This window comes from Pinus tabuliformis, chromosome 9, assembly GCF_031772625.1.
Source record: "Pinus tabuliformis cultivar Carrire ecotype Pingquan chromosome 9, CPIR1, whole genome shotgun sequence".
Lineage (NCBI taxonomy): Eukaryota > Viridiplantae > Streptophyta > Pinopsida > Pinales > Pinaceae > Pinus > Pinus tabuliformis.
In genome coordinates this window covers 467,666,094-467,738,182 of record NC_142307.1, presented here as the reverse complement: position 1 = coordinate 467,738,182, position 72,089 = coordinate 467,666,094, and the positions used below count along the sequence as shown (strand labels likewise).

The 72,089-nt window shown below is 40.4% G+C and overlaps 1 protein-coding gene across 1 annotated transcript; it reads right to left on the bottom strand.

Annotated features, from left to right (window-relative positions):
• Positions 1-23,143: 23,143 nt before the first annotated feature.
• Positions 23,144-51,603, bottom strand: LOC149149215 (calmodulin-binding receptor-like cytoplasmic kinase 2). Its single transcript, XM_089438803.1, has 6 exons — positions 50,894-51,603; positions 49,681-49,922; positions 49,248-49,416; positions 48,816-48,905; positions 25,388-25,686; positions 23,144-23,905 (listed from the first exon to the last, which is right to left on the bottom strand). The coding sequence occupies exons 1-6, from the start codon at positions 51,132-51,134 to the stop codon at positions 23,591-23,593; spliced, it is 1,356 nt and encodes a 451-aa protein (XP_089294929.1). The 5' UTR covers positions 51,135-51,603; the 3' UTR covers positions 23,144-23,590.
• Positions 51,604-72,089: the final 20,486 nt, after the last annotated feature.

The following is a 72,089-nucleotide window of genomic DNA, read 5'->3' as shown; positions in this document are numbered from 1 at the left end:
ACATATAGAAGTTGGCTTGAGCCCTAGCGGACTTGTGCCAGCTGACCAAGTGACAGCTGCGACAAGAGCTAGTACTTGTGCATACAGCACCATCGCTTCCAAGTTTGTTACGAACTACCGGGTTGATAAAATTAGAGAAGGAAGCTCTAGGAGTTGTAGCATTATTGCTACAATACTGGACCCCACCATCTTTTGGCGCCGTTGCCGGGGAAGCGTCAGAGTATTAGTGATTGTTTCTTTTCTTCTATTTTCCTACTCTCGCCTTCTGCCAAGTAGTTTATTTCATTTCCATTCTGCAAAAGTAGCATAGACATTTCCTACTTTCATAGATTAACATTTCAATTCCGCAATTTCATTCTTGCAAGCATAGATTAGCATTTCAATTCTGCAAATGCAGACTAGCATTTCCATTCCTGCAATTTCATTTGAGCAAAGTAGATTAGTTCTTTCCTGCTTTCATTTCAATTCTGCATTTTCATTTCAGCAAGATAGTCAGTTGTAAATCAATCTGTTTCAGTTTTTGCAGGTACCAGAGAAAAAAACAAAAGCAATCAAAAGTCTTTCCATTTCATGCCTCGTAGGAATCGAGATAAAACAGGCAAATTCTTACCCAACACCCCCACTACATCACTGAGTCACCCTTCTCTCTTCTTCGGTGACAGTGATCCAGAAGAACCTATAGGTGAACCTCATGAGATATACGAAGATCCTATAGCAGAAGAAGAATTAGAGACCATCCCATCTGAAGCTATGGCTGACAATAGAGGAGAAGATGAGAGAATAGAAGGTGCCTTCCCCATCCGAGAGACCAATGGAGACATGAAAATGAAGAACATTAGCCCCTCCGCTTTACCTCACTTCCATGGACTGACTACTGAAGATCCTGATACCTTCCTGTTTGAGTTTGTTGTCCTTTGTCGAACCTATGACTATACTGAAGATGAACAGAAGTTGAAACTCTTCCCTTCAACCCTTAAGGATGCAGCATTACGCTGGTTCATGGGCTTACCTGGGAACAGTATCACCACTTGGGCTCAGATGCAACAAGCTTTCAATACCAAGTATCGGGACTACTGTAGGTCCAAGGAAACCAAGGGAGAAATCTTTCGGATGACCATGGGAAATGATGAGTCCTTAGAGGATTATGAGGAAAGGTTCCAACTTAGCTATAAACGGGCCAGGTGCACACTTGACCCTAAATCCCTCAAGTTGGTCCTGCTCCGAGGAGTCCCTGAAGACCTCTTAGATACCCTTCACATGTTGGCTAGAGGAGATATTTACCAACTGCCTTATGAGGACATAAAGACTGTGTTTAGAAACCACTCTAGGGCAGCCCGGAAACGAGGTAGAGGAAACCTCCTCTCAGCTGGTATTCCTTTCTCCAAACATGAGTTTGCAAATCAATTAGAGGATCTCAAAAGTGAGGTGAGACAGACCATTGCCATGCAACTTGATACATTCAGGATCCAGCAGGAGAAGGAAGAAGCTGAGAGGGCCTTGGCTATCTTCTGCCTTAGATGTACAAGGAGACACCCTAAGAACGAATGCCCATTACATTCGGTTGAGGTATGTTTCGTTTGTGAGGAGGACCATCCCACAAATCAATGTCCAACCTTACCTGGGATTAAAGCCATGTACCAAGGAACAGAAGCCCCCACTGAACCTCTCTATTTCCTCAACCAAAGGAGGCCACAAGGACCTAGACCTTACCAGCAGGGGATGCAAGGGGCACCCCAAGCTTATTACAGCCCCAACCAATCTACTCCTATGCCTTCCTGGGGTCCCCCTGCTCATCCTTCCTGGTCTGTGCCTCCTCCATGGTCTTATCCACCTCAGTACCATACTCAACCCACTACTCATTCATATCACTCACATGCCTAGCCACAGCCTCAGTGGAATGCACCTCCATCGGGGTGGAGGCCCCAGTACAACACTCCTCCCGCCATTTTGCCTCCACCACCAGTTCAACCTCAACCATTACCTCCTGCTCCTCCAAGGCAACCTCAAATGCCTGCTCAACCGAACCCGAACCCCAACAACAGACAGGCCCAGCAGGTATACACTGGGGAAACATCATGCCTTACCTATGCTGTGGAGATCCAGGAGATCAATCTGCGATCTGGAAAGACTCTTCTGGATCGCCAACCTCCTCCCCCAGAGGACGAGGGAGACAAACAGGAAAGTGAACCAAAGGCTATTCCACCCTTTCCTGAGAGACTAACAGCCACCACACAACCCAACCCAGAGGAGGATGAGCTTCTGGGAGAGCTCAAGCAGTTGTCTGTGAAAATACCACTTCTCCAAGCCATCAAGGATGTGCCAATATACAACAAACTGGTTAAGGAAAAGTGTTTCAAACACCCAGGCAGGCGAAAGAGAGATGCTTCAACCATCAATGTCTTAGGACAGCTGTCTGACCTTATGTTGGGACAAGTCATCTGCCCAAAGTATCTAGATCCTAGGATTCCTGTAGTAGATGTCCACATCAATGGCACCATCATACCTCACACCTTGATTGATCTGGGGGCTGCCATTAATGTGATGACCAGGGATACCATGCTCAAACTCAACCTTCAGGGTTCCTTGAGGAAGACCTCGACAGTCCTACAACTAGCAGATCGCTCCACCGTGACTCCCAAAGGGATTGTGGAGGATGTCTTGGTCTCTGTTGACTCTTGGGAATACCCTACGGATTTCTTGGTTCTGCAACCAAAGGCAAAGCTTACTGGATATCCTCTTATTTTGGGAAGGCCTTGGTTAGCCACTGCAGATGCTTACATAAGTTGCCGTGCAGGAAACATGACCATCAAAAATGGTCCTATGTCCAAGCAGCTAGTCCTATACCCTCCTGCCCAACCCTCCTTAGAGCATGACTTACCACTTTGGTTGGAGGAAGGAGAAGAAGATGAGGTGTACTCAGCACCTTTGTGCACCCTAGACACCACTAGAAGAGACCCCCCAACCGAGGATGACTTGATTGAGACCTTGATCCATAATCCACCTCCCAGTGCACTATCCTTAGAGAAATTGGTGGAGGATGCCCAAGCCAGCACCTTAGTGGACCTTTGTGCAACCAACCCTGTCACTCCCAGAGTCAAGAATGTGGAGTTCGGCCCTGAGAGGACGTTAAAGATCAGCTCCTCCCTATCTCCTTCTCAGGAAAAGGAGCTGTGTAGTCTGTTGGCCAGCCATCTAGATGCTTTTGCTTGGAGCTACAAGGAGATGAAAGGAGTCCATCCTTCGGTCTGTACCCATCACATTTACATCAAAGAGGATTGTAAACCGGTTAGGCAACCCCAGAGGAGGATGAATCCAGCCCTTAAGGACATTGTCAAGGAAGAATTGCAAAAACTGTTGGATGCCGGATTCATTTACCCCATCTCGAATAGCGAATGGGTGTCCCCTCTGGTGTTGGTTCCCAAGAAAAATGGGAAGTGGAGAATCTGTGTGGACTACCGAGAACTGAACAAAGCTACCAAGAAATACCATTTCCCTCTACCTTTCATAGATCAAGTGTTGGATGGAATGGCAGGAAAGAAGTTCTTCTCTTTCCTGGATGGGTTTAGCGGGTACAACCAAATCCAAATCAGCCCGGAAGACCAAGATAAGACCACCTTCACTTGTCCCTGGGGTACCTTTGCCTACCGAGTTCTTCCCTTTGGACTATGCAATGCTCTTGCTACCTTCCAGAGAGCCGTTTTGAGCATCTTTTTTGAGCTGGTCCATGATGCGGTGGAAATCTATATGGATGACTTCACTCCTTATGGGTCCAACTTCTAGGAAGCATTGTCCAATCTGGGAAAAGTCCTAACCAAATGCATCGAGATGAACCTGTCCCTTAGTCCGGAAAAATGTGAATTCTTGATGACCGAAGGGACCGTGCTAGGCCATACCATTTCTTGCCAAGGGTTACAAGTGGATCCTAACAAAATTGCTCTCATCAAGAAGGTTCCACCTCCCCAAAAGGTAAGGGATGTTCGGAGTTTCTTAGGATTAGCAGGGTATTACAGAAGATTCATTAAAGACTTCAGCAAGCTAGCCTCACCATTGTTTGGCTTGTTGGCAAAAGATGTGGAGTTTAAATGGACTGACGATTGTCAGAGGGCTTTGAATGAATTAAAGGACAAGTTGGTGTCTGCCCCAATCTTGAGAGGTCCAAACTGGGCCCTACCTTTCCACATCCACACTGATGCATCGAACAAAGCCATAGGGGCAGCCTTAGGACAAGTTGAACAAAAACTTCCGTATGCCATTTACTTTGTCAGCAAAAACTTGTCCAAAGCAGAACTGAATTACACTGTAACCGAGAAAGAATTCTTGGCTGTGGTCCATGCACTGAACAAGTTCCGACATTATATCACTGGCTATCAAACATTTGTACATACTGATCATGCTGCAATTAGATATTTAATGAATAAACCAGATGTGAATGCTCGTATTATTAGATGGTTACTTTTGTTGCAGCAATTTGATTTGACTATCGTTGACAAACCAAGTAAAGAAAATGTTGTTGCTGACTTTTTATCTAGATTGGATCTATCTGCAGATGAGGATGGAACAGTGGATGACCAGATGCCTGATGAACATCTGTTTGCTATCTCAGTACTCTCTCCATGGTTTGTTGATATAGCAAACTACCTTGTTTCAGCACAGTTCCCTCCGCACCTATCCTCAAGAGAGAAGAGCAGAATCATCAGAAAAAGTGCCTCATTCACTTGGATCGGGGGCAACCTGTTCAAGCTTGGCCCTGATCAGATCTTAAGGCGTTGTGTAACGGAGGAGGAAGTCTTTGATATCCTCCTCACCTGTCATGATGGGCCTTGTGGAGGACATTTTGCAGCAAAGAGGACTGCCTTCAAAATCCTGCAGGCGGGCTACTATTGGCCCACACTTCATCAAGATGTCAGAAGGTATATCAGCCAATGTGACCGATGCCAAAGAATGGGAAGACCGACTCAAAGGGATGAGATGCCTCTCCAACCTCAAGTGACTCTTGAGCCATTTGAGAAGTGGGGTATGGACTTTGTGGGTCCAATCAACCCTCCTTCGAGGCAAAGGTCTTACATCATTGTGTGCACTGACTACCTGACAAAGTGGGCAGAAACTAAGGCAATCAAAGCAGCAACAGAAGAAAAGGTGGCTGAGTTCTTAAGAGAGAACATCTTCTACAAATTTGGCTACCTAAGAGAGTTAATCACCGATCAAGGAAGCCAGTTCACATCCAACTTAATTGAAGACCTACTAGCTCATCACAAAATCAAGCATAGGACTTCCACCCCCTATCATCCACAGGCAAATGGGCAAGTGGAAGTCACCAACAGAGCATTGGAAGGGATTTTGACTAAGGTGGTGAGCAGTAGTAGGAAAGATTGGGCAGATCGCCTGGTTGAGGCCACATGGGCTTACAACACCACCTGGAAGACCACAACCGGCTTCACACCTTATGGGCTGGTCTATGGGAAGAAAGCTTTGCTGTCCATTGAATTTGAATACAACACTTTGAGGATGGCAGCTCAGCTGGACCTAGATCTCAGCCATGCACAACAAGAAAGGTTATTGCAGCTGAATGGACTGGACGAGCACCGAATGCAGGCCCTCCTTCACTCAGAAGTGGTTCAACTTCAGAGAAAGGTGTGGCATGACCAACACCTCAATGACAAGCAATTCCAGCCAGGAGATTGGGCACTGTTGTATGACTCCAGGCACAAAGATTTCAAGGGGAAGCTGAGAACCAGATGGCTAGGACCATATGCAGTGGAAAAATGTCATGACAATGGATCTGTTCTTATTCGGACCATTGATGAGGAGGCCATCCCCATGCTTGTCAATGGGCATCGACTGAAGATCTACAGGAAACCTCTCTCAAGACAAGAGTTCATCAAAACTGTGGAGAAATCAGTGCTGGTCATAGAGAAGGGTTCTTCCTCTGCTTTCGGCATACCCTGAAAGATAAAAATAAAAAATAAATAAATAAATAAATAAAGATCCTTGGGTGAAAACCTTTCTGAGGCTCCCAAGGCAGGTGGTAGGGGTGAAAACCTCATTGAGGCGCCCCTATTGTCTTTCAAAAAAAAAAAGGGGGATTTGAAAAAAGATCCTTGAGTGAAAACCTCACTGAGGCGCTTAAGGCAGGTGGCAAGGGTGAAAACCTCATTGAGGCACCCCTGCTATCTTTCAAAAAAAAAAAAGAAGAAAAGAGAAAAGAAAGAAAAAACAGTAAGCAAAAAAGACAGGGACAGCAAGTTTATAATGTGGAAATGCATGCAGGTTGCAGGTGTTCTATGAAGGAGAGGAGGTCTCTCAACTCAAAGTCAAGGATCCTTATCATGCTGCCAGGAGACCTCACCAGCACCTCCTCCAAGAATACTCATCTTCTCCAAGGTATGGGCACGATTTCATCACAGCTTAGTCTTCTACAGGAAGTTACAGACTTTCTACAGGAAGTTACAGACTTTCTACAGGAAGTTACAGACTTTCTACAGGAAGTTCTGTATTTCTACAGGAAACTTCCTGTAGAAGTTTTGGACGGCCCAGAACTGATTATATGAGAAGATCTAACGACCAAGGTCCGGTATGGACGCATGCAAGCTACCATTTTCTCCCTCACACACTGCTGTCACCTCCTTCTACCACCCCTGTCGACATGCAATGAGGATACCTGCACAATCAAAGCAGATCATTGAGTTATCAAGAGAAAGCAATTTTTAAATGAAAAAAGACGCTGAGATGCCATGCCATACCCATCCCAGCTATCCAAGAGCCCTGTGAGCGTGATCGTGAGGCCACTGTCTTCGTCGTGCAGCATGCACCTGAGGAGGAAAAACTGCTACAGGACATCCTGCAGGAGTCCCGTAGCAGTTAAGCCAACTAGAGTGTACACCATTCCATCGCCTGCAACATGCAAGGATAACGCGGGCACATGCAGCCGAATCATAAGATTCATCATCAGCGGCTTGTGAAGAGGAACCTCCGAGCCTGTGCAATCCACCAGCAGCAAACAAATCTACTCATCATCGTCCAAAAGCCCGAAGAATCATGTCGCGGCCGCACAGGTAAGTGCCTCGCCCTTTCTTCCATCGAATTGCATGAATTTTACTTTGAAATGTTTGCAAGTGTGAAGTGAATGGGTTGAGCGGTCGTATGGCCATTCGACTGGCCACGTCGACCAGTCAGATGGTCTAGTCGGATGGTAAACGGTGGTCGTGGCAAAAGGAACAGGAAGTGCACACGTGAGAGCCATCCAGTCGGGGAGAGGCGCATTTTAACAGAAATGATGGCGGCAGATCTGCGGGGAATGATGCGGCAGTAAGGGAACTTGCAGAAGAATGATGGAGTGACATCGTCCAACAGTCCGGCAGGGACAGCTCACCCCCGCGCCACGGATTCCGCCGGATTCAAATCTAATCGGCTAGATTGCCACCCCACGCATTTATCATTCGCCGTTTGAAAGTCGAGTGAGCATCTGGATTCCTCTGAAGCTCGACACTCCAAGTCTTCGGCCGTTCGAACGCCTGTTAAGCAGCACAGAGAGCGCAGACCCACTGCAGTATCCTCCAGAATTCATGCGCTGCTTCTACAGGAAAGCTGCTTCTACAGGAAATTGGGTTCCTCACGTCAAAAGGTGGCAGATTAAAAAGGTAAGCCTAAACCTTCCATGCAATTGGTTTCGAGGGTGGCAGAGTCGACGTTCTACAGTCTGGTCATAAAAAAATTTGCAAGTATTGTCTGTCGTTTGCATGAATTGTCGTCCTACAGGATGTGAGTATAATTAAGCTGTGTAAGGTCATCGGGAGATAAGTTTTCGTGAATTGTATGCGTGACAGAGGCGTAATTCTACGCTCTGTCCCAGTAGGCCAATTTTCTTCCGCACTCGCCACCTCCAGCTAACGCAGCAGTTTTTCACCATGCCGGGTGGGTTCATCAGAAGGGAACCAATCGACTCAACAAAGCTAAGAGAGAATCCTGAGATGGTGGAGCTATTCACGCAAGCGCAATGGATGTCGTTCTGCGACAAATTACAGGGCTATGACGATGAGGTGGCAGAGGAGTTTTTGCAAGCTCTGAAGCCGAAATCCAAAACATTGGCCACCGTCAACTTCAGGGGTTTGAGCCTCAGACTCACCCTACAATTCATCAGCCGAGTTACTGAGCTCCCAATGGGATTACCATGGGATAAAGAAGAAAGGAAATTGGGCCAGAAGGCTAAGAAGGAATTCTTCCCCCCAGAGGAGGAATTCTCAAAAGATAAAAATGGGGTTCGTAGAACCAGCTTACTGCCACTGTGGAGTGAAGTTAGCCTTCAGATTATGAAGTACATCACCTGCGAAGGTCGGTTTAGCATTTTATATGGGTACCATTTTCGGTTACTCACAGAATTAAGGCATCAGATGGACCTACCTGTAGAAAACAAACTAAGTATCCCCTACTTTCTACTACAGTCTATGATTGAATGTGCCACCAAGTTAAAAGAAGGCACACCAGACCAGGTAGCCCACCATGGACTCATTAAACTCCTCGTGGAGGATGCGCTCTACACATACAAGGTTCCTCTCTCGTGGGAAGCCTTCAGAAATTTGACCAAGGATGGTGACATAAAGATGTTGATCGAAGAGCTCGGTTCATCTAGCAGTGAGGAGAAGGAGTCAGTGCCTGCAGGGAAGAAAGAAAAAGGCCAGAAGACCACGACCACGGAGCAGAAGAAAGAGCAAAAGAAGAAACAGGAGAAAAAGGGTGCCAAAGAGAAGGATGACACACCCATGTTGACGGCCAGAGAGAAAAGATTACAAAGCAGAGTGGACAAGGCTGAGCAGGTCCACGTCAGCAAAGGCACCTCGACAGCAGCCTCGACCAAGTCGAAAAGTAAAACACCCTCAGCAAAGCAACCTAAAGTGGTGCCACCTGTCTCTACAGGAAAACCGAAACCGGCTTCTACAGGAAGCCCGAAATCAGCTGAAAAAGGGCCTTCTACAGGAAGCCCGAAATCAACCGAAAAAGGGTCTTCTACAGGAAGCCCTGAGAAAGCGAAACCCAAGGAGAAGAAAGCTGACATTCTTGCAAGGGAGGCAGCAGCTGTGCTGGCCGCCCTCAGTACACCTCCTAAGCCCAGGGAAAAGAGGAAGAGGGAGACCCCTCTATATTTTAAAGCTAGGAGAAGTGTGAGAATAAAGACGGGCAAGCCACAGCCTCCGTCCAGCAGCCCAATCACTATAGATGATGCCCCTACTTCGCCCAAGGAGAGTTCCCCCTCAAGGATATCAGTCACCTATGAGAGGGGGAGCCCGAAGAAAACTACTTGGAAAGAAAGGTTAGACCAATTGGCTTCAAAAGCTCGGCTACAAGATGCTGAGGATGCTCTACAGGAAACCTTAGCCCGAATTAAGGAAATGGAGAGAATGGAAGGAGAAGCACCCTCATCACCACCGAGGGAGGGCGAAGTAGAGCCACCAAAAGAAGTGGAGAAAGAGCATATTCCAGAGCCTAGCCCTCAGCCAAGTCTGAGTTCATATTACAACTTCTTAGAGGCTAGCAAAATTATACCTCAGAAATTCACTGTGCCACTGTTCTTTGCATTGGAGGAAGAGAGAGTACGTACACACACGTGGATGAAAATAGCCAAGTCAAAGGGTGTGGCGGACATAGGCCCCTTGGAAGAGCAGCTCAAGGAGGCCAGAAGTGAATTAGCCATGGCTAAACACGTGGCAAATTGCCAACGAGTGTTCCTACAGGAAGAAAACGAAAAGCTTAGATTGCAGCTACAGGAGCTGAGGACAGGAACAAGTACATCCTCCGGGGACACCACAGCAGAACAGCAAGGCAAAAAGGAACTGCAAACTAGTCTTGGGGAGCCAACCTTGCATCTACAAGAAGCAAAACAGCAAGCACAAATTGAGGTGCAAGCTCTCAGACAACAGCTGCAGCAGAAAGAGGCACAATTGGCCTGCATGGCCAGTTGGGCCATGGATCCTATACAATGCAGACAGCCGGCCAAATCCTATGGCCTGTACCTGAAAGACCAATGGCTGCAATTTCAAATCAATACCTTGGCGCAAAGAGGTATCTCTCAGCTCCAAGACCCACAGCAATTCACTGAAGTATGCAGTACCAGTTCATCAGAGGATAAGGCCAAATTAGCGGAGTTCTACCTCCATAATTTGGCCCTGCCTAATGTAATTTCATGGGATCCCAATACGGCCTTAGGAGATGTGCAATTAATGGCATTTGCCTCATGGTTGAACCATGAGGACAAAAGAGCAGCAGAAGCCAAAGCGGTCATGAACCGAGAGCTCTCAGCTGAATGAGCCATTGCTAATTCGAGCAGAACCAGGGGATCCAGTTGCACTAATCTCGGCACACCAACACTTGTCCACTGACCCTCAAGCTTCATTGAGATATATGGATCAGCAGGCCCAAGCCATAGCACATTTTGAGGACATGGAGAGACTGTTAGGAGACAACGCTGTCCAAGCTTGCACCCGCCGATGGAATACATTGGCCCACAGTCTGAAAATCAGAGAGTATCATACCCCAACTCGGATGAGGGAAGCTCTAGTACGGGTGGCCCTCTATAAGAAATCCATGCAAAACCTCCAGGCTAGCTGGATTGGCCTCAAGCTAAGCCCACCTCTGCTGCTAGGATTGATGGAAGGCAGCACAGAGAAAGATGATAATGAACAGTGGGAAGAGGTGAACAGAAAGGCTGGGTTCCATATCAGCAAGGAGGACACTACTACCGAGGCTTGGGATGTAAGGGTGGCAATAAAGGCAATGAAGGATGAGGAGCTGGACTAGTTGCTCAAGGATGAGCAAATATTTTAGCTGGGGGGTGATGATGAGCCCCAAATTTGGTAACATTTTGGGCTCATTTGGCCTACTTACCCTTGCTCAACCCTTCATTTTTCATCACTTATGCATCATTTTTTAGTATATTCATGTTATTTGTAGGAAGGAGGGCAGTCACTATTCCTAGGTGGATAATACATGTTTATTTCAGGTTTTTTGACATTAAATGGAGCAAAACCACGCAGATGAAGGCAAGGAGACAGCCAAGGTGGCATTGCGGTTTTATAGGAAGGTTGTCCACAGCCTTGAATGGCCTTCCTCGTAATCTCCACCCCAACTCCGAGCTCCAACAACTATCACCACCGAGCTAGAAGGCAGCCAACGGATTCTAAGGGAACAGCAGTTTACTTCTAGTTGGTCAGCCAAGCCCCACTAATTTAGGAGGCCAGCTTGGCCCTCATAATGTATAAATATTGAGGCTGTAGCCTTCGATGGGAACTTTTGAACCTTTGTTGCAGATTCTGAATTACGAGCTATAGCTCTGTTTTGCTTTTTGTAAGCCATTTTTGGCATGTTGTTAGACTTATGACTATGATCTTTTAATAAAAGGCAGGCAGATTCGAGTTCAGTTCTGAGTTCTTAGAGGAGCTATAGCTCTCAGAGTTGAGCCCAACCTGAGAGCAATAGGCCTCCTTTCTTTGTATTGTTACTTGTCTTTCTTTCAGCATTATATTTCTTTTCCTTTACATGCACTTGGAAACACAGTTTGCTGAGTTGACTGTTTTGATGTGATTACGTAAGATAGGTTTATGAACACAATTGATGCGGTATTTTAGACTAGAGTAAGAGGATTGGAGTTAATCAGAGTTCAAAAAAAGGTTGAATGCACACTCACTTTCACCTCTGTTTGGGGACCGGAAGTGCAGACCGTGCCAACTACCAAAAACATTGTTTTACATATTCATGCAAGTCTTGAGGTAATGTTTTCGGTTGTAGAAGTGTCCATGCATTTAGATCTTGTGGAATAACTCTTTGTTTCAACACCATGCACGATTTCCCTTTAAACTACATTGCTGTTCTTTGGTTTCTAATAAAACAGTTAGAGTAGGTTGATAACATTTCGGTTATACGCAAGACAGGGGTGATTTGTTTCATTTACACTGCGCAGCACCACTCTATCATTTCCTTATCTTTCTCAGTCGTGCCTAGGCCATCTACTTATCTCCCAGTTAGATCATTTGCCTCCCAACTCTTCTATCATCCACGTTGTTTTATCTTTTCGGCCTTTCATTGCATCTACCCTCCTCTAGACCAACCAGCTTTACACACCCCCTCTCCATCTCATCTCACTGTCCATAAGCCATCACCAGCTCCCCTCCTACCTCCCTATCCACCCATACAGCTCATTCACTCATCCATCACGCAAAACTCCGATTGCAGAACATCCTGTAGAAATTAGCAGACTTCCTGTAGAAATCCTGAACTTCCTGTAGAATCCCCTGCAGACATCCTGTAGAAGCTTGCAAACACGGTTGCCAGGCATCTGAACTTTGTGAACTTATGTGGAATGATGTTAGGGATCCCTTGGACCCTCTCAGAGTCCTCCTGACCTTTTCCAAGCCTTCCTCCCCTTGATCTACCCCTGCACAGTCAAGACCCAGTAAGAAGCACAGGCATAATAACTCCAACAACTTGAGCAAAAATACAAAAACATGTTCTCTTCAGATGAAAGTAGTTTAGACACATGCATCTCATCTCAATAGAAGTAATGGCATCACTTTTAGAAGTTGCATTCCCACCATTGCATCATAAGGATTAAGCTGGTAGAATTAGGGTTTACTAGGGTTTCCATGTTTTGTTGGCTTTCAGTTCATTCTTGCAAAGTAGGTTAATTTCCTTTGAGATAGCTTTCATTCATCACTTAAAAAGCTTCTTCTGAGAACATATAGAAGTTGGCTTGAGCCCTAGCGGACTTGTGCCAGCTGACCAAGTGACAGCTGCGACAAGAGCTAGTACTTGTGCATACAGCACCGTCGCTTCCAAGTTTGTTACGAACTACCGGGTTGATAAAATTAGAGAAGGAAGCTCTAGGAGTTGTAGCATTATTGCTACAATACTGGCGCCCACCAACAGCCAACGGACCTGTGGCTGAGAAAAGCTTCCCAAATCAAAGTGAAGCAACAGAATCATCCCCCTGCAAACCGATATCGAAGGAAACCCCCTCATTAATCATCGAAGACCCATGGATTGAAGAATATAGAGATCACATGAGAAAACATGCCCTAATCTGTCGTTTCATGGGAGTGAGACTCAATGAAAAAGCTCTCTGCTGGTGGATAAACCAGAAATGGAAGCCCAAAGGGAACTATGAACTACAGTTAGGAGCAAGGAATTTTTTCACGGTTATCTTCACCCACAGGGAAGACAGAGACCGCACCTTCGAAGGAGGCCCATACTTCTACAACTCGGCAGGACTCTACATAATGTACTAGAAGCCAAACTTTGTTCCAGAGCAAGAAGACTTCACAAAAGTTCCAGTCTGGCTCAGGCTATACTCCTTGCCGATGGACTATTGGAATGAGCGGATCCTGGAAGCAATCGGGAACAAGCTGGGTGTCTTCATCAAAACTTCAAATCTCACATCTCAAGGTAAATACACTGCCTACGCTAGAATCTATGTTTATATGGATGTCTCAGGACCTCTCCCAGGTTATATTGCTCTGATCCACAAAGGTATTCAATGGAAGCAGTCCATCGACTATGAAAATATTCCTTTTAGATGCAGGAAATGCCGACAGCACAGACATCTTAGTCATGGGTGCCCCCTAAATCAAACCCCATCTCAACCCCAAACAGACAAAGCGGACAACCCATCCCCAGATTTCATCCCTGTTACCAGGAAGAGCAAAAAGCAGAAAGGGAAAAATCCTCTGAAAAACCCCTCCAACCCAATCCTCACCCAGCAAAATAGCTTTGAAGTTCTAAGCAACCAGGATCCTTTCGAAAACCCTCTGAAATCCCAAGCCCCCCCGGCTCAAGATCCACCCGGGCAGCCTCAACCATCCAACCCTTCAACCACCTCCATCCCTGGCTCGGACAATCCCCAAACCAAGGAGCAGCTTCAAATCCCGCAACCCAACTCAGACCACAGCGATACAAGCTTCGCTCCCCTGCATACCCCTCCTTGCACAGAAAACTAGCCAAATCGGAGGCCCTCAACCGCTCCCACCAATCCTCTGGAAGAAATTCTGGGTGACCTGGATCTCCAGGAGGTCAACGAGCAATGGTCCAAACAGGGTGTGAATGCCATCCCCCAGGAACACTTGGAGAAAATTGAAATGGCATACTTGCAGTTAGAATATCTGAATCAGAATGCAGCTAAAAAGCAATGGGGAGAAAGCAGCCAAACAGGCATCCAAGCAAACCTAGACCTGGACCAATACAAGCCGAAAGGTCCAGGAAGAAAACGGGGAAGAAAATCGACAAAGCAACAAATACAAGAACTCGGTAGGCACCTAATAAATGAAGGAAAGATGAGGGCTCTGGTCCTAGCCACACCGAAGATTTCTCAATGAAGATAACAACATGGAACATCAGAGGGCTAAATGGCACCTCCAAAAGACGAATCCTTAAAAACCGTCTTTTCACGCAATCTCCAGACCTGGTCTTACTACAAGAATCTAAATGCTCAGCCAACGGCATAGAAACGCTCAAGAAACTATTTGCAAAAGGCTTTCAATGCACAAGCACAGAAGCCATTGGGCAGGCAGGAGGGCTCCTAATATTCTGGAACAAAAATAAATTCTTTTTGCAGAATGCTCTGTCCACTAAACATTCGCTATCAGTGATCTTCAACATGCCAGACTCACAACAAACGATATGTATCACCAATGTGTATGGACCTCAGCGAATTCAGGAGAAGTTCAAGATGCTGGAAGACTTGAACGAAATCAGACATCACCATGGTGCCAACCACTGGATCCTAGGTGGAGATTTCAATATGATCACCAACCTAGCGGAGAAGAAAGGGGGCCTAAGAAGACTGGATAAAGATGTGGAAGCTTTTAGCACCTTCATAGCAGCATATAAACTCATTGATGTTCCCACAGTCAATGGTCTACACACATGGAACAATAAGCAGGGGGAAATAGACAGGTTGCATCAAGGCTTGATAGGTTCCTCATATCGGAATCCATCATGCTCCAGAATCTAGACATGGAAGCCAACATCCTGCCCATTGGGGGATCAGATCACTGGCCAGTACAGCTGCACTTCACCAATATGATCAAGCCCCAAAACCGGCCTTTCAGGTTCGAAAGATTCTGGATAGACCACCCAACCTTCATGCAAAATATACAAAGTTGGTGGACCCAAACCTCTGTAAAGAGCGACAACATTATGTACATATTTCAGCAAAAGCTCAAGAGCATTAAAACAAAGCTCAAATCCTGGAACAAGAACACATTTGGTAACATTTTTCAAGCCAAAAAAGAGCTCGAGGAAAAAATGGCAGGCCTCCAACAATCAATGATCAAGGACGGGCCTAACGAGGACAGGCTAGCTCAGGAATCAAACCTCCAAAAGCAATGGGAAGACAGGTTAAGACAAGAAGAGCTGCTATGGAAACAAAAATCGCGGGTGCAGTGGCTAAAGCATGGGGAACGAAACACAAGCTTCTTCCATAAATCAACCATCCAGCACAGAGCCAACAATCGTATTCTATCTCTCAAAAAAGATGATGGTGCTAAAGTCTCAACCAGAGAGCAAATAGGATCAGAACTAAATCTATACTTCCAGTCACTGCTCTCTGAGCCCAATCAAGATAGAACCCAAGCTATCAACAAAATCACTAGTGCTATTCCCCCCTTAGTAACGGAGGAGCAAAACTCCCTTCTCTTAAGAGAATTCACTGAGCAGGAGATCGAAGATGTCGTCTTCACCATGGCCTCTGACAAAGCCCCTGGACCAGACGGCTTTACAATCGAATTCTTCAAAGCCTGCTGGCACATCATCAAAGCAGACCTTTTTAATCTGATAAAGAACTTCCACAGAACCAAGAGAGTGCTGCCAGCTATCAATGCTACCTTCCTCACCCTCATCCCCAAATCTGACCATGCTGATTCCCCCGACAAATTCAGACCTATCGCACTTTGCAATGTCATCTATAAAATCCTCTCAAAATTGATGGCCATCAGACTCAAACCCATCCTTCCCTCAATCATTTCTCATGAACAGTCCGGATATGTTGAAGGAAGACAGATAACGGACAGCATCATTCTCAACCAGGAGGTGCTGCATTCTATAAAAACTCAAAAAATCCATGCTCATTCAACTTGACCTCTCCAAGGCCTTTGACAAGATCAGCTGGACATATATCAGAGAAATCCTTAAGGCTTTCGGCTTTAGTCAGATTTGGATAAAATGGATAATGGAAATGGTCACAGGAGCATTCTTCTCAATCATGTTGAACGGAGGCCCCTTACAACCATTCCGGCCATCTAGAGGCATACGGCAAGGGGATCCTTTGTCACCTTTTCTCTTTGTCATCATGGCAGAGAGCCTCGGAAGATCCCTATCCCAAGCGGTCCAAACAAATCAGCTCAAAGGCATCAAAGCCGCGCAGCAGGGACCTACAGTAACGCATCAGCAATTTGTCGACGATACAATGCTTATGGGAGCCCCCACAGTGAAGGAAGCTCGAACCCTCATCAAGGTGCTAAGTACTTTCACGGAAGCCTCAGGTATGGAGATCAATCTAGCTAAATCCAAATTATTTTTCTTCAACACTTCTATTCCTGTGCAGAGAAATCTCAGCAATATTCTCAAGATTCAGAGGAACTCCCTTCCAACCAAATACCTCAGCATACCACTTTCAGAATATGCCCCCAAAGCTGCAAATTGGGAAGATCTCCTCAACAAAATGAAATACAGATTAAGCAGCTAGACTAATCGAGCCCTAAACATGGCCAGCAGACTGGTATTGGTCAAATCAGTGCTTCAAACAATGCCGGCCTATATGCTCTCAGCCCTTGCAGTGCCCAAATCAGTCTACAAATCCATTTGAAACATCCAGCGGTCCTTCCTCTGGAACGGAGATTCAAAGAAGCGCAAATGGGCCCTCCTCAAGTGGATAGACATATGCAAACCAAAGCTGGCAGGAGGTCTAGGTCTAAGGGATCCTGAAATCCTAAGCAAGGCTATTGCAGCAAAAATATGGTGGAGATGGGTGGAGAATCCTAATTCCCTTTGGGGCACATTGTGGAAGGCAAAGTACACAAATCAAATACAGGACAAAGACCTCATCAGGCTCACAGGAAGCACTCAAGGCTCTCCCCTCTGGAACAAAGTATGGGAAAATCGACACATTGTTCAGCAGCATTGCTTCTGGGAAGTGCACCAAGGCAACACTGCCCTATTTTGGGAGGATGCTTGGCAGCAACTCCCTCCTCTGGACCACCCAGATTGGACTACACTCAAAAATGACATGCAAGGGGCAGGGCTAATAAAGGTAGCAGACTACTGGCAACCACAAACAGTGACCACCACCTGGAAAAAATGGCTAACCAAAGATCAATGGCCAACACAAGACCACAATGGAAACATAGAACAACTCCTACAACAGCTAGAACAACGCAGAATCCTCACCTCAACCAGAGAAGACATCCTGCGATGGGGAAAAAATTCTAAAGGAACTTTCAATCTAAAAGAAGCCTACAGAATCAGCGCTGCTTCACAAGACTGGCAACCAGACCCCAGATGGCACGCCCTATGGACCAGAGGCAATTGGCCCAAAATAACTCTGTTCTCCTGGCTAGTCATGCACAACAGAGCGCTCACATGGAACAATCTACAGCGACGGGGCTTCATCGGACCCTCCAGATGCGCCCTTTGCGAGAATGAAAATGAAACGCTCAACCACATTCTCAATACATGCCCCACAGCCTGCGCGCTATGGGATGATATGGCTTTTGTCTTCAGGCAAACCGACAGAAATAGAGACTCGATCGGTCTTACCTTAAGCAATTGGCGATCAACCATGTCCAACAATAATCTGATCAACAGGGCATGGAACCTCATTCCGGGGGCCGTGGTCTGGATCCTCTGGAAAGAGCGCAATGCTAGAATCTTTAAAAACTCTGCGATGACAGTGGATAGGTTAATGGATAAATCAAGGCAGTTAATTACAGAAACGATCCACGCCATGGACATAACGCAGCAAGAGGGGAACCTGTCTCCAAAGGATCAAAGGATTGTCCAAATCCTCAAACTCCAAGCCCGGACCAATCCAACAGGCAGGAACCAGACCATGCAAGCGATGAAGCGGGACAAATGGGGAACACCGCCATTCCCAGCATTCAAACTAAACTTCGATGGCGCAGCAAAGCAAAACCCGGGAAAAGCTGGATACGGCGGAGCAATCAGGGACCATATGGGGAACATCCAGCTCATCTACCATGGAAATCTGGGAAATAACACCAATAACACTGCAGAACTGATTGCTCTCATCAAAGGCATCACCCTGGCTGACCACTACAAATTCCTACCCCTGATAGTGGAAGGAGACTCGGAGATAATCATCAAGATGATGAGGAAACTTCAAAACGGCATGCAAGTGGACAGGATCACACCCAGCTGGAGGCTCTCGGCAATTCTGAAGGATCTGCAAGTCCATCTCAGCAACATTCAAGGCATCACCTTTCAAGCAGTCAGAAGAACTGCAAACAAGTTGGCCGACACCATAGCCAATGCAGGCATTCAGTCCAACAGTGAAGACTATCATATCCTCTGGCAAGACCTGGAGGAGGGGGAACTCAGAGAGAAATGCCACACCATAAACAAGGTAGACCAGCAAGCTTAGCAAATGCCAGGCTCCGTTGATTCTTCCAAATATCCATTTACTGACAACTATATAAGCTGCAAGAGATCCACTCGAAAAAAAAAAAAAAAGAAGAGGAGAGAATGAGAGCAGAGACTAGACCAGCTCAGCTGTTCAAAGGCAGACACAGGGAGGTCCCATCGACTCCCACTCTGCATCATGTATTATATTGTATTTCATTAATATAAAGCCTCGCTGAACCTTACAAAAAAAAAAACCTAGTAACCACCACCCTTGTGTTAGATTGGTAAGGGGATGTGTTACAAAACAACAAGAAAATCAACATCATAGTGAAAGGGAATTTGAAGGGGAGGATTGGGTATTTGTGAGACCAAAACCATATAAACAGATGTCCCTGAAGCAACTAAAGGAAAATAAATTACCTCTAAGGTATTATGCCCCCTATAAGGTGTTGTAGAGGATGGAAGTATGGATTACAAATTGGAGATGCCTCCATATTCACATGTACATCCAGTCTTCCATGTTTCTTGCTTAAAGAAGGTAATTGGTGACAAGGTCCCAGTCCAAACTATTCTACCAGAAATTAATGAAGAAGGGAAAATAATAGTAGAACCAAACAATTTTGGAAACAAGGGCTAGGAAATTGAGAAATTGAGCAATTCTTGAGTACCTCTTCAAATGGAAGAACCTACAAATGGAAAAAGTGATATGAGAAGATGAGTTGTTCATGTAGAAACACCCACAAATAGTCAAATGTTGCAAACAACACATCTTTAAAGTGGTGGGGGGAATGCTAATCCCTATATAAACCTCAAGTTAGTCCAAAACCCCTTATTAGGTTCGAGATATTGAGTGATTACATTTCTATTGTTCTATTGGTATGTAGGCTAGAACCCCTCATGGCCCCATTTTATTATAATTGTACCCTTTGTCTCATATATATATATATATAGTCTTAGGATCATCAAATATTGTCTTGTACATTGTATTCATTGTAAAAAGAGGTTTCCCCCTCGAAGAGGACTGTAATTATTGGTTTCTTATCTCTTTTTAGGCACAAAGATTGTAACATATTAATAATTTAGCAATAGTGAGATGTTAAATTGCTCCTCTCCCCCCTCTCAACTTTGTAGTATCATCACATGTTTGTAAGTTAGTCACCCCATGACCATAGAAGCAAATATGCTCAGTGTTGTTGTTATAGGGAATATGCCTAGCCATGTGGGCATAAACCATCTTATCTATTATAAGATATTTTACTTCAATATGTGCAACAATATGTGCAACAAAAGTTCAACTCTATTCTACCAACCAACATAGGTCCATCTTGACTCTGGATCTATCAAGCACCAAGAGGGATCAAATCTCTCAAGGTGCAAACCTTTCCTCAAGTTTTGCACCTAGAAAAATAGATTGAAAGATTGAACTTGAGGAAAGGTTTGCACCTCGAGAGATTTGATCCCTCTCGGTGCTTGATAGATCCGAAGTTAAGATGGATCTACGTTGGTTTACATAATAGATAATTATACAAAAATAAAGCATAAATTTTTAGACATAAGGACTATAAATACATGAATCAAAATCAATAAAATGGGATTCCTTTTTTTTTTAACTTTGCCTATAAGACTTACACAAACAAAGCCCAAGTATGCACACATAAGGACCATTCTCAAAATTAAAGGAAGAAGTTAATACACTTCCATAAAAACACTCTCAGGCTGAAGGACAACAATAAATAGAGGTATTTTCTTTTATTTACAAAAACCATTTGCAAAATATTTAAAATATAATTAAATAAATAAAAATAAAGAGAAAATAACTATTGTTTTTATTTTTATTTTTATTTTTATTGTTAAATTAAGAAATTATCATGAACAAAGTTATAAAAAAATTCCCTAAAGTTTTTTAAAAACTTTGCCTATAAGACACTGACAACTCAAGGTCCTCATCTATGAATTTTGTGTCTATATATAGATATTACACAAAAATATTCAAATTTGGCACAACAAATTGACAATTGGTTATTTTTATGTGTGGAAAATTTATTAGAATTTTATGCCTTTAAATAGGCTACATTACAGAAGAATACCATGAGAAAAAACCATGGGTTGTGAAAATGGTGAGTCAAAATGCTTACATAATGGCGAATTGACTATTTTATTTTAATTAAATAAAAAAAAAAATTGTATTTTATATACTAGATTAGAGAAGAATACCATGGAAAAAACTATGGGTTGTGAAAACTGTGAGTCAAAATGTTTCATAAGGGTAAATTGGCTATTTTATTTTAATTAAATAATTTTAATTTTTTATTCTATTTTATTTTTATATTATTATTTCTTGTTTTATTATTTTATTTTTACGTAATTATATTAGTCAAAATATTTTATTAATAATTATAATCATTAGTTTTTTAATTTATTTAATTTAATTTTCTTTATTAAATTGTTTTTGTAAGCTTGGTAGGACTACAATCTTCATCATGTCCATCTTCTCACTCCTATGGGAGAGGGGGGAAGCACAAGATTTGAACCCAAGACTTCAGGTTTGAACAAACTTCTTTATTAAATTTTAATTTTATTTGTTTTTATGTAATTTGAATGAGTCAAAGACACAACTAGGTTATAGACTTTTATTGACTATTTCAACAGAAAAATTCATGTGGGAAATTATATATCAAATTTGAAAATTAATAAGTATTTGTTAAGTTTTAAAAACCAATTTTAAAAATTTCTAGCACCCAATAAAATCATGATATATCTATTTGTATTCTAGTACATTGTTTGTATTATAAGATTAGCACATAGGATATATTTGAGGAAAATGATTCTTGTATTAATATACGAAAAACATAATATAACGATAAAATACAAGGAAGAAAATATTGATTTCCACTTGAGGGAGAAGAATAATGCCCCTAGGTTGGATTGAATCATAGGAACACAATCTCTAGCATCTCTCCTAATGGGAATGTCTTTGAACTTGAATGATATGAAAACATATATGAAGTATCTAGCATATCACTTATCTAAGGTTATTAGAGAGTTAAGCTTGATAAGTAGAAATGTATTTTTAATTAAAACATTCATTTGATAAGAAATCTAAAGGACAAAGAGTTACAACCTAAAGCCTTGAACCCAATCTTATCTTCTCACAATAACATATTCATGTGTTGGGATGTCAAGTGCTTGAACCCAAGGCTATCTTAGTGTAGTACCATATCCCTATGTTGGGATGTCCAAGCCCTTAATCCCAAACTATCTAATCACAGTAGCATATTCATATTTTTATGTTGGTATGTCAGTGCACTTGTTTGTTTTTTTTGTGATTTATAAGTTTACAAAAATTATACAATTTCTCCATACTAGGAGTATAAATTTAAAAAAAAAAAATACTAAGAAGTCCTAAAAAAATGGAACATAAGAACTATAAATAGAGAATTTATTTTAATTAGAAAGATGTAGTGGAATGGGAGTTTAATAAAAGTAGAGATAGGAAAATACTTCACCAACTCTGTCATCTAGCAATGTGAAGCATAATTTGAGTATTAAGAATAACATGTTAATTTAAATAGCATTAAAAGTGAAATATTAAAAAAAAAAATCATTGTGGAGCTTCTCCATGACTACATTAAAGTGTAAGTGAAACCAGCTTTGAAGGTAATCTTTAGAATATATTGAATATGAAACACTTCAAGGGATAATAAACACATGTACCAATGTGATTTCACAAAATAAAAGAGAGAGGACATTAATTTGGGCCATTTAGATTTTGTAAGTAACATATTATAACTTTTATTTTATTTTTGTTTTTTCCTATAGAGAATATATTCTAGTTAAGGGGAATTATATTCTAGTTACAGGGAATTATTAATGATTTATTAGTTTTTTTGTTTAAATTTCCTCATTATTGTAGTTACAAAGAGATTTTGATTATATATCAATTATTTGTGTATTTATTTTGAAGTAAAATGAAAATTTATTTATCTATCTTATTTTATTTTATATTAGTTAATAAAATTAATTATAATAATAAATTATATTTTTATAGGCAATAAATTAAAAAAAAAAATATGTGGAAATGGGTAAAATATTAATATCTTTAATATTAAGATATTTCAATTTAATATTTTTTAAAATAATAATTTATAATTATTATCTTTGAAAATTATTCAAAATAATAAAATTTGAATAATTAAATAATAATTTGTAATTGTTAAAATTTTAAATTATTTTATTAAAAACTTAATTTTATTAATAAAATTAATTAAAATACAAACTCACTCTAATAATCTTTATTTAAAATAATTTTTTTATTTTAACATAAAACAACATTTAAAAAACCCATTATGAATGTAACCATAGAAATTTGAACCTTGTAAGCACCACAGCGATGAAATTTTGGAATAAAGAAAATAAAAAATATTTATTAATATTACAAATAGAGAAAATAAAGAAATATTATTTAATGTTTCAAATAAAGAAAATAAAAAATATTCATTAATAATATAGCTATGAATCGATGGCATTGTTCAAGGATATGAAGCGATTGAATTAGTAACATAAATATAAATACAAGTCCCGAAAAGGCAAAGCCATCTTTATAACTTTGTTTCGCCAGATACAGAGATCCTAAATAAAGCTTTTGCAGGGGGGGCAAAGACATCCCTTCATGTATTTGGGTGAAAACCAATTCCTGAAAAACCAAAGCTACATCTTGCAGAGTGTACAGGAGTCAATCAAACAATTCATTGCTATTAATTACATAACTCCATTGCAAATCTTCCTAAATGACAAATACAGACTCTGAGCTCGGCGGACTAGGTTCGCATCTGTGACTCAAAAAATAGCAAAATATATATCCAACCACAAGTTACAACGCAACACTCTGGGTACAGGTCATGCTAATCCGACTACGTTTCCCGTTCAGATTTTCAACGCAGGCATCCACCTTTACCTTTGCCTTTTCTTCTGTTCAGAAACGAAGAGCTTCGATTTTATGAATAACCTCTTCCATATCAACTGTTTCTTCCTCTATTGCTACCTCCGAAGGAGGTACGGAGGTTGAAAGCGCGTCGGCCTTTGATGCAAACAGCTCGCGGTAATCCTTGCGGATATTCCACAGCATTTCGGCAGTTTTCCTCATGCTCGGTCTGTCTTGTCTGGAAGGACCAGTGCACTGAAACGCCAGTTCCAGAACTTTCTCCACCGCTAGGCTTGCTGCTGCACTTCTTGTAACCTTTGGATCCAACGCCAAAATCGCGTCTCCTTCCAGGAATTTCTTCAGAGCCTGCAAAGGCAAAGTTAAAATTGATAAAAACCTAAAAAAATGTCATGGAAATACAGGCTGATCATGAACTTCGTCCCGATCTTGAAAATTCTTGTTAAAATTATTACAAATAAGAAAGCTCCATTAAGGAAGATAATATCACAAGAGATATTTCGTCCGAAAGGTGAAAGTTAACTAAGAATTGAAAAAGCTCGAATATCTGAGAAAAAGGTTGAAATTAATTGGGAACTTTTTGAAAAGATCTGCAATTGAAGGCCAAGATTATTTGGGAAAAATTTAGTTCTTAGCAACAATGCAGCTTTTTTTTTTTTCAGAAGAAAAAAAACCAAATATATTATATTACAGGAAATATAAAGTCATGTATACAGCATAACAGTATTGCCTGGACCACAGCAAAAACAGATAAAACCCATGTATGAGGCAAGGATTACGGATGATCAGGTGGGTGGAGCGGATAATCTCACACCAGAAAGAGACAAAAAAAAAACTATGAAATCTCCATATGAACCATGTGTACCAAAAGCACCAGATAGAGCGAGAGCTCCAAAATCAGGCAGATCCAAAGAAAACATTGATGCGCAGCAGCAATGACGACCTCAAGAAACATTGGTGCGCAGCAGCAATGAGGACCTCAAGAGACAATTGGAAGAGAGATCCCTACATATCAGGAGGGACAGAGGAATCTGTAATCCGCAGCAGAATAGACGCAAGAGGAGTTCTGAGATCTTGAAAAGTACAGTTATTTCAGCAACAATGCAGCTTATGACAGGCTACAAACGGTACAAAAAAAAACAGAGCTCATACAAACAGTCTTTTAAAAGCCTGCATTCCCGTCCTTTCAAACAATGCTGTGTATTTTGAATATAGAAATAAAATATTGTTGAAAATTTTCTTCAAAACCAGCAATGTGCTTTTATTTCAAACTACAGAGACTGAGACACAAGTTCTGAATTATCATGACCCACAGTTAATTTTGATTCTTATTACAAGACAGAATGAACCAAAATTCGACAAGCTAGCTTGGCTTCTAATGTTCTGTTTCTCACAAGCTTTGAATAATGCATCCGAAAGCCAGAGATGATTCAAAAAATTATTCAATTCATCAAAATATTGCAATAAATTCCCTATAGATTTCCTCAAAACCTATAATTCATTGTTAAATCTGTACAAATTATGTCAAACTTGAAAATTTAAAATTTTGTAAAGTTTTGAAAAGCTATGATTTCTTCAACAGAATGTCTGGTTCAAGAGAATTCATTCATTCCTGAGATTCATTGTCATTTCTTGTGGATCGCAAAATTTCTCAAGAAAGCTTAAAGGTTAATACCATGGCTTTTATTTTCTATTTTTATATATACTCTGCTTTGCAAGGAAAAATCAAAAAATTCTTTTAAAATCTGGAAAATATTGTTGTCTTCGATGCATATTGTGAATTCTGCGAATTCTGCAGAAGACTATTCTGCGGGAATTATTTCGACTTACCCATCTTACAGTGATCCGCTCTCTGAGCTCCCTTCCAAGCTCTAATGGCCGCCTTCCAGTAATCATCTCAACCAGCAAGACCCCAAATGAATAAACATCACTTTTGGCTGTAAGTTGGTTGGTCTTCAGATACTCCGGATCTAAATAACCTGCTGTTCCTTTCACTTGTGTAGAAATATGAGTTGTGCCACTATTTTCTGGAGCAAGCCGGGAAAAGCCGAAGTCCGCTACTTTGGCCCTGAAATTTTCAGTGAGTAAAATGTTGGAGGATTTAATATCTCTGTGGATGATTGGCCGATCTGCAAGAAAGAAATTAAAGGTCAGCTCTGCAATTCTCTACAAATTTTGAAGCATTCTACATTAAAATGACAAGATAAAATTATAGGCTGCTGGCTTAATTTTTCGCACAAAAACATCAGTAGTGTGGAATATCATGGGAGAAATTAAATACAAATTCAAAGTTAGTTTGAAATATCATTTCTTGAGATTATTTTGTCTGCTGCAAAAAGGAATGATTGAGGAATGGCAGATCATTATATTCAACTGAATTCTATGGAATTTCTCCAGTTTGCAGAACAGTAAGTGAGGAGTGAACTCAAGGCCACTTTCAGAGAACATTACTTCGATTTCTCACAAATACATGAATCACGGATCATTAAGGAAAATCGTAGGATGAATCCGAGTTACGTTAATAGAGAAATATTTTAAGTTCAAAGGATATAAATATGGAGAGGCAAGGATTAGGGACGAAAAATAGTGAAGTACATATGTAGAGCCCTATTTCAAACATTTGTGAGCTTAATTCAACACTAAATATTCAAAACATGCCGAATGAAGAAATGGAAAGATAAATCGTAGTTTCAAAGGCTTGCATTAATGTAATGAAAGGTGAATGCAAATTTAGGTTTTTATATTATTTGCTTTTGAATTTCCGTGAAACCTCTCGAATATTTTAAATACAAAGGTCCAAAAATAAAATGAATTTGAGGTTCCTTCTCAGATTTCATTTATTAAAGTCTATCCAGACCAAGAAAGTCTTAACAGGCTGGGGATCATTCTGTTTGAGATTGATTTAGTTTGATTGCTGTAGTCAAGTCCTCAATATATAATCTTTATTTTATTAAACAGTTGAACCCCAACTTTTTCGTTAGAGAGGGTACAAAACTCAATACAGGATCTACTTTACAATCAGTCTATCTTAGGGGTATTTATTCAATGAAAATGAAAGTCATTAAAGGATTTGCACCTAGCCTCGTAAGCATAGGAGATAGTGTTAGCAGCAGGAGGGAGCAGCTTGGGCATTGAAAGTTGAAACAGGGTCATCATATCTGGTAGTGCCCCAAAAGTGTCGTTAGGCCACAGCTTACTTGATTCCTGTAGAAAGCATTCTAGTGCACAGCATGATGGAAAGGAAAATTAATTTTCAGAATTACTTCAAAATAATGACTGAATTTCTTTATCAATGTATCTCTTTTGTTTTGTTTTATTTCATTGTTGTGTACCTCGTGACATCTTTATTAGGCATTAGACTCTTTTTACTAAAGCTATTTTCTATGTAAGCTCATAATTTTGTAATAATACTCTAGTCCGAGGCCTTTATAGTACCATATCTCAATGCAATAGAAGTAATGGTTATGATGAATTGCTTCTAAAAAACCTGTGGCTGTTCCTGTATGGTAGGAGTAACAGTGAGATTCATCAGCGCTTTGTTTGCTCTTGCTTAAACCCATAAAAATATGGGGAGAGGCTTGGCTCCTACAGAGTTGCATGCAAGCCAATTTTCTCTCCTTCTAAGTCACAAGAATTCTGCCTTACAAACTGATTACATAACAAAATGCAAGAAATGAACATTCAGCTTTAGATCTCCATAAGAAATTGGATTAACTGCCATGCCAAGAACAGTGAGAGGTGCAGGCATAGGGGAAGAGCCTACATTTTTGTTGGCTACAATCACTAAATCAAAGAGCGATCCAATCAAAAGTTCTTTGAATTCTAATAGAGACTTTCTTAGGATGTTATCCAATGCCTTCAGCTCAGACAGTACACAATTTCTGTGCTCCTCCCTTTTATAATATATTCCCCCATTTCTAGCTCTTTGAAGCAAGTCACCTATTAGGTTCATCTCACGTTGGGATACCCAAGCCAATCTTGATCAAAGGAGGGTTCCCGGGGCTTTTTATTCGATGGCCTCCCTGTCTGGCTCTACGCTGGGATGCCTCTAGGAGCTTCCAGATCGGGATTCTGGATAGAATGATGGAGGACTGGTTCTTCTACACTTAAAACTACTTTTCAACAAATCCTGAACTTTTATGAGGATATTCTTTTTCTCCTCTGGGGGCAGATTTCCCATCCTATTGAGGTCCTTAACTCTCTAGAGTAACTGCAGGATGTTCCATGTTTTTCTGAATCCTCCTTAGGGGAGGGAGGTAGTAGAACGTATGTCTCCAACAAAAGAAAGATTTTGTTTGGTGGCAAATCGAAAAGTGAAAATTTGTTTGGGCTTAAATTAGCTTTTGCATTATTACAGTGAGAAGTTGTTAAAGAGTGTAGCTCAGATAGTCTTCTACAGCATTTTCCACGTGTTACTGATATAAGCGTTTTTCTGTTACAGCAACATCACACACACAATGGATGCATACAACACTGGGCACATCACTATATCTAGGATTCTATGCTTCCACCATTGAAGGTGCATGCATGAATGCATGTGCTATCTATAGTTAGGATAAGCTAAGGTTATTGTTAGATTCCAGTTCTAGAAGATTGCATATCATTTCTAAGTAAAAGAGGGCACACACAGTCGCATGTGTTAATTTCATTTTATTAAGCAGTCTTCTAAATGTAGATTAAGTGCAAGTTTAGTTAGGTGCATACATACAGATAAGGGTACAGATCTCTATGAGGATCCATGTTTGAATGCTTCAGATCATCTCCAATGGATGTGTTGTTGTACATGTGTCCAGATTCATTGGGCTTACTCTTCTCCATCTATAAAGGAGAAAGCAAGGGTATAGGCTCATTCATTTAGTTCAGCAACAAGCAATGAAGTAGCCTGTTGCATTTTTCCTATAACAAATTCCAGTTCAGAATTAATGAGAAAGAAATAACAAGTTTTGACAGTTCATCTTTTGAGCTTCTGTTTTGCTTTTAACAGTGATTTAGTATGTTGTAATTTGTATTCCTGCTTATTAACAGCACTGTGATTTAGGACAGAAATGTGAGTTTTAGTTATATATTTTCTATATTTTCTATAGTATGTGTTAGCCAGTGTTCCATGTGAACACATCCCCCACTGTGGGGGGCACTCCCCCAATGTTTGCCCACACTCTTGGGATGGGGGAGTGCCTGGGGAAATGTTTCCCCGCATTCTCCTTTGGGGAACACTCAGGGAAATTCTTGGGGAAACATTTCCCTATTGTAATGGGGATATCTGCCCCCACCCCCACCATTAGATTTTTTCTCCAACATTCCATGAAGATAGAACAAAGATGGATGTCAAAGATTTTTGAGCCTTGAGGCACATGTGACCTTGGTAATTATTTTTTCCAACCTCATTGGACTTCTTATGGAGAAAGTAGAATTTCACATCCCATTCGGAATTCAGCAGACTTAACAGTTTTCAGGATTTCCGTATTACAGTGTTTCCACTGGATTGCACAACGATGAATTTGCATGAGACAATTTGTTATTGTTGGGATTTTATCATTACTATTTTTATATTTATAATTTTAGAGACAGTAACCTGTATGCTAAGAACCTCGACGTCCCCCATCCCCCCTGAATTTCCCTCAAATTTAGGGGTGCTCCCACACATCCCCCTTGTGTCTCCCCGCTCCCGTGTTCCTCTGTGCTAGAGACCTGGTGGAACATATGTGTTAGCATATTTTAGCATTATTAGAACAACACTTTTGAGTGGTTTTTACAGTTCGACTATCTAGTTGGTTAAGAATTCTTCAAGTGCAAAGTCTACTTAACATGGTTTAAGAAAATCTATCATGGTATTAGAGACCAATGTTTGAAATCTTCTAGATTCCATGTATGGAGAAGCAAGTTGTCTAGGGTAGAGATAGATAAGATAAGATAAGATAATTGTATTAATGTCCAACAAATGACCATAGTAGGTCAATGGGACTGTCGGTTACAATGATTACATCATGCAAGTCAGTGGACCAAACGGTCCCCTTTAACATTTCTTTTAAAAAGCAAGAAATACATCTAAAATGTAAATGAAGAAGCAAGGAGCTCTCGGCTTCGAGACAGAGCGCTACGATGAAGTAGAGATGAAAAAGAAGAAGAAGAAGAGGAGGGGGAAGCATATCCTGTCTATCCCCTACTCCTAACATCTGAGGTCGAGAGAAGAAATCCTAGAGCGTTGGTGTAGTCTGGTGGGTCAGCCCCTCCGGGACCGCACTGATCTGTTTTCAGTGTCAGTGGGATGGTCCATGGTTCTTTTGGTGCCCCGTGCTGAGGGTAGCACCCTAAAGAAGTCCGTGATCTTCTGCGTAGTGTCCGATCTGGTGGGAGGCTGAAGAAAACGGGCCTGAAATCTGAAGGCCTCCTGGAGATAAAGTGCTAGGCATCTCGGATCAACATATCTGAGGAAGCTGGACAAGGTCTGAGAGGACCTGAAGAGACAATGGAAACGGCCTCAGATCTCGTAGTACGCAGGGCATCCGAAGATGAAATGTGTCTCTGTTTCTATCTCCTGTAAATGACAGAGCTGGCAGATCCTATCTACCCTATCAATGTGATGATCTGTTTCCACCCAGAGTCTGTGAGATCCAACTTTGAATTGCCCGAGGGGGATTCTAAGGGCATGCATCCAATGCTAGAACGTGTACTGAGGTCTGATGATGAGCCCATCCCTGATCTCTAGGCAGGGCTCCGCGTAGAAGGTCGTTTTTGGGCGCAACCCATTGGGAGGATTGGTCCATGTAGTATGAATGTATCGTCTGTAAATATCCTCCTTAATGATTTTATTCAGCTCTTGTTGATTGAGAAGAAGGTGGCCAGGAGCATTCAAAGAGTACTGAAAATGAGGGAGGCGATCAATTTGAATCCCTGAAGCCTCCAAAATCTCTGTCACACTGGTGTGCCAACATTTGGATCAGCCTATCTGCATACGGGCGATGTGCTTCGAGGAGCAATATGCTAAATACAGGTATCTCATGACCCTTCCTCGCGTCTGCCAGGTCTTAGAGTCTGTGCAGGAAGGACACTAACCTGAAAATTACCTCTAGACGGAAAGGCTGAGCCCAAACTAAACTAGAATGATGTGCTAGGGTACTGTCTGCTTGCATTTGATGAAACGTCGCAAAAGGAGGGTCTGGACTCACTCCACTGAAGCCCAATCTGACTCTAGGAGAGAGGGACCCCAAATCTCTGAGCCGTAAAGCACTGTGGGGCGAATCAAGGTGTCCATGATGCTCATTTTGGACGAGATGTCCTGGAAATGGTGTCGGAAACACTGCTTCTCCAAAAGGGCTAGGGAGCCATACCCTTTGTTGATCCGAGGCTGAAGGGCTGGCCGCAGGGTGAAGCGAGGCCCTGAAAACTGAACTCCCAAATAAGTATAGGTGCTGACAATCTCGATCTCTTCTCCTTTAAATAGGAAGTGGAAATCTGAGGTTTTCTTGACTCAATTGAAGATAATCACTTTGGTTTTACCCAAGTTTACAGTTAGATGCCTCCGGTCACAAAAAGCTGCGAGCGCATCCAGCTGTCTCTGCAGGCCTTCTTGGGAGGAGGCAATGAGGGCAATATCGTCTGCAAAGAAGAAGATGGAAATCAAGACCTGGTGAAGAAGACATCCATCTGTATCCTGTATATGCTCTAGGAGGAAGGACTCAAGTTCATCGATATATATCCCGAATAAAGTAGGTGAAAGGGGGCATCCTTGCTTGACTCCAATGGTGCTTCGGATGAAATCCGACATTACTCCCACTGTGCGGAGACGACCAAGGATAGCCTCATAGAGACACATGATAGCATTAAGGAGAGTCAAGGAAATACCAATCTCTCTTAGCCTCTGGAAAAGATCTTCCCTTGGAACTGAGTCAAAGGCCTTCCGGAAGTCTACGAAGCAACAGTACACTTTAGAGGATCAATGCCTAGCCTCCTCGATCACCGCTCGAAGAGTAAGGATGTGGTCGATCGTCTGGTGGCCTGGACGGAAACCTGCTTGGCCCTTGGCCCTGAGTTGTCTCTGCTCAAGAAAGTGGGAGAGTTTCCTGTGGAGTACTGTGGCATATAACTTGGAGAATGTGTGCCCAACCATGATTGTCCTGTAATTGTTGGGATCGGAAGTAGGCCCTGACTTGTGGATCGGGTAGATAATGTGGTGTGACCAGCTATCCAGAAATCCATCTCGAACCACCTGGTTGAAAAGGTCCACCAGATATCCTACTAGGGGGTGAAGTCCATGCTTGAAGAATTTTGCCTGGAAGCCTTCTTCATCTGCTGCCCTGCTACTATTCATTGTCCATATTGCCTCCCTGATATCTTTGTCGGAGAAGAGGTGGCAGGAGGTGGGGGGGAAGTAACCCGAATCAGGGGCTGCCCAGGGATGTCATATAGTTGGGAGGTGTGAGAGAACATAGAGGCAGGATCAAGGTCGATTGGGCTAGGAGAGCGTCGAGAAAGGATGGTCCCCCAGAAATCTTTAGGGGAGCGAAGGAGGAGAGTAGAAAGAACCTGTCTCCTATGGGCAATGAAAAGGCGTTTCTTGCGGCGAAGGAGGCGACGATAAGCTGAACAGAGGTCTAGGTATGTAGGTAAAGAGTTCCGGAAGGCATGTCGGAGGTCCCAATGCATAGACTTACATTCCTGGTCATACCAGTTGTTCATAGGGCAATTTCCCGGTTTGCGAGAGGTGGTGACGGAACGGGTAGAAGGGGAAGGATTGGAGCGCAGCTTTCCAGATTGCATATGAGAGGCACTGGTATTTGTCCTTGGCGGAGCTGAGGGAGGTGAACTGGGACTTCGATGGGAGAGTCTGCCTAAGGATAGAGGAGAAGAGATCAGGGTCACCCTCCTCAAATCGGAAGGTGGTTCTGGGAGGGCTGCGGGGAAGGGTAGGGGGTGGATTCGAGAGGTCAAACTGCAGTGAGAATGAGAGGAGTGCGTGATCTGCGAGGGGGATGGGGGTGATCGAGAAATTTTTGATGTAAGGAAGGAGATTCGGGTTTGCAATAGCATAGTCAACCACACTTGCCCCGCCTCCAAATGGTCTGTAGGTAAAGAAGTGCGAGGATGGGAAACATGGTAGGCCGTTTAGAATTACCAGCTCATGAGATTCTCCCAACTGTAGCAGATATTTCCCATAGGTTGTGGTGGTTCCCAATTGATCCTCGGATGTCCGGTGCATGCCGATCGTGATCGGGTCAATCCCTCGAGTGCAAAATATATCCTCTGTTCTATCATGCATAAGGATCTGGAGATCTTTAGTTCGAGCGTTGAAGTCTCCTGTGAGAATGACGTCCCCCACTGCCAAAAACCTGGTGATGTCAAAGTACAGGTCTGTAAAAGGGTCTCCATCTGAGCTATTGTGAATAGCGTAGGAAGACGAGATAGGTGGGAAGTAACAGATTGCGATATAAATGTCTCTCGGCAGTGATGTTCTGGCTCTGATCTGAATCCACATGAATCTGGCAAACTCATCGGTCACAACTACTAATACTCTGCTCCTGAGGCTATCACGGACGAGGCAAGCCACACCTCCTGATCCCCTGACACCCCCTAAACTCCGAGTCTCATGTCTGCAAGTTGCGGTCCACTGGTATCCTATAATGTCGGGGACAGACCGAATTGGGCTCGCATGAGTCTCGGTAACCAGGAGGATGTCCGCTGAGCTAAGGGCTTCATAAAGTAGGCCTGGTGAGGACCAGAAGGAGCCATTACCATTCCAGCAGTGAACCGAGAGATCCATGCCCCGCCTCCTCTCCATTCGTGCCCGTCATTTGGAGTTACCTGAGCAGGGTGCCCATCCCGAGGGGAAGGTGTCCCGAATAACTGCTTGAAGATTTCTAATCACTTCCCATTTCCCTGCTTGTCTTACTACTGCAACCTGTTTCCTGGCTTGTTTCAGTTCAGCTACTTGAGCTCTTGTGAGGTCTTCATCCAAAAACACTTTATTCGAAAGGGAAAATAGCTTTTGCTTGGCTCGGAGCACTCGAAGTCTATTCGAGGAGTCACGGAATCTGAAGAAGAGGGTAGAGTCCTGTCCTAGCCAGGGTTTGTCCAAGGTTATGTCTGGTATGTCGAGAGTGTTGCATAGAAACCTGTTCCCCGTCGATATGAGGTAGGTGTAGGGAGTCCTCTTACTTTAAGATTTAGTTCTCTTCCTCTTCGGGTTCTTTCTTCCATGAGCTTTGCCTGTACTACTTCTTCCACCGCTATGAGCAGAGGAGCCTTGTCTTTTCCTTTGACCACCTGTTCCCATGTGCTAATGTGCAAATCTGTTTCTTGTTTAAGGGACACTTGTTGGGACCTGATTTCCTCCTGTTTGCTTTTAAGATCTCTGATCTCCGCCTGTAATGTCTCGTCGGATTTTTGTCCCGCATTTTGTTCTCGGTATTCCTGCAATGTTTTTCTGATAAATGCATTGTCTTCCTCTATCGATAGAACTTTATTTGATAAAATGTCGATGTCGGCTCGTAGTCCACGATTTTCCGCCTCTAGGTGTTCCATTTTCTTCATAATTTGCTTAATTTGGGATGTCTAGAAAGCGAAATCTGTTTATAATGCAATATCGGTGGGGCTGTATATGTTCTCATCTTTGTTGTGGCACTGTTGTAAGTACTTCAGCGGACCTCTGTTGTTGAAATCTAGCATTTCAGCTTCCCCGGGGTCGTTGATGTGTTGCTGCTCTGACATGGTGGCCAAGGAGAAAGTCTACGATTGCACCCCGCTGTCACCAGTACAGGTCGGAGCAATAGAATGGTGGATTTGTGGCTACAGGAGGACTGCATGAAGGTTGCGGGTGAGAAACGGGCTGTGGGAGAGCCGCAGAAACGAGAGGAGGAGCTGCGGGAGGACTACGGGAAGGTTACGGGTGAGAAACAGGGAGAGTCGTTAAAGGGTTTTCGTGGGAAATATGTCCAAACTTTAGTGATCTAAGTGAATTGTGCCAATGATTGGTACATGGACCTAATACAAGTTGTGGGGTGAGAAGCCCTTGTTGATATAATGATCGTAAAGTGTAGCTTGTTTGATGTTGTAACAATGGAAACTCCCAATATGCAACAAAGTCATTTGTACCATGAATGTTAAGATAACCGTTTCTTTAAAAATCGCAGATTTGTGGTAACTTGTTGAGTAGGTGGCTGTGCCACCTACAGATCCCCAAGATCTGGTAGAACACAACAGGAAGGCAGTGGTAGCAAAGCGAATCCTGTTGGAATTAGTGAATATCACTTGATCCATCATATCATCAGGACGAACACTGCAAAAGAGATGTATGATGACTTGGGAACCTTATAAGAAAGTGTGAATGTATCCAAAAATATGTTCTTAAAGAACAAGCTTAGCATTAACTGCATGAGCAAGACAAATATAATGACAAGCTATATCATGAAGATAGCAAAACTAAGAGATCAAGTTATAGTAGTCGGAGACACAATTGAGGATAATGAGCTAGTTCAGATTTCTCTTAATGGCTTTAGACCATCGTGGCACAATTTTGTCCCAAGTATCTATGGTCAAGAGAAGCCTACTTGAGTTCAAGCACTTGTGGGATGATTTCAATGGAGAGGAGATGAGACTATAGCATTTTTTATCCAATCAATAGGGTTTGAGGTGCATAGGCATGAAACTCGTGTGCATATTCAAGCAATCCATTTATGGGATTAAGAAAGCACCCCATGCTTGGTCTCCAGGATTGATGAGTACATGTTAAGTTTTAGCTTCACCAAAACTATTGCAGATCCCAATTTCTATTATTTATTTGATATATCCAATTTGCTTGTTTTGGTCCTACATGTAGGATGATATGATACTTACAAGGAGTTCAAAGAGGCTCATTAAAGGTTGCATGGTTGTGTTGGCACAAGAGTTTGACATGAAATACCTTGGACTGATGCACTATTCCTTGGGTCTAGAGGTGTAGTAGGGTACAGAAGGGAGGTTTTTCTAAGCCAATTCATGGTTGAGCCAAGGAGTATTCACTAGATAGCTACAAAATATTTGGTTCATATTTGAAGAGCACCATACATTATGGTCTAAAATAGGTAGGAGATGGTGAGTTGAGATTGCATGGATTTGTTGATTATGATTGGGCAGACAATGCAAGTGACAGGAAGAGTACTTCAAGATGCTGCTTCAATGTGGGTATAGGAGTGATTTCCTTGTTCAAAAAAGGAGTACGATTTAGTGGTATTGAGTACAATAGATGCCAAGTATATGGTAGTTGGTTCTACTAGTTGTGAAGCCATCTGGTTTCGCAAGTTAATCATAGAGATAACATGTGAAATGTGGGAGCCTATGATGGTTTATAATGATAATTGGAGCTGTATGATGTATCAGACGATGAGAATTGAATATTTCATGACGACTCCAAGCATATGGACATCAAATACCATTTTCTTAGGGACACAGAGCAAAACGGAGCAATTGTTCTACAAGATATTCATACAAATCAAAAGGTTGTAAATATTTCGATGAAGCCCTTGGAAAATAAGAAGTTGGAGATGTTCAAGATAAGGTTTGGATTGGTGGGGAACACTTTCCTTGGTAAGAGGGAGCGTTAGAGAGTGTACCTAGGATACTTTTCTATAGCATTGTGCACAAGTATGGTTCATTTGGGCACTTTTTTGTTATAGAAGCATCACACACACAATAGATCTGTACAACATTGATTTTCATGATGTATGGTGCTTCGTATATGAGTGTGCATCACTATATCTGGGCTTCCATAATTGAAGGCACATTCATGCATGCATCAACTATAAATAGGATAGGATAAGGTAATCCTTAAATTCTAGTTCTATGACATTGCATGTTGTTTCTAAGTTATGTGAAAGAGGGTGCATGCAATTGGATGTCTTAATTTCAATTTATTAAGTATTTTTCTAATTGTAGCTTAAGTCTATGTTCAATTAGCTGCATGCATGTAGATAAGGGCAATGTGCATGTGTCCATATTCAATGCATATACTCCTCTCCTAGTCTATAAAAGATAAAGCAAGGGTATAGGTTTATTCATGTCTTTTTAAGGATATTTAAAGACTTAGAAGTTAGTTAAGATTAACTTGGCCTAAATTGTCTTTAGGTAAAGTTGTGTCTTTTTAATGTGTTTCCTTAGTATTCATTAGGATGCATTTGTAGCATTGTAATCCAATGGTCACGATATGTTCTAGACATAAAATGATTCGACAATTCATATTCTCCTCGATACTAACAGCTATATTGATCCATGGCTTACCACCCAATTGGTCCATGATCTCCATTTAATGAGCTTGTAGGGTCATTTGTTGATCGTATATTGTGAGAAACTCATATGCAAACTTTTTCCTTTTGCATTAATATATTTTATCGAGTGGTCATGTTGGCTAGGGTTGCACATTGTTTCTCTCTTTAAGGGTTTTAACCATGTAAAACACTAGTGTACTAATCTTTGATTTGTATATGTGAGCAGTCACTTAAGTTATTCAACCTGTGTGAAAATACCTTGTGTATCGAACATAGTATCAAAGCTCCTATGAAGACTTGATCCCATTATTGATTGAGATCTTGACCTTGTGTTGCTAACTTGCTACATGCTTCAAAGAATTTTTGGATTCTACTATTTATGTGCATTTTTAGCCTAAGAGGATTGTTTTGTGCCCAAAGCACTACTTTCAGTTGGAAACATTTTTCCTTTCACCCAAAAAGCTCTCTATTTGCCAAGATACAACCATTTTGTTAGATTCGAAGGCATAAAGTTTCATTACAATTTTTAAATTCTTTTTATATACAATGTTAGTATTCCGTTTTTTCTATTTATATTTTTGGATTGCTAACCCTTTTCGGTCTGTGTATGCTCTTTGTTGTGCACTTTATGCAATCTCGATGAACCCCAAACACAGCAGAAAAAGTTATATTCTAGGTACGTTCTTTTCTCTATGCCTTATATGATCTCAGCAAATTAGAAATAGAGGGAAACTTGCATTTTCTGAGTAGGCTACTCAAGATCATTCCAATCTTGTTAAAGTTTTTTTCTTCTCCTTTTTTTTTTCCAAAATTTCATTTGTTTTGTGTGTGTGGCTGTGTTAAAGTTTATTGCAAGAAAAAACAAGAGTTTCGGGGGCAAGTATGTACTTTTAGGCCAAGAATAAAACCACACTCCCTCCCCCCTTTCATAACATTTGTTATATATTTGGCATTGGCTTAGTTAGTTGAAATTTACTTTATTAATAAGAAGCTTTTATTTTCATTAAGTTACTTTTTGAAAAGTTCATGATACTTTCACTTATCACATAATTTTATTGTAAAGTACATCTCATTTAACTATAAAAATAAATCACTATATAGTAACTTTAATGTTATTTTTTTAAGTTAATTTGTGCATGCAATTTCTATTTATAAGTAACTTCATTGTAAAAGGGATTTTCACTTATTTTATTAAAATGGGTCACTTCATGTCAAAGTAACTTATTTGTAAAAGTGAGCTTATGGACAAAGAGAAGTAATGGAAACATTTTCTTACTCAACAACTTCATTGTGCACCTATCATCACATAGGCCAAATTCTACCTACCATGTGGTACTTTGGTTATCATTACCCACCAAAAATGGGTAACCCCATGGAAGAAAAATGTTTCTCCTACATTTGACAACTAGCCAGCTAGTAGCCCCTAACATTCACTTCTTGATGATGATGTGCCATATGCCTCTGCCATTTGCATCAACAATGCACCTCTCACCATCCGACATTCCTCTTACATGAATGTGGGCTGCTACTCAAGAGGTACTTTGGTCATTTTGCAATCAAGTGCTTATGCTTGTTGTTTTGGGCATTTAGTATGGATAAAGGGGTGATCTGGAAGATTAACCAATCTTGACTGTAAATTTGTTCTCTCACCTTACAGGGGGGTCAATTTTTATCCCTAGCCTAGTGGGGCCTCCCTTAAGGTCCTAGGGTTACAGGAGGGACACTACTTGGAAAACCCAGATTGAAATAGCGTGTTCATTTTCCCTTACACCATACTTAACACTTTCCATGAAAAATTATTAGCCCTTTATATACCATCTCCACTATTTGGGTTTAACTTGTCATTGGTTCATTAGGATTTGGCACCCTCTTATCCACATCCTTGAGTAGGGTTGGGAAACATTTCCCTAGAGGTTGATGCAGCGAAAACAATGGAAAAGCATAATATGGCCACAAATAAAAGAAAAGGAAAGTCAAAATGCAAAAGATGGCAGAGACATGAGTTAGCATGCGGAAAAAATCCTAGCATGAGCTCTACCCTCCTCATTAGCCATCACCGGGTTCTTGAGCACTTGATGCTCCATTTCATCAAAAGGAACCTTGCATGTCCCAACCCTAATGAGTGATAAACTGTCTCATCTTAAGGGGTAAAATTGAATGTTATATCATAAAAAGCAAGCTCTATGCCTTGAGCTATGCACCCAATATAAAAACATTATCAAAAAGAAGTAAAAGGCACACTAGAGGGGTGGAAAAGCAAGCCGAGTCAAAAGTATCTGCCATAGAAGAAAAGCAGGATCTTCAGACTATTACTATGACATAGCTGCACGAATTCTTAATTGCCTTCGAAATGAGAAAAGGAAGTCCATCAGATATGAGAGAAGTTGCATTTAAAGCTGCAGGAAGAGAAGAATCATGGCATATTTCAGAAGGAGAAGAAGAAGCAAACTTTGTCAAAAACCTTCAATGGGGTTCCGGAAGATTCAGAGGTAAACTATCTTTCAAATGTTTTGCTTGTGGAAGAGTCGGTCATTATGTTGTCAAATGTCCTCATAAAGATAAGCTTGATAAAGGTAAAGAATAAGCAAAATGGAATAGAAAACAAAGTGTAAGTAAGAAGAGTTACTATACGCATGAAGATAGCGATGGTATATCAAATAGTGATGAAGATGAAAATAGTGATAACTATAGACTTCTGATGGCTTTTGATGATGATAATTTCTTGGATGCTTTAGACGAAGATGATCTTTATGAAGAAATCTCTAAACTCAAAATCTGTTTAGAAGAAAAGAATATGATTATAGATACTCTGACATTCCAACTTGCTGGAAGAGAAAAACACAATGAAAAACTTGAATGTGAAATTATGGGTCCAAGAAAGGGTATTGAGAAAACAAAAGCTCTCAATCTTAGATTTGCCAAAGGATCAGAAACATTAAATGAAATTATCGAAGTGCAGCATTCTCCTATGATAAAGACAGGTCTTGGATATACTGAAGAAGCATCTCAAGCACAGAAGTCGTCTACTTCCACTAAAAGCTATCTTGATGCAGCAAAGAGAAGTGAACAGGTTGACAATTGTCAGCAAAGACATAAAGCAGATCACCAGGTAAATCAGGCACAATTCTCTTCAAGGATGAACAGGAGTTACAACAAACCTCAGGTAAATCATACTCAATCTGCTTCAAGAATGAATGCCAATAGAAATTACAATCATCAAGTCAGTAGATTCGATAATCGTAAGAACTTCTTTAATGGCCAATGCTTTTCATGTCATAACTTTGGACACAAAGTTGCTCAATGTGTTGCTTACAAGACCATCATGACGAGAGAAGCACGAAATCAAAGGAATGTGGCAAGGATCATGAAACGGACCTACAATAACTTTTCTCTTCTCAAAAATGAAATAGAATGCTCTATCTGCAACAACTTTGGTCATGAAGAATCTGAATGCAGGAGTAAATTTCAGCAAATACCTCATTCAGTCCCAAAATATGGAAAAAGAAAGAACCGCAACCAGAAAGATGTGGTATAGCCTTGTATGCAGAAGGACAAGAAAATCAGTGGTACATCGACAGTGGATACTCAAAACACATAACAGGTGACAAAGAAAAACTTCAATCATATAATGCCTTAGAAAAGGAAAAGAAGGTCTCATTTGGAAATGACACTCCTACTGTCATAAAAGGTAAAGGCTCTGTTCTCTTAAAAGAAAAGGTTAAAGCTGGAAATCTATGTATGTTGACGGTCTAAAGCATAACCTGTTGAGTGTAAGTCAGATGTGTGATCAAGGAAATGAAGTAGTATTTCGATCAAATGGATGTGTTGTTCGTGAGCTTGATACAAGTGAAACCATGATCAAAGGTAGAAGAACTCCAAATAACTTATACATACTCAAGGGAGGACAACAACAGTGCTATCTAAGCAAAACTGATGAACAATGGCTATGGCACAGAATATTGGGGCATCTAAGCTTCCCTCAAATAAGGAAAGCATGCAAATACCAAGCTATTCGTGATCTTCCTGATATTCGCATTCCAGAGAATACAATATGCAAATCATGTCAATATGGTAAGCAAACCAAGGCTCATTTCGCTGAAAATGAAGGATCAGCTAGTAAGCCTCTTGAACTTGTTCATACTGATTTATGTGGTCCATCAAGGAAAAAGTCACCTCGTGGAGAAGAGTACTTTATATTGTTCATTGATGATTTTTCCAGAATGTATTGGATAGGACTTCTGAAGCATAAAGATGAAGCATTTGAAAAATTCAAATCCTTCAAAGCTTTGGTTGAGAATGAATTAGATCGCAAAATCAAATGTCTCAGATCTGATCAAGTAGGGGAATTTACCTCAGATGAATTCTTTGACTTTTGTGAAAAACATGGAATAAGAAGGGAATTCTCCACTGCAAGGACTCCTCAACAAAATGGAGTGGTAGAAGGAATGAACAGAACTGTTCAACAAATGGCTCGTGCTATGCTAGATGAGTCTGGAACTCCTGCAACCTTCTGGGGTGAAGCTGCATTCGCTGCTGTCACTATTCTCAACAAAACAAACGTTCAGGGAAACAACACTCAAACTCCTCATGAACTTTGGTATGGTAAGACTCCTACTGTAAAATACTTCAAAGTTTTTGGAAGCAAATGTTACATCAAAAGGACTGATGAAAAACTTGGTAAGTTTGAGCCCAGAGCAGATGAAGGTATTCTCTTTGGTTACTCTTCCTGAAGTAAAGGATATAAATGTTATAACAAAGACTTGGGAAAATTATTGAAAGTATTGATATTGTGGTTGATGAAACATGCAAAAATCCAAGGCAAATAAAAACCGAAGAGCATGAAGAAGATGAGGATTATCCTTCCACATCAAGTCAGACAAATTCTGAAGAAGAAACCAATGAAGCACCAGAAGAAGAGATAATGGTAGAAGAAAAGACTCCATCCAGGTATGTTCAGAAAAATCATCCAGAAACTCAAATTTTGGGACAAAAAGAGGCAAGTGTGCAGACAAGAAGAACTATTTCAGAAGCTTCAAGCTATCTAGCATTGTTATCCTCCACCGAACCTCAAAATGTAAGTGAAGCATGCAAAGATGAATGTTGGGTCAAAGCCATGAATGAAGAACTTGAGCAAAATGAAAAGAATAATACTTGGGAATTAGTTCCTAGACCTCATGATAAGAATGTCATAGGAAATAAAAGGATATTCAAAAACAAGCTAAATGAAAATGGCGAAGTGATTAGAAACAAGGCCAGACTTGTTTGTAAAGGATATGCTCAAGAAGAAGGTATAGATTTTGAAGAAACTTTTGCTCTTGTTGCTAGACTTGAAGCTATAAGAATGTTCCTTGCTCTCTCTAGTTTTCAGAAATTCAAAGTATACCAAATGGATGTAAAATCTGCTTTTCTTAATGGAGACTTAGAAGAAGAAATCTATATTGAGCAACCAGACAAGTTCATTCTTGGAAATGATGCAAAACTTGTATGCAGACTCAGAAAAGCTCTCTATGGTCTAAAACAAGCTCCAAGGCCCTGGTACTATAGTCTTGACAAATATCTCCATCAATAAGGTTTTTCAAAAGGGTCAACTGATAGCAATATATATACAAAGATTGACAATAATAAATTGCTAATACTTGTTGTGTATGTTTGATGATATCATTTTTGGTAGCAATGAAGAAGCCATGAGTTGGAATTTTTCTTCAATAATGCAGCAAGAATTTGAAATGTCCTTGCTTGGTGTGCTTACATATTTTCTTGGTCTGCAAGTTCAACAACATAAAGAAGGCATCTTTCTGTCACAAACCAAATATCTCAAACAGATCTTGAAAAGGTATGGCATGGAAGATTCTAAACCAGTATGTACCCCAATGGTAACAGGATGCAGTCTCAGCTCAAATGATGAATCAGCAGCAATACATCAACCAACTTATAGGTCCATGATTAGCAGTTTGCTTTATCTAACAGGTACCCGTCCGGACATCATGCATGCAGTTGGAATAGTTGGAAGACTCCAAGCAAATCCAAAGGAATCACACCTTCAAGTAGTCAAAAGGATTTTCAAATATCTTCAAGGTACACAGAATTTTGGTTTATGGTATCCTAGAGATACAGATCTTACACTTCATGTATATATAGATGTGGATTGGGCAGAAAGCGTTGATGATAGAAAAAGCACAAGTGGTGGTGCATTTATATGGGTTCCAGATTAGTGTCTTGGTTCAGCAAGAAACAAAGCTCAATAGCATTATCTACAGCTGAAGTAGAATATGTGGCCGCTGCATCTTGCTGCACACAACTCCTTTGGATGATGCAAACATTACAAGACATACAGATCACATGTACTCCACCCATTTCCATTCTATGTGATAATACAAGTGCCATCAGTGTTTCAAAAAATCCAGTCATGCATTCCAAAACCAAGCACATACCCATCAAATATCATTTTCTACGTGAACAAGTGCTTGAACAAAAGGTCAAATTGGAGTATGTTCCCTCCAAAGAACAGGTTGTTGATATATTCACCAAACCACTGCCCAGAGAGACATTTGAATATCTCAGACAGAAGCTAGGAGTAGTTGATTCATCTTGCTGTTAAAACTTCTTTTTTTTAGAGAAAAGTGGTTATACACAAGTTTCCTGAAGCGTAGTCGCGTACATACGTTGGTTTCGGTGGTTACAGTCGCGTATATGTTGATTTGAAGAAAAGAAGTGGGCCAGATCTAGGATGAAAGGAATCTGATATGGATCTGACAGTGATCATCTGGCACAGGTTCAGGGGGAGCATATACTTCTAATAATGCATTGTTGGCATTATCTTAGAAGATCTTGGTATGAATTCACTCAGTTGTTTTTGATTCAGGGGGAGTACTTGGTTGCTGATCTAGATGCTAATCGACAGATGCCGCTAGTTGCTGATGATTATCATGGTCTTGGTCTCTGTTATATATATGTCATGTATTTTTTTTGTAAAGGTCATCTAACAACCTATTTGGTTCCCCACTATGCATGGGATGGATGATGTAATGTTCTTGTTTTGACATGTATAAACAATTGGTATATCCCCACTTGGTTGGGTGGATGAGTCAGACTTGGTATATCTCCACTTGGTTGGGAGATGGATGTATGTATGAGTCATTGGTGATAGGAAGGTCATTTATGATGTATGTTCTTCTTTTATGTATGTATGAGACCTTGCTTATATTCAGGGGGAGCATGAAGCTCAATCAGCACACTTCAGCATATCAGAGACTTCAGCATGAACTCAGGGGGAGCATATCCCTTTGCCCTTGATGACAAAGGGAGAGAGTGATTTGGGGTTGCCATCAAGTCCAAAGGGGGAGATTGTTGGCATTATGACACAGATTTGGCAATATGACACAAGTGTTGTCCTTGACGGCAACTCACTCAGATGACAGATCACAGTTCAGACCTACAGAATGAAGAAAGAGAGGTATACACAGGTTGACTATTGACCAAGTTGCGTGTACACGTGGGTTCGCAGACCAAAAGGCGCGTATAGCATACACATGCACTTTCACAGAAGGAAATGTGCATACATGTTGGGAAACTAAATTTTGGTCTATGGTATTTGGTCCATAGTATCTTGATCCATGGTATTGGTCCAAGGTATCTGGTCCAAAGTGTTGACCCCAGGTGGTGTTGGTCCATGGTATTGAGCAAGGCCTAAGACTATAAAAGGAGGAGAAGATCATTAGGCAAGAGCACTCAAGTAATGCATATCTAATGAAGAGTAAGACCTGATATACAGTTTATTGGGTTGTGGTGCATAGCTGGATCTGAACTGAGGATGAACCTTAGCGCTTGAAAAGATCTATTGATGGGTCAAGATCTTAAGGCTTGAAGTGAAGTATCTCTATATGGTTTTGATCTTTTATCTGTATAACTGGCGCATGTTGTAATCTGTAAATATGATGATCTGGGTATAACTGAAGTCTGAAATTGTTGTAAAGTTTAAATCATCATTTACAGATCTATACGCAGTCTCACTTTAGAAAAGGCACGTATACACACCGATTCTGCATATAAATACAGCGTATACGCAAGTTCGCCTTGAGAAAAGTGCATATACACGCAGGTTCGACAAAAGCAAGTAGCGCATATCTCACAAAATATATTTTATCTACTTCTGTTTGTTGTTGCTGTGTTCTGGGTTCTGGCTTGGATTCTGGTTACTGTTACTATATTCTGGTTACAGCATTTTGAAAGATCTGATTGAAGGGTTGTCAAGTTGATTGGTTGATTCAGTTTTGGTTGGTGCAAAAGGAGATTGGTTGATGCAGATATATTTGATGATTGAATGATGCTATTGATGGATCCAATCTGAAAATTTATGAAACGTGATCCCTGGAAAAAAAGAGAAGGTTGTAGCCTCTGTAGACCGGCACCTACGTACTAGTAAACATATCAGCGAGTACAAGAGCTAGGGGGGTTGTAGCTCCCTTCCAGGAGAATCTGGAGAACGAGAGAAGGTAGTAGCCTTCTACAGGTAGAAGCCTGCGTATTGGTATAAGTCTGCACCAGTACAAAAATTGTAAAAAGAAGTTTCTCATTTAAAAAGAAGATAGAGACGATTGCAGCAGGTGGTTTTCACCCACATTGGGTTTCCACCTTATATCTTGTGTTCTTGTGTGTGTAACTATCTACTCTGTTTTTACTGCACCTGGTTACTGTTATATATGGTTCTGATGCACTGATATATGAAGAATTAACTAAATCGTAAGTTTGCAGGATATACGTTGATTGCCTTAAGCACAGCCGCGTATACACGCAAGTTGCCTTAACTGAAGTAGCGTATATGAATCTGATTATGGGAATGAAAAATAATTGACTTGATAATACTGATTCACCCCCCCTCTCAGTATTATTTCCAACAAGTTTGGTCCACTTAGATGCTTATATGATCTTAGTCTCTAATGAATAGTTGATTTCACTTGACTTTAAGTTGGTCTGCCTTTCTGATTTTCTAACACTTTGTGCCCTAAAAATTCTAGGGTTTCCCTCAATACCATCCTCAAGTGAGGAGAAGACTCGAGTTTTCCCTCAATAATGTAACCTGATATATATATAGGCATAAAGATCCAAATCTCTTAAAAACTAGAACATTTACAAAATATTAATACATCTAGTTACTACATCAATGATGATCAAACATACAAGAAATTAAAATATTCCATACACATAAGTCATAAAATAAGTAGAACCATAAACTACAGTTATCTCATTAACTTATTTGATGTCATCAAAATCAAAACATATCACATACATACCAAGTCACTATTAATATAGCCAGAAATGGTAATGGAAAATATAATATAGGGTAGATACTAGATCCATAGATGGAGCTTGTCATTGTAGTCCTCCTCTATGTCAAAATTATCAGAATCACCACCACAGCCATCCTCCTCCTCATCCTCCTTTATATCCAATCCAAAATCTGCATCTATTGGTGTGGAGGATGACCCCTCAAAAGTATTGCCATCATCAATAGTTACCAACTCTGGCACTGGTTCACTAAGATCCAAGTTGGCTAATGCGAATTCAACATTCTTTCCAAAATTCATATCATCAAAAAACACATCCCACATTTTTGTCTTCATCCAGAAAAAATGCTTTTTAAGAGTACCCACGGGTCTTTTTCGTGCCTTGGTGTTAAACATATTAGGATGTGTCTAAGGCACGTGTCTTGTTTTAGGACACATACCAAACACATGTCTGACACATGTTATATGGACACATGCTCACTACGGGAAGTGTCCTACTACTTACCTATTTAAAGAGTATGGAGGGTCATTTGTTGTGATCAATTGTGAGAAACTCATATGTAAAATTTTTCCTTTTGCATTAATATATTGTCTTAAGTGACTACGTTTGCTGGGGTCATGCATTTCTTCCCTCTTTGGTGGTTTTAACCTCATAGTACACTAGTGTACTAATCTTTGATATGTTTGTGTGAGTTGTTGCATAAGGTGTTCAGCGTATGTGGAAATACCTTTTTTATTGAACACAGTTCAGCAGCATGCAGTGAATTAGGTTGCTGTATTTTTCCTATAGCAGATTTTAGTTCAGAACTAATGAGAAAGCAGTAAACTATTTTGACAACCCATCTACTAAGTTTTTGTTTTGCCTTTAGCAATGATTTAGCAAGTATGCTGTTATTTTTTTTCCTACCTAATAATGGTGATGTAATTTAGGAAGGACCTGTGAGTTTAATTTCTATATTTTTCTACAATGTGTTAGGAGATTTTAGCATGATTAGAACAGCAGGTTTGAATGGCTTTTAAGGTTTAGCTATCTAGTAGATTAGGAGTTCTTTAAGTGAAAAGAATACTTACCATGGTTTAAGAAAATTTAATATGAGTGTCCCAAGGCTATATTCTCCTTTTATACAAAGTTTTTGATGGTTATTGAAATTCTGCGGACGGCTCTTCCTTTAGACCTAATTCCAAAGACCGTCTATTCAGATATAGTGCACTGGCTCCCAGGAATGAGGGACAACTAGGAAAAATAGTATCATGGTCTTCTTTGAATTGACACTGAAAGACAAAGTGTAACCCTTGCCATAGAAGTAGAATTGAACTCCACCATTCACATGGGGGCCCCAATTATTCTGGATCCACACTTTCAACTTTCAAGACTTGTGATTTGGCCATGTCCCCATGGATTTCCCTAGAAATATTTTTTTTTGCAAACGGCACTACTTTTCTCTTCAGGATAGCAAAGGGAATGCACAATTTGGGGAGCCCAGCAAGATTCTTAACAAACATAGATATGGGCTTGGAGATTTTGGTTATCTTGGCAATGACAACAACCATATCCCGAAATGCAGCAGATTTGTATAGAGGACCATCCAACTTTGAACAAGGCACCTAAAACTACCCTTTGGATTCACTGCAGATCTGTCAATAAGAGCACTTCCTTAGTAATGTATTTCAATATTAGTAAAAGGCCAATTTTATATAATAAGGACCCTATCACTTGTACTAGTAACTTAAATTTTAAGCTAGGATGTTTTGTTAGTTGGGTTGTGGTTCAGTGGTAAACCACTAAGAGTTTACTTCAACTAGCCTAGATCCAATTCCCATTGTGGTGCTTGCACCTCTCTCAACCCACTGGGGATTCCCTCTCTCATCCACCTAGGAATCCCCAAAGTGGCATGTTCTGGAGTTTTGTATACATAATCCAACCAAAAATTGTGTGGATTTTGTTTAATTCAACTTAAATCCATCTTAACCCTAGATCTATGAGGCATTAAGAGGGATCAAATCCTTCAAGGTGCAAATCTTTTTGATGGTGTCAAAATTTAGGGAAAGCTTTGCAACTTGAGGGATCTCCCTCTCAGCATGATGGATCCTGGATTAAGAAAACTGGTTATTGTAAGTAAACCGCTTTTCGAATGTGAAAAGTCAGTGGCATCAGCATTACACCATTCACCTGTAGGCTGTGACACATCTCTCCCACAGTGGGCTGTAGAATGCACCTTTCAGCACAAAAAAAGTTATTGTTTTTATCTGTTTAAAAATGGTTAGGGTTTTCTCCCTTTTTGGTATAATAGGGATTCTCCCCTCCTCATTTTTAACTCGTATCATTTCAGAAATACAAACAACAAAGTTTCCTCGGGAAGTTTCTCTCCATTAATCAGAATTCACAAGTGTAATCCACGCTTTGGTGTATAGCTTCCCAAATCCTTTTTGTTTTGGCAGTCATTTATGTTATTTGAGCTTCATAGCCATCAGTTCCCCCAGTAGTTGAAGTGTTAGTGCCAATTTGGGTATGGGAAGACCACAGAAATTGTACAGATCATAAGGGAAAGTGAAGTGTAAATCAAAACCAGTTCTGGAATCAGTGTCTTAAATTTCATAGAGCTTTCTCAATTATCCAAGACGAAGAAAATGAAAGATGAATTTAAGGCAATTCTTTGAATTCTTTGGTAAAATCTATAAAAATTACAAAAGTATGCAAAATGAATGAACAAAAGATGCATATAAAGGTTAAGTTTGAACCTGTATACATGTGAAGATAAGTCACTGCATGGGCAACATCGATGGCAATATCCAGTCTTGTAGCTAAGTCCAATACAATCCCGTGTACACCTACATATTTAATTTTTATGCATTAGCTTCCTAAATTTGAATTTCTATATTTGCTAATTGTACACAGAATATGTTTGGTCTAGATAATAGAAAGCAGGTTTTGTGTTTTAAATAGCAAGTTTGCATTGTGGAGTTGGCTACTCACTCCAGGCCCCAGAGCACCAATCCTCTGTTTTGTGAATGTCACTCAATTTTCAGAATATAATCTAGTTTAATTTCGTTATTGGGGTTGTGAATGCCATAACAACATTCATATTACAACTTTTGGTGTTTGTGTTTAACTTCTTGTATAATCTAGATGTTAATGCTTGTCCAGGAAGAATGATAGTAAAATTTACTTACAGTCCAAATGCTCCCGAAGAGTTCCATTTGGCACATACTCGACAACAAGTATCCGTTCCTGTTCATCTTCCAAGTAGCCAAGGAATCTGACCAGATTGAGGTGTTCCACACTTGACAATGTTCGGATCTCACTTTGGAATTCCACAGAAAGATGTTTGTCATAGATATTCTGCCACCAAGTTGTGTATATCATCAGACATTTTCCATTCCATCAAGCAACAAGCTCCACTAAAAATGATTTTCCGAGTTGCTAAGCTAAAAGTCCAGTAATAGTGCATCAGATCAATCACCTGCCACATTATTATTGGAATTTACCTTTAAAGTTACCTTAGAGTATATTACAGGTATCATTCTTTGCATTGGCATTGAATTAGCATATAACCAGTTTTTAACTTACCCACCCTTAATTTAGAGATATGACCAGTTTCTGTACCTTTTTTGCACGCTTAATTGCAACCAGGGTTCCATCCTTGAGTTTCCCTTTATAAACTGTCCCAAAACCTCCTTGTCCAATCTTGTTAGAAGGACTGAAGTTTCCTGTGGCTTTGCTGAGCCCGGACATGGTAAAGGTCATTGTTCCAGGTTTACTATTTGCGTTAAAGGTATTACCATAGACGTTACTCTTGCGTGAGGCCACACTCAGGGCTCTGCTTCGATCTGTGGCTGTTGAAGTCACTGCAACCAATTTGTAGAGTAAAAACAAGGAATTGCAAAAGGCAATTTCATCAATGTGTTTTAAATGAGAGCGATTATATACAAGAGAAATATTATAAACAGATACATTTTGAAAATAACATCAAACAATGATAGTACTTGATCATGCAACATGAAGAGCTTGTGGACTGTAAAGATCAAAAGCTCTAAAAGCAGGGGACCATCTGCCTGGTGATATTCCAAATCTACTGGGTGATAATCCAAATCAAATAACAAGACGATTGACAAAATCAGAGAGAAAATTGGGGCCAGCATGGCAATCTGAGCTCCCTACAAAACTAAGGTCCGAGATCTTAGTTTTTCATAGCAAATTTTAGCCCTCTGGCATTTTCAGGCAAGGGATCAAACTTTCTGAAGCAAGGCCTCCCACGCCACTTTGAACATAACGCACCATTTGCGAGAGAGCAACGTTTTCCTTAAGATTTGCATTTTCCTGAAAAGCCGCAATTTTCAGAATTCTACATATGTGCCGTTATGTCAGGTCATCAAAATTCTGTGGTTACCTCTCCATTGAAAGGAAAAATGTTTAAAACCCTTCAATGATTCGGCAAGTGACCTTTGAAAATAAAGATAATACCTGCAACTTAATCCCATTACTACCTGCAATGTTTCCTCAAAATTTTACTAGAACTAAACAAGCAAGCAACAAACTTAGAAGTTGTAGTCACATTAGACAGGCAATAAATTTGCAGATGGCGTCCTCTTGTCAAGCTTAGCTTTATCTTTTCTATGGATCTTTGAAGGGGAAGATATTTGAAACACAACTATGAAAGGCGATATAGCCTGCATAAGGGATTGCAGTATTGAATCGTCCTGTCCGGCCTATTTTGTTTGTCCAAGTCCAGATTCCACGGTTTGCAAAAATGCTCCTTCCTAACCATTAGAGCAAATCCACTTTCTCAGAATCAATGAAATTGCAATTTTTTACTTACTTGATATCTCCTTGTATTGATAATCATCGTCTTCTTCCTTGATAGACGGAGCAATACATGTTCCACAGGCACCCACAAATCCTCTGGCTGCAGACGATAACCTGCCGGGCTTTTTCCTCACCGTCCCATCAACCTGATCTCGGGATGCGGATACATGTGAAAAGTCAGAGGCCTCAGTATTGGTGTCAGAAATGCTCTTGTTAATCCCGTAACTGGAAGGAGATCTTTCTGGTGTGTACATTTTTCTTAACAGGAATTGGAACTACAGCTGAAATACCCACAAAATGCTTTATATATCTGAGGCTTCGTTGGAATTCATCCTAGATATTTGACAAGGGAGCTTCGATAAGAATTTAGAAACGGTCTTCTGCGAAAACACCATAGGGCGCGTTCTCAGGAGTCTAAGTCATAAGCCATGCACTGTAGAGTCGTCATTTCTTACTATACTGTTGTCGATTGAACAGAATATTTCGCAGCGGAAGGTGGGCACTTGTTTAATCTCGAATCTGGCATATCATGCCTATGTGGTAGTAGTGGTTGGCCATTTGCTTGAGACCGAAGGGTGGATTATCGCCGAGTCAATGAGGACTTAACGCCATATTGATGGTCATTATAGCACCGGTAGTATATGATTTCGATGATCAATTATTATCACGCGGTCTATCTACTCATGGAGTGGGATTATATGACAATGGCAGGAGGGGTCGAGGGGAAGAAGCGTGGACTGGAAGCGAAGCATTCACTCTTTGCTGTCCAGCCATTCCACGTAAGTTGTAGATGTAGTATTGTGAAATCTGGCACTTCGTGTTCTTTTTTCAACGTGGAAAAATCTTCTATTGAAAACCTATGTAGAGATATAGTATCTTTATGTCGTCAATGGTAAACGCAGGCCGCCCATGTTTTACGGACTCGATCTGAGCTTTAATTTTACATGATTTCACGTTAACTGTACAAGAAGTTACTGTTAATTTAGGGATTCAAGTTTCCCTATAAATTATAAAGCAAAAATGGTATCGCTTTCCAATGTACAAGCTAGGTATCGATTTAGGCTTTGGCTGTATACACATTATTTCGCATTAACTGCAACAAGTAGTCAGAGTTAGATTTTCCGCAGTCTGACACATTTGGCCGTAATCCAGAGAAGACCGTGCTAAATTGATAGTAGAGAGCTAAGGGATATCCAAAACATTGGGCCATTAGCCCAGCCATAGACCACAACAACGCGGAACCAATAGTTCAGCTATGGACCACAACCCCGAACTTGGTCAGAATCGACTCTGAAGTGTGCCCCACTTCCTCCCCACAACTGTCCATGTACTCTCATTACAGTAGCCAATGTACCTATTCCCATGGCAATACGTTCTCAGGCTCGTCCATTGAAATTGACTTTGTATTAAAGGGAAATTTTACCGGATTAAATCTATAAAGTATATGGAGAGATATAAAATTATTTATGTCGTAAAACTAATTATAATATACATATATTTTAGGCATTACCTACTGCATATTCTAGGCGTCACCTAATTCACCAATGCTCCATGTGACTAATGTTTTCATTTAATTTACCACCAAGTCTGTATAAGCGACAAAGTTATAATATTAACAAAAATAAGTTTTGTCAAGAAGAAGAAAGGTTATATTTTATGGAAATGGAAATTCAAGCCAAGGTTAGATTTTATGGAAATGGAAATTCAAGTAGATGGCTTGAAAGATCACGCTATAGTTAAAGCACGCTAATAGTCGATAAGGATCGTATGGTATGGTTTTGGGTTAAAGGTTTAGTTTGTTAAAATTATTAAATTATAAAATGGTTTAAAAAGTTTATATATATATATATATATATAAATAAAACTTAAATGTAAATTTAAGTATAATATAATTTTGTCAATTAAGTTTATTTTAGGTGTGAGAAGAATGAAATCTGATTAGCTTTGTTGAATGGTTAAAGTTTGATATTAAGTTTGAGTAAATCTCTTGAAGATCTAAGTATCTATATTTCTAGTATGGAATATAAAGATATTTTTCAAAAATAAAATGTATCTTAAATATGGTATTAAGAAATAAAATTATAAAGATGAGAATTTATTGATAAAATTAAAAAATATAAATATAAAATGTTAATTAAAACTAAAAAGATATAAATATAAAAATATTATTACAAATTTATGAATATAATTAATTTATTTTTGAAAATATAAATAAAAAATATTTAAAATTAAATAAAAAAGAAATTGGCAATATATTTTTATTTTTAGATCTATCTTTCATTAAATTAAAGATCAAAAATTAATTATAACGCTGGTGGAGTAGGGATATTAAATTAATTACACAAAAGGGCATTGATTTTAAAACTTTTAGATGAAGTTCAATGTTCTCAACCACTTCAACTAGCTTACCAAGCTGGCTCTTATTATGTTATATATGTATTATAGTGAAAATGTGTATTTTTAATTATTTTAATGATTTTTTAGTTTAAGTCTCTAATATTTTGATTTCTTATTCTTAGTTAAAATTCTTGAAATAAAAATTGTTTTATTGTTTAAAAAATTACACTATATTAAATTTATGTTTATGGTTTTTTTGGTAAATAAAGATAGAAAAATAATAATATTATTAGTGAAAAAAATTGATTATAGACATGGGGAGAGCTATAGGAGAGGTATCTTAATTTGAGATTTTTGTTAAGACTTGTCATATTTACAGAGGATGAACCACATTAGTTGGTTCGAAACGTCGACCAAATCTCAATAATGTGATTAATCTGAAAGACATTCTTATTATCAATATTGATCACAAAAGTCTATGATCTAACAATATAAGCATTGAAAACAAAATTTCGGACTATCTTTATGTTATATGGTCTGTAGCCCAAGATATAATAAAATTAAAAACTAGGAAAACAAATTTGGTTATGTTCTAGCTTATGGCATTTAACAATTATTATATACAAAAACAACAAGTCTAAAAAAGACTAGACCCGTGGGCTTTGAAGTATCTACAACAAACATAAACATATTAGGATAGAAGGAGAATTAAACCCAAGCTTTTATTGGCTAGTCTACATCTTTATCCAAGGAGATAGGGTGTTGGAGATCTTCATCTTGTTGGTGTTCTTCTCCATCATCTTTTGCCTCCTCCATTATATATCTATCCAAGCCTTAGTGTGCTTGGAGCATGCGATGGTACTTGTCATTTAATTGGTCGAACTCCTCATGATTTCCTAAAGAGCTAGGTTGTTGTTCTCTAAGTCTATGTGAATTGCAATTAATGTCTTTGTGTGTCAATATAGGATAGAGTTAAATCTAGAGTTTCTTCTTCTAAATAAACCTAAGTGTAAATCTACAATGAGGTGAGTCGGTTCTTCATCAATTTTTGTGTTGTTAATGGTTCCCCTTCATCCCTCGACTTTATCTTCCAATTTGTGTGGTCATTTCATAGTGGTAGCTTTGTGTTTGCCTTCAAATTCTCTTGTGGTTCATTAAGTTTTAGATTTTCACTACCTAGTCTCAGGTTATTGTCCTCTACTCTCCTATTGTGTCATGCAAACTAAAGGACAACCCATATGAACTAGATGTGCATCATGTGTATTGGATTTTGGGCAATCATTCTTTGTCGAACATTGATTCTTCTCTTTTTGCTCCCCATCTTCTTCCTTGGGTTGGTTGACCTCATAGATCAAAATGGAAACCCTATACTCCATGGCAATTTATTTCCTTATTTTCCTTATTGCCCTTTGTTTTTCCTTCACTAGGTCTTCTTATATGATAAGCAGATTGAGAGCTATGGGGGAGGTCATTATATGGCTACTTTGATCAATTATGAAGAGAAAGATGACCAAAATAGACCATCTACTTATCATTATGTTAGTAGATATAAAAGTCGCATACATTTAAATAGCATTATACTTAGCATAAGTCAATATTCTCCTAATTTAACTCTAAAAGCTTCAAACTAATTTTTATTATTATCACTTATCTACTCTTCATATTCTAAACCAATTATACTTTGTAATGAGTCTTATATTCTTCATATTTACATATTCTTCTTAGCGTCTATTATTATCCATCACCATATAATCATTATAAAATAATAATAAATAGTTAAATAAATGAATCATATATCTTCCAAATATCTCATTCAACTTTATTATAAATTTATAGGTATTATAATATTTAAATTTCTATAACATTTTTTTACATATAAGTATTAAATTAAGATTTCTTGAACTATAGTTTTCCTTGTTACTTTTTATACTTTAACTCTTTTATACTTGTCTAAATATAATCATTTTTCCATTTTCAAATTTTAATAATTATTAAAAAAAATACCTTTCTTGACGTATAGTTTTCCGCATTCCTCATTTTGTACTGACTATTTTATACTCGTTAAACTACCAGCACATTGCACTTAAAAGAAAATTGATTATATTATAATTTCGGGTCGCTTTAAACATCCATGCAAACTACCATCACATTGTACTTAAGAGAAAATTGACTATATTATAATTTCGGGTCGCTTTAAACACATCCATGCTAATTTTCTAACTCTATAATTTCTTATAAAGATAGGTTCGGTGAGAACGAGGGAGATTAATAGTAAATGAGACCTTTTAATATTTGTAGTGGTCATCATGGTTGTTTTTGACGGGGACTTGATTTTAAAGCCGTCAAATGAGTAGGGATGAGAATATGTAAAAATTTGATGATATAAGGAAACATATAATGTGATCATTTAAGTGATGGATAGTTACACATTATTATAATTTTGAGTTCAAGTGTTCTCATGGAAAAATAAATAAATAAATATATATATATATATATATATATATATATATATATATAATTAATTAATTAATTAATTAATGAAGCATTGGTATTATATTTATTTAATTTTTTAAATATAAAGATCTTAATTTTGATGGGCAATTTTAATTTTTTAAATGTTGATTTTTAATTATGATATAATATTCATATTTTATAGACTTATTTATGGTTAGATATTTCATTAAATTCATTATGTTTGATTCTAGGAATGAGATCTTTATTGTACTAAGAGTGGGTACAATTAAATTATTGATTTTGATTTTTAATTATGATATAATATTTAAATTTTATAAACTTATTTATGGTTAGATGTTTTATTAAATTCGTTATGTTTGATTCTAGGAATGAGATCTTTATTGTAGTAAGAGTGGGTACAATTAAATTATTGATTTTTGTTTCACTATAATGAAGTGTAATGTAAATTCAGAATCAAATTCTTAACAAATTGATATGAGCGTGATAGGACTTCTTCATCGCCTTTTCGAAGAACCTATTGTGATAGTCGTTCCTTGTGAACATAAACCAATATGAAATGGAAATTAATTGGATCCGGAACCAAAATAAGTGGGTAGAGATACCTATCAAAAATTTGATCCAAGTTGCTTGGGATTCGAACCCAGAGCTTATTGGATGGAGTGAATGATTTGGTCCTTCAATATCAATAAGAGTAAGAAATCTCTCTCGAAATCATGCTTGTGATTCTCATCGCACGTAGCTTTCCCCATGTAATGTATCTATTTCTATGAAAAAATATATTGTAGTTAATCAGGTTATTATTCTCCTATCTTTAAACAGATTATTTGTCCCAGCAAATTATTTACTGCAAATAATGAATAAAACACAACTACAAAATTCACCAATTAAATAAACTACGAAAACTTTGATAGAAAAACAATCACAAAATGGCCACAATATTTTTGGACAAAACGTCCCTAGAAAAACCCTAAAGGCTCGGAAAACCACTTCTTCAAATCTGAAGGTTTCGTTATCAATCTTCAACAAATTTTGCAATTGATAAATATTACAATTGCTTTCCAAACCATGACAAAGCTCCAGAAAAATATTTCTTGGCCTCCATGGGTTGATCTGACCACTGGAAGGCTTACGACCTCCCTTTGCAACTTGACACAACCTTTCTTGCAATTCGCTCTACAACTATAAATCTTGATTCACTTAATTGGTAACTCGTACGACCTCCTCCTGGCAATCTTGACCTCTCTTTCTGCAGAATAACTATGGGAGAATTCCTCCTTTAGATCTCAGAAACTGGAAGAATATTGATGAAAGAAAACTCTGGAAATATTCATTGCTTCAATTGTTGTTGAAACCCTCACTGGTGTCAAACCCCGTGCTATCACTACACTCTCTTCTTTGCAATGAATGATCTCCAAGATTTCCCATCAATTTCCTTTATAATATCTCGTTGAGAAATCAACAGCCAAGATATAGATTTGAAATGATCCAATCGATGACTAAGATCACTTAGAAACTTTACTAGAAGTCTCTAGGGGAAAATCAACCATGTCTCAATTATTAATAATTAATTAACCTATTTCCCTAAGTTAAAACTTAGGAAAATAATTAAAAATTGATTAATTATTTTAATTAAGACATTTACATTCAAAAGAATAACTTTGTTGATAATGCAACAAGAAAATCCTAATTTAATTTTGTCCTTGAATTAAATTAGGAATAAAATTGTAATTCCACATCACATGACAACTTGTATTAGTTAACTAAGTTAGTTTGACTTAGTTGGCTCTGTTAATTCAAGTTGAGGGTCTAACTTGAGTCATGTAGAGTGTCTCCTACATTATAGGAGTCATGGTTGAGTTTATTTTGAGTTGTAATCAATTAATTTAGTTTAACTGAGTTAAAGTCAATTAAACTAGTTCCAACTGATGGAGGAACTAGTAGGAGTTCAGACAATGGGGCGTTGCTTCATGTGTTCAACCAGTTAACTAGTGATTCACTCATAAATAATTCATGCATGTCAGAGCTTAGAGTTACCCAGTTAAGATTGGAGTTTAGGGACAATGTACTATCAGTTGTGTAATCATCTGAATTGTACAGGTGGTGCATGCAGTTAGAGGAAGGCCTATGATGTATTGTGCAATTCCAATTGAGGAATTTCCCTAATTAATAGGGGCTAATTCCCAAGGAAACAATGCAAGGAAATAGGGACTTGGGCAAGTGATAAATTGGTTAAGTATTGGCCTAGGCTTGTCTAGGAAGTTGTGAGACAGATAAAGATAACGTAGAGGTCATTCGGGCTTGAGAAAAGCATTATAATCTTCTCATATTTTCATACTAATGTAATACACATATAGTAGGGGCTTTTAGCTATGGATTTCCCCAGGAAATAATTGTGTAATATGTTGATTGAATTCTTTCTCTTCTATGCTTTGTGATTTCATGATCGTTTAATTGTTTTTGTTGATGAGTAGAGTAGATTCAAGTCTATTGTTTTAGCAAATTACAATTAGCAGCTTGAATCTACAAGGAATTTCTACATGGTATCAGAGCAGAAATAACTCTAGAAGAGGAGAATATGAGTTTGTCTTTTGTAGGTGAAATCAAATTTGCAGTATCATTCTTCAAAGTTAGCGAGATGTCGTTCTACGGATTGAGACTCAAATATGCCCTTGAGGGTAGTTCAAACTATATTTCTTGGAAGGACAGGATGGAGGCAATGTTGGAAGACAACATGCTTAAGGAATTCATAGACAAAGATATTCCTAAGCCTCCAGCAACTGATGCTCAAGATCTGGCAGAGTGGAGAAAATGTGTTGCAAAGGCGAGAAGGATTATCCTAGAAGGAGTTCGAGATCATATTGTCTCGAACCTCCATGGTAAGGAAACTCCATATGCAATGTGGAAGGCCTTGATAGACATGTTTCAAAACAATAGTGACCACAGGAAGTTTTCGTTGAAGGATAAGCTCAGGAAAATCAAGATCAAGAAGGGCAGCACAATACCAAAGTACTTGACCAAGTTCACCCAATGTCGGGATGAACTTGGAAGTGTTGGTGTTATAGTTGTTGAAGATGATTTGGTCATCCTAGCACTTCTAGGCCTTCCCAAGAGCTGGCACAACTACCAGGATTCGGTAAATGGGAGGGAGAAGCTACCAGAGTGGGAGCATTTGTGGTCTGACTTAGTGCAAGAAGAGATTCAACAAAACACCAAAGATGGATCCTCATCCAAGCACGATGATGAGGAAAAATGTGCCTTAGCTGGAAAGGCAAAGAAATGGAAAGGGAATTCATCCCATTCCAAATAAGATTCTAGCTAGGGCAGCAAGAAGGACTTGTCGAAGATTAAATGTTTTCATTGTCATGAGTTGTGACATTATGCCATGAAGTGTCTGCACAAGAAGGTCGGCAAGAAGCCCTTAGGAGGAGTGGCAGGTGAAGCTCTTGCTTCACAATTCGAGTTAGATTTCAACCTCATCGCTTGCATGGTGACATTGGTGATGGGTAGTGTGTGGTATCTAGATAGTGGAGCTTCATTCCATATGATCGGCAACAAAGAATTCTTCAGTGACTTGGAGGAGAAGGACCTCCAGATGCACATCGAAATGGGAGATGATGGAAGGTATAGCGCGACCGACATCGATACTGTTACTTTTTAGAGGGAGTTTGGTTCTCCTCTCACATTAAAAGATGTCATGTATGTTCCGGGTCTAAAGAATAATTTGGTTTCAGTTGCTATGTTGGAGGATCATGGCTACGATGTGATATTTAGCAAAGGAAAGGCTTTCCTTCATCACATATCCTTAGGACAAGTGAAGTGGATCAGGGTTCGGGTGAAGAACCTCTACAAATTGGATGTAGAATATTGTGTTTCCTTGAGCACAAAAGCAGAGAAGGTGCAAAGCCAATATATTGGTGAGTTCTGGCATAGAATATTGGGTCACTTTCACCATAGAGCTTTGAAGATCATGCAACAGATTTCTATAGGATTTCCCAATGTACACTAGAGCAGAGAGATACATGCAAAGGGTGTACATTGGGGAAGTACACCAAAGCCACCTTTCATGATAAGGACAATCGAGTGCAAGCGATCCTTGAAAGAGTTCACTCAGATGTGTGTGGACTGTTCTCGACAGCTTCCATCGCCAAGCACAGGTATTATGTAATATTTGTAGATGATTTCTCACGTAAGTGTTGGATTTTGTTCATGCATAGAAATATCATGCTTTCTCTAAATTTTGTGAATTTAAAGCACCTGTTGAGAAAGACACTGGCAAAAAAGTGAAGCCTCTCAGGAACGAAAATGGTGGAGAATATGTGTCGAATGAATTCAAGAACTTCTTTGCATCAAAAGGCATTCAACAGGAGTTAATAACACCCCATAACCCATAGCGGAATGGGGTGGCTAAAAGGAAGAACAAAAGTATTGTGGGAGTTGCATGGACAATGTTAGATGATCAGGGCCTACCATTGCACTTGTGGGCTAAAGCATGCCACATAGCTATAAATGTGCAGAATAAGAGTCCTCACCGGATTCTTAGGATGGGTACACCAGAAGAAGATTTTTCTATTAAGAAACCAGATGTGGCACACTTCAGGATCTTTGGTTCATCAGTTTAATGTCATGTTACCAAGGATGTGTTGTAATGGCTACAAACACCCTCCAAAATTTTGCCTTAGCTTTGTTTTGGAGCCTCCCTACTGACCATCCTCAGCAGCATGTCTTGCACTATCAAACATCAAATTCAGTTGTTTCATAGGGTCTTGTCAGCCTGTGCATGCAAGTTTGTTCCACCTCCTTCAAAGGTTGTTTTCCGGACTTAGTGTCAGTTGCTGGTTGAGAAGCTCCCTCTCAGACTTGCGCAATTGTGGAAGGGAACCAGCCTTCCCTCCAGAAATTGCGCAAACCCAGCTGGGCTCCAGAATTGTGCAATTCTTCCTGTCAGTCTTCCTCTCAAAAATTGCACAATTATCCCAGGGCAATTGCTCAGCCTAGAAATTGCACAATTCTGGGCAGCAGTCACCTGCTACTCCCAGAAATTGCGCAATCCCTTTGAGACAACTAGCCTAGCAGTGCACAGAAATTGCGCAAATCTAGCCAGGCATCCTATTGGGCTTAGAAATTGTGCAATACAGTCAAACATGCTTCCTTGAGAAAATTACGAGGTCTGACCCAGGACAAATGCTCAACTCAGAAATTTCGAGATACATTCAGACAAGCTTCCTTGAAGACAATTGCGAGGTCTGACCCAGGACAACTGCTCAGCTAAAAAATTGCAAGATACAGTCAGATAGGCTTCCTTGAGAAAATTGCGTAACTCTAGCCCAAGATAGCTGCTCAGCCAAAAAATTGCGCAATCCCTCTAGGATAGCTATCTTTGCTCGGCCAAGAAACTACGCATATTTTCATCTGACGCTCGCAGACCAATGCATGTGCCTTCAGGTTGACCAGTTCCCTCTGGGACCGAGCAAAACTGATTTGCATGCATGGACTGCTTCTCCCAAGGCAACATGCAAAGGCATCCCTTTATTCAGGGACCTATTTTTAGCAACTGGAGGTTACATGCAAGGATCATTTCAGAAACCTCCCACCAAGTATCGCTTTTCCTATATTTGTGGCATGCACATCACAATCTCAATTTTATCAAAACTCGTGAACTGGATGCTACAGAGCTCATTCCTCACATCGATCTTGTAGCTCTTACACCCCACATCGAATCTAGGATTTGTCAACACATTTAGCTCAATTGTCTCGGGGTAAGCTCGCTTTTCATGTCCCGTGCTGCGTTTCTATCGCTTTTTGTGTTTCACTTTGTGTGAGTGTTGTCTGCCTGATTTCAGTGAGCGCTTGTTGTCATTTTGATGTATGTTAACTTGTAGAAGCACCATTTCAATTTCCGTTCGCATCTCACTGTTGTCGCATGCATGACATTATTTTTGCATGGACGGTCATTGTTGCAGCAACTCACTTCACACACATGCATGCTTTCCCATTTTCTAAATCCTGCACTTGTTGTTTACATGTATGATCATTCACTCTTGTTTGCACTCATATCATCATGCATTCAGACTTCTCATGTTTTCAATCTCCCGTCAATCGATCAGGGCTGCCTTGGCCCAGACCGTGCCTTGCCCGGCTAGCACTGTGCATTTTAGGAAGCGAAGGCTCTGCCTTCCCTCCAGAAATTGCATAGGTTTGGCCCAGCATTGACCTCCAGGCTTGCATTGAGCAATTCTTGGAGGAAGTGTCTTGCTGACCCCAGAAACTGTGCAATGCAATTTGTTGTTTGCATGTCACTGCTGACTGAAATTGCACATTTCAAAGTTTCAGTCCTCAGCATGCTAGGCTGGATTGTCAATTGCAAGTTCCAGTAGTCAGTCAGCCTCCTGACACCTCGGACTGTGCCTTGTGCAGTTTTGGCAGTTAGCCTCCCGACCTCCCGACGGAAATTGCGCAACCTTCACGATCAATCACACAGGTATGTTGCAAGTCAGTTCTCAAGTTTTTTTATTTTCAACTAATAGATTTCTTTCCATGAGTGTTGCTATGTCTCCAAGCATCACAGGTGTTCATTTGTCTCTCAGCAGCACAAGTACAATGGCCTTCAGGAGAGTAGAGTAAGAGGACACCATTGAGAGCACAATGAGGATTGCAGCCAAGCAAGTGTCTATGAGCTTTCCTACCTATGAAGACATCAAGTTGTTCATAGACAAGGACATCAAGATAAGATGGCAGCATCATCTCAGCAAGCAGCACCATCAGCAGTAGCAGAAGGTAGCACACCCGCATGCAGCGAGTGCAAGAGGAAGGTTGTTGACAACATAGAGGCAAAGCAAAGTTGCAAGTTCAAAGTAGATCCACTCATGATGAAAGAAACTTTGGAGATTGAGGATATGAGGTGATGGCACGACGAGACGAAGATCGCGTGAAGGCAAAGAGAGAACCAGAGAAGGAGTTACATGTGCCGAAGCAGCAACTCAAGGAAGAACAGGAGCTGCACAGACAAGAGAATGAGTTGCAGCAGGAACAAGTACAAGAAGGGGTGCAACATGCATAGACGGATGAAACCACGCCTGTACAAGTTATAGATCCATCCCAATAGCTGGAACGGAGCAGAAAAGGTGAGCAGTGTTGTTAATCGCATGCAAGGGAATTCAGCAGCATGAATGTCATTATGCGCACGCATGCGATCCCACCCATTTGGCACACTCACTGAGACGAAGACAAGAAGTAAGATCGACTGGAGTTGAACATGTACTTCAACAAGTTGATGCGCATGGTCACCAGCACACACTTGGAGATCAGCATAGACACTATGCATCAATATGTTGTTAGTCTAGCCACATTCAAGATGATGATGCACATACTATCAAATGAGTTGGACAAAGGATCCATATTAGTGTACTCGGATGCAACAGAAGCAATAGTTCACTTTCAACAGGATGTCACCATTGACTGCACGAACACCATCACGGACGACCAAGATTGGCATCAGTTCGCCACCATCGACCATCACAAGGATGTCAAAGAGTTGGTCTCACCACAATATTCCGAGTGTCAGTGATGTATTTTATGGCTTGCTCAAGCCATTTTGTCTCACATGGGTACATGTGCAGATTGTATGTAACGTCTTATCAAGAGGAAGTTCAAGTGTCGATAGTTGAACGCAACAGTCATAGAGTAGTTGAAGAGTCATGAGGATAGATGAACGGTCACAAAGGGAAATGTCAAGCGTCACCCCACCCTTTGCTATAAATAGTCCCTCATAACTCATTATAGAGGCTTTTGGTCAGCCAAGCTTCCAATAGGAGTATCTTAGAGAAAGCTTGGACAATATTGTAACGAGCCTTGGCTTCTCCACTTTGCAGAGCTAGTATATCTCTTTGGAGGAGCAGGCGGTTGTGGCTGTAATGTTTCGCTATTAAAACTAGTGGTTGGACATGGATGTATTGTATGACTGAAACTTACACTTCTTAACATAACAGAGCCAACACGTTTCATGCATATGTCGTATTGTATTCCAACTATCTTGTTTACTCTAAATGATATATGTATTTGTTTCCTTATGAATACATGTATGGACTATTATGTATAAGTATGTATGAATCTTACTGAAACGTGTTGATTGGTTTAACCATCACTTTGGATTGCTCGCTAAATTTATTTCCGGTTTGTGATGCATCTTCGCTCATGTGTAACCTTCCAAGCCGCGTACTATTACAGTTTTCCAAGGGGCGCACTCACCCCACTTTCCGTGTGTTAGAACCATTCATGCACCTTCCTTGACTCACCGCAACTATCACACCCTTGCTACCAACAGGGACATCTTACTTGCCTCTATGCGAAACCGCAGTCAAGGCGATACAGTACGACCACTTCTGGGACTCCTACACCAAACGGTCTGAGGTCTAATTGGGACTTCTTACCAGGGAGATCCCTTGACATGTTGGCGGGTCCAGCACTGTCAAAAATTTTGGTGCTAGAAGGAGGGCCAGATGACAAGTTGAGTCCTCATCATCTATTTTGTGTCTTCGCACATCTATCATGGAGTTTGTTATAGTTCGCCCTCCGAAATTTCTATCCAACGGACATATCTTTCATGTCGTGAGGGATTTCTGGGATCAATTGTCACAAATCACATATGGTGGTGAAGGCGAAGTGGCCTGGCTTGAGCACTTAGATGACTTCCATGAGCTCATGGAGGGCATGGAAAATTTTAATGAAACATAGGTCTGTTCGCTGCTTTCACACACAATTTGCGACCACCAATTGCAATGGTGTGGCACACTACCTCATAACTCTGTGCACTCATGCAAGTAGTTCAACGATCTAATCAAATATGTTTTCCACCATTTTGATCTGGAAGTACTTGATAAAAAATTGTTAAAACAACGGAAGGTCCTACATGAATCACCTATGGAGTTTTCGGAGCTCTTACGTTTATTCATGTTTGAAGCCTCGAAAAGTCAGATGAAATTTCAGTATCTCATGGATAGACTTGAATATTGTCTTATCCAATCTATCAATCCCAAGAAGAAGTTCAAGCTCAAACCCCGCTCAACATACTTCAGTGATGGAGTTGCGCAATCACAGATGGACACGGTATTGTCACAAGTGACTGTCCGTCGTCCCCTCATCAAACAGCTCCACCACCGTAGAGTGATGTGGGAGAATATGCACACACGTCTGTTCAACTATCACATCCTCCCGACATCGCTCCTTTCGATTTTCGTTCAATATTGGTTGCAAATCCATTGGGTTATCACATGTATTTTGTACCTGAACCTCCATCCTCGTATTCTGATCATCCTCCGGATTGCATTGTCTTGTGTTCTTCCGTTTCGAACTCTACACCTATTTTGAATGAGGATCAATCTATTGATGGAGTTGGTGTTTCGCAACCATCATGCGCTAGCATTCATTAAGAGTATGACTGGGAGCTTGAACATTCACTGGCAGCAGAGGACCATCCCTATCTGTCCGTACCTCCTCCTTTTGTTCCTAACATCCTTGGTGATCCTGCCATCCTTGATTTTTCATGTGTATCTACGTCCACGGATGCACCCATTGTTCATCATTCACAGGACACACCAGATGTTAGTCCATCATCTGACAATGGATAGGACCAATCATTATTTGAACATCCACTTGATTTTTCATCTATGTTTTCTGGAAACGCAAAGGATGAACATTCTTCCTTCTCATCTACCGCTCTGTGTGATTCATCGAATCATGAGGATGCCAACCAACATCCTAAATTTTCTGATCTTGGTTGTTGTGATCTCGTTACCTCATCATCTGATCACGATGTTGATTCACTCATTGTTAATCCGTCTAAGCCACTGGTCTACGATGATCTATCTTTCAATGAAATCGAAACCCCCAAACTGTCGAGGAACTTTGGTCCGAGCTGATGGTTATGTCAGGCCCTCGCTGTCTTGAGGTTGGTTTCACTTATGATCAGGAAATTGTTCATACACCCAAGGCTCCTCATCACTCATCTGTATGCACTCAAGAACAATCCAACACTCAAATTTCACTTCCTCCATTAGAACTACACGATCCGATTTCTCATGCATTAGAGGAATCTTACTTAGCAAGCACACTTACACAACGTAAGTGGTCTACCTTCCTCATGTGTGCTTGCATGTCACAGTCAAGAGTATTCGTGTGCTCAACATCTACACGTAGTGTCACACAACATCATGGTATGTCCACGGACTGCATGTCATGCACTTTCACTCATTTTTGTTCTATGGACGCTTGTAAGCTCGGAGTGTGTTTGTCTTCATTGTTGCATCTTCCACATCTGCTAGTTCGCACAGATGTGTTGTCCGCGAATGATGCCTTCACTGACATGGATCAACCAATGCATTGGTGGCTGCATTGGAAGTATCACTTCACGTGAGACGACCCATGCACTATTAGCTTAGGAGTAGGAGTAGTGTTTGCTTTTCGTTTGTTTTCTTGCATGCTTTTCTGCTTACTTGCTTTACATGTTTGTTTGTCTGCTTACTTGCTTTACATGTTTGTTTGTATGCTTGCTTGTTTTCTTACTTGCTTTTCTTTCGCATTTACTTCTGCGTTCGCTTTGTCTTGTTTTTTGTTTGTTTATTCCTTTTGTAAGTTAGTTTCACATGAGACCGTGTGTGACTCTTGAAACAAGTTGGGTAAAGTACAAGAGGCCTTGTGCAACTATCACTACTTGGTTATCTATCATCCTGCCTCTGCATGAAGAACTTGTTGTCTTTACTCCATGATATGTCGATGGAAAATAAGTACTATTTGAAGTGAACCTTGGTGAAAACACAACACTTGCGCGCTAACTAGTGTCACCTACTCTAGTCGGTTGTTTTGGGTTAACCCTTGTCAGTTCAGTCAAGTAGAGAAAGCTAAGGGGGAAAACCTTAACAAGCATGTCTGAGGTATATATAAACTACTTCTCTGAAGGAACAACATATTTTGCTCTCAATAAGTTGGGATCCCTCTTCCACCTCTGAAATGAATAAGTGATATGCACAGTTATGAAATTGAAAAATGAAAAAGTGAAAAATTTCGAAAAAATGAAAAATGAATAAGGAAAAAGAAGAGAAAGGCTTCCTGCACAGAGAGGTGATGCAAGTAACCTTGTCGGGGTACTAATCAGGCTCGCTGGTAGCAGAGCGATGCTTGTATTCCTGCGTGACTCCGTCGGGGTACTGTCCAGACCTGCTGGCAGCAGAGAAAAACTGAAGAGGAAACTAAAACTCTGATGACTATACTGCTGGTGCACCAATATACCCCTCATCCCCAATCGAAACAATTGTGTTGGCTTGGCTTGGAATGTGTGTCGGCCGACCAAGGGCTTGGTAGATGCTACATCTTACAATCAAGCAAGTGTGAAAACCAAGACGAACAGAGAACTGAACAATACTTTCGGAAGTGTTAAACTTGATTTTCACGAACAAGGTCCATTCAGAGAGTTGGAGTTCTACCAGTGTGTCGCCAAGTGTTGTAGCGGCTGCAACCACCCTCCAAAATTTTTCCTTACCTTCGTTTTGTAGCCTCCCTACCGACCATCCTCAACAACATGTCTTGCACTGTCAAACACATCAGCTTCAGTTGTTTCATACAGTCTTGTCAGCCTGTGCATGAAAGTTTGTTCCACCTCCTTCACTAGTTGCTTTCCGGACTTAGTGTCAGTTGTTGGTTGAGCAGCTCCCTCTGGGAATTGTGCAATTATGGAAGAGAACTAGCCTTCCCTCCAGAAATTGCGCAAACCTAGCTGGGCACCTAGTTGGGCTCTAGAATTACGCAATTCTTCATGTCAATATTCCTCTCAAAAATTACGCAATTCATCCCAGGACAGCTGCTTAGCACATAAATTGCTCAATTATAGGTAGTATCACCTACTGCTCCCAGAAATTACGCAATCCCTATGGGACAGCCAGCCTAGCAGCTAGCAGAAATTGCGCAAATCCAGCTAGGTAGACTGCTAGGCTCAAAAATTGTGCAATACAATCAGACAGACTTCCTTGAGAAAATTACGAGGTCTGACCCAAGACAAATGCTCAGCTCAAAAATTGCAAGATACAGTCAGACCGACTTCCTTGATGAAAATTGCGAGGTCTGACCCAGGATAGCTACTTAGCTCAGAAATTGCGAGACACAGTCAAAGAGGCTTCCTTGAGAAAATTATGAGGTTTGACCCAGGAAAACTACTCAGCCCAGAAATTGCGCAATCCTGGGAGACAATCACCTGTTGTTCTCAAAAATTGCATAATCCCTCTAGGACAACCATCTCTTCTCAGCCCAGAAACTGCACAGATTTTCATCCTAGGCTCGCACACCGATGCATGTGCCTTTAGGTTAACCTATTCCCTCCAAGACAGAGAAAAACTAATTTTCATGCATGGACTGCTTCTCCCAAGGCAACATGAAAAGGCATCCCTTGATTCAAGGATCTATTTTTACCAGTTGGAGGTTACATGCAAGGATCATTTTAGAAACCTCCCATCAAGTGTCGCTTTTCCTAGATTTGTGGCATGCGTGTCGCAACCTCAATTTCATCAAAACTCATCAACCAGACGTTGCAGAGCTCATTCCTCACATCAATCTTGTAGCTCTTACATCCCACATCAAATCTAGGAGTCGTCAGCACATTCAGCTCAGCTGTCTCAGAGTAAGCCTGCTTTTCATGTCCTGCGTTGCGTTTCGGTCGCTTTTTTTGTTTCAGTTTGTGTGAGTATTGTCCCCCTAATTTCAATGAGTACTTACTGTCATTTTGATGTATGTTAGCTTGTAGAAGCACCGTTTCAGTTTTCGTTCGCATCTCACTGTTTTCGCATGCATGACATTGTTTTTGCACGAACGGTCATCGTTACGCGACTCACTTCACACACATGCATGCTTTCCCGTTTTATGAATCCTACACTTTTTGTTTGCATATATGATCATTCACTCTTGTTTGCACTCATCTCATCATGCATTCAGACTTCTCATGTTTTCAGTTGCCCGTCAGCCGGTCTAAGCTGCCTTGGCCCAGACCATGCCTTGCCCGGCTAGCACTACGAATTTCCGAAAGCAAAGGCTTTGCCTTCCCTCCAGAAATTGTGCAAGTCTGACCCAACACTGACCTCCAGGCTTTGATTTCGCAATTCTTGGAGACAGTGTCCTGTTGGTCCCTGAAACTGCGCAATGCGGTTTGCTGGTTGCATGTCACTGCTGACTGAAATTGTGCATTGCGCAGATTTGGTCCTCAATAGGCCAGGCTGGACTATGCATTACATAGTTGCAACAATTAGTCAACCTCCTAACAACCCAGACTATGCCTTGCGTAGTTTTGGGCAGTTAGTCTCCCGAGCTCCCGACAGAAATTGTGCAACCTTCATGATCAATCACACAGGTATGTTGCAAGTCAGTCCTCAAGTTTGTTTTGGTTTTCGACTGACAGATTTCTTGCCATGAGTGTTGTTGTGTCTCCACACAACATAGGTGTTCGTTTGTCTCTCAGTAGCACAAATACAATGGCCTTCAAGAGAGCAGAATCAAAGGACATTGCTGAGAGCACAACGGGGGTTGCAGCCAAGCAAGTGTCTATGAGCTTGCCTACCTATTAAGACATCAAGTTGTTCATAGACAAGGACATCAAGATAATATGGCAGCAACTTCACAGCGAGCAACACCATCAATAGTAGCAGAAGGTAGCACACCCGCATGCGGCGAGTGCAAGAGGAAGGTTGTTGACAGCATAGAGGTGAAGCAAAGCTGCAAGTTCAAAGTAGATCCACTCATGATGAAATTAGCTTTGGAGATTGAGGCTATGAGGTGATGATGTGATGAGATGAAGATCGCGCGAAGGAAGAGAGAGAAACAGAGAAGGAGTTGCATGTGTTGAAGCAGCAACTCAAGGAAGAACAGGAGCTTCACAGACAAGAGAAAGAGTTGCAACGGGAACAAGTATAGCAGGGGGTGCAACATGCACAAACATATGAAACCGTGCTCGTACAAGTTATAGATCCATCCCAACAGCTAGAACGGAGCAGACAAGGTGAGCAGTGTTGTTGATCACATGCAAGGGAATTCAACAGCATGTATGTCATTATGTGCATGCATGTGATCCCACCCATTTGGCACACTCACCGAAACGAAGACAAGAAGCAAGTCCGACTGGAGCTAAACATGTACTTTGACAAGCTTATGCGCATGGTCATCAACACACACTTGGAGATCAGCACAGACACTATACATCAGTATGTTGTTGGTCTAGCCACATTCAAGACGATGATGCGCATGCTATCAAATGGGTTGGACAAAGGGGCCATATTAGTGTACCTGGATGCAACAGAGGCAAGAGTTTTCTTTTAGTAGGATGTCACCATTGAGCGCACAGACACCATCACGGACAACCAAGTTTGGCATCAATTCGCCACCATCGACCATCACAAGGATGTCAAAGAGTTGGTCTCACCACAATGGTCTGAGTGTCAGTGATGTCTTGCATGGTTTGCTCAAGCCATTTTGTATCACATGGGTACATGTGCAAATTGTATGTAATGTCTTATCAAGTGGAAGTTCAAGTGTCAATAGTTGAATGTAATAGTAGTAGAGTAGTTGAAGAGTCATGAGGATAGATGAACGGTTGCAAAGGGGAATGTCAAGGGTCACCCCACCCTTTTCTATAAATAGTCCCTCATAACTCATTATAGAGGCTTTTGGTCGGCCAAGCTTCCAATAGGAGTATCTTAGAGAAAGCTTGGATAGGATTGTAACAAGCCTTGGCTTCTCCATTGTGCAAAGCTAGTATATCTCTTTGGAGGAGTAAGCGGTTGTGGTTGTAATGTTCCGCTATTGGAATTAGTGGTTGGACATGGACGTATTGTATGACTGGAACTTACACTTCTTAATATAACAGAGCCAACATGTTTCACGCATATGTCGTATTGTATTCCAACTATCTTGTTTATTCTAAATGATATATGTATTTGTTTCCTGCATGCATGTATGGACTATTCTGTATAAGTATGTATGAATCTTACTGAAATGTGCTAAATGGTTTAACCATCACTTTGGATTGCTCGCTAACTTTCATTCTAGTTTGTGATGCATCTTCGCTCGTGTGTTCCCTTCCAAGCCGCGTACTATTGCAGGTTTCCAAGGGGCACACTCACCCCACTTTCCATGTGTTAGAACCATTCATGCACCTTCCTTGACTCACTGTGGCTATCACACCCTCGATACCAACATGGACATCTTACTTGCCTTTGTGTGAAACTGTTGTCAAGTCGATACCATATGACCCACTGTTGGGACTCCTACACCAAATGGTCTGAGGTCTAATTGGGACTTCTTACCGGGGAGATCCTCTGACATGTTGGCAGGTCCAACATCGTCAACAGGATGCAAGGAAAAATATATAACCGACAACTGAGTTGGGCATATTTGTGGGGTACACTAATACACCTCACAACTATCGGGTGTACCTTCCATCTCACAAGATGACAGTGGTTTGTAGAGATGTGAAGTTCGATGAAGAGAAGGCCATGAGATGTTCCCTTGAGAGGGAGATTTTGTTACATGCAGATGAGGATATTTTAGCTCCAAAGGAAGAAGCTCAGGATGATGTGGAGTAGCGACATGCAGAGGAGCAGAGAGTGGAAGCAACCACTCATGCAAAGACTTCCAAAGATGGAAGGAATTGCACCAAAGAGGCTGATAGATTGATGCATGATGCTAGAGAGAATGTGGGAGTACCCACATCATAGCACAGGAAGAGGAGGTCACCAGATCAGTCCACTGGCTACATGGCTTTGATAAGCGAGAGTGTAGAGATTGACCCATCCTCATTCGAGGAAGCAATTCAACAACCAGTATCGGTGTTATAGCACCATTTACCACTCTTGGTAGATCTGATGCTCTGATTATGGCCTAGCGCAACCCTTCCTTCCAAACTTGGTCCAAAATTTAAAAAACTGTGTTTTATTCCATATATGCTACTTTTCCCTGTGATAAAAGCGTGTACACGCGGGTCAGCATATACCCAACCCATGTACATATGTTAAAACACTTAAAAAAAATTAAATTTCCTTAATTTCGGGTGGAGTTCACGGGTTTTAATTGTTACTCACTTCCTATTGCCCGTGGCCCAACTGTTTCCCAACTGAAAAAAATAATTTGGAGAAGTATAAATAAACCTTAATGGAAAGGCCTTAAGGGAGAAAATATGAGATATTGATACTATAGTGAAATTATCCCTGATCGAGTTTGACGAAATCCCTGTGCCTCCTACACTCTCCAAAGCTTCAGGAAACCCTTGTTTCCTTGTTGGAGATATCCTTCATCTTTCTTGAGATATCCTTGTATTGGTGATGGAGGAAGATTGCTGAGGCTGGGAAAGGATAGATCCAGAGGACAGTTCT

Bases quoted from the DNA above. Each gene is read 5' to 3' on its own strand.
- LOC149149215 (XM_089438803.1), bottom strand. From the start codon at position 51,134: ATGTACACACCAGAAAGATCTCCTTCCAGTTACGGGATTAACAAGAGC. The intron at 49,417-49,680 runs GTACAGAAACTG...ACTTGGTGGCAG, and splicing joins CAATTAAGCGTGCAAAAAAG to AATATCTATGACAAACATCT. The intron at 23,906-25,387 runs GTAAGTCGAAAT...TTGCCTTTGCAG, and splicing joins AGCGGATCACTGTAAGATGG to GCTCTGAAGAAATTCCTGGA.